This window comes from Ovis canadensis, chromosome X, assembly GCF_042477335.2.
Source record: "Ovis canadensis isolate MfBH-ARS-UI-01 breed Bighorn chromosome X, ARS-UI_OviCan_v2, whole genome shotgun sequence".
Lineage (NCBI taxonomy): Eukaryota > Metazoa > Chordata > Mammalia > Artiodactyla > Bovidae > Ovis > Ovis canadensis.
Window position 1 is genome coordinate 45,822,141 of NC_091727.1, and position 72,089 is coordinate 45,894,229.

Here is a 72,089-nt window from a genome sequence, read left to right on the forward strand (position 1 = left end):
ACACCCTTTTTCTTTTCCTCACAAAATTTAAAAGAAACAACCCTACTAAGTCTGCTCCTGCAGCAGCAGTACAAATTGTAAGGAGCATACCAGCCCTTGTACCACCTGGGATATGCCACAAAATCCCCATGGGAATTTCATTCAGAATTGAACGCCAAGAAAAATGATTCTGCTTGAGACGTGATAGTCTTTCTTCATCATGATAGTAAGCTCTAGGCGATCATTCATCATACTTTTTTTTTCTTCTAGCTTTTTGGACGCTCAGAGCCAAATTTGAAACTCCTGTAGACATTGACCTTTAGGTCTAGCACATTTGCATTCACTTTTCTCCCGAATCTGCACTTTCTATTTTCATTTTTACTAGTTTTTCCCCTGATATTGTTAGTTTCTTCAGATAAAGGTGGGGAAGAAATGAAGTCCCACTTTGAGCCATGTTGCACAGCTTGAGGCTAACACAAAATTAGATCTTGTATCAGTTCCCAGTCATCTTATGGGTGTAAGCAGTCTCTTACAATTTAAGAGGAGAGCACCTTTTTCTTTTTCAATTTCCTTCCTCCCCATAACACAGTATGCAGAAATGGTAGATAGATGCTACCTGGAAACTCTTTGTCTTTGACGGGATTCTCGCAGTCAGACAGTAGAGGTCACCATGGAGCTGTGTTTGATGGAGCTCACAGACTTGGAAACAGCCCAGTGGGTCTGAAATGATAGGAGACTTAATCATTCGATTCAGATATGTATTCTTTGTGCTCTGGTCCTTCAACAGACAGAATTTTGCCATGGTTGTCTTCAGTGTCACTTTGGTAATATAATTGTTTAGAGGAGAAAAGGTGGCTTTTATATATTGTTTACCAAAAAGAATTCCATTTTAAGCACTAAGGAACTCTGAAAAAAAAAATGGTTACAAAATGTGTTTACTTAAATATTGTGAAATGAGGATGGAAATTCGCAGTTCAGAGTATTTGTCATCTGCTCATGACTAGCAGATGGCTGCCTCCTCCTCCTCCTCCTTTGCAAGCCGAGTGACTCACATCTTACAGGGTGTGCAAATTGAAATTTCGAAACTCTCCACAGAGTAGAGGTGGCAGTGCCATAACTCGATGCAGGAGAAGTGTGCCAGCCAGATGACTTTGCCAGCCAGCATGCTGCCAAAGACTTCACAAAATGTCTCTCTTATTGGAAAGAAAAGCGTTTGCCTGTCTCTCCGCACATGTTCAATGCACCATTTCTGAAAGGATACAAGGTATGCTTCAGGCTGTGGGTGAGCCTGTCTGTTGTGCAAGGGAGCGGGTAGTCTACCATCCCAGAGTGGGGTAGTAATTGCTCCTACCAAGGTGAATCATACAAGATGGACTCACTTGTTTTGGCTTGTCAGCTCTAGGATGGTGGCAAGTCTGCCTCCAGCCATCGACAGAACAAAGTCTGAGCGATTATCACATGCTCCAATAAATGGAAGGTTAAATACAGTTTAGAAAGATACAAGTCATCTAAGTTCAAAGTTTTTTTTCCCCCTTTTGTTTAATTAAGAGGAACTCTGGGTCTGCTATGCTTAACCAAAAAATGAAGGCTGTATTTTAGGTAATTATATTTGTTTTAAAAAATGGAGTCCTGCCAACTAGATGGACTAACAGCAAAACTGACTTTCAGTTACAGATCCCACTTCCCTTCATGTAGTAACTAGTTACCGAAGAGCCCCCACCCAGCCCCCTTGCAATGAACTGCAGATGTGAATACTCCAGTATTCATATCTTTGTGTAGCCCCTTCCATTCGAAGTCAAAGAGAGCCTTGTAGCTCCCACTTGTGTCTGCTAGAATACTGGCTCTAGGAGAAGACAACTGTCACATAAGAAGTCTGACTACCCTGAGATTGCTTTAGTTTGAGGAAGCTCAAGCTGTCACCTGAAGAACCTGTGTAGAGAGAGGAAAATGCCTGGTAAGCCCCTCGCTATTTCAGGCTTCTCAGCTGATAAGCCAGGCATGTGACTAAAGAAGCCATGCTGGACATCCAGTTGAGGGGAGCCTTCAGATGACTGACTGCAACCACCTGGGAGAACCCAACATCACCTAAATGAGCTCAGTCAACCTACAGGGCCATGAGAGATAATAATACATTTTTTAAAGCTACTCTGTTTTGGTGTTGTTTGTTAAACAGCAATAGATATTACCCAAACACTTTATATTGAGAGAGTTAAATATGAAATTCTTAGCAATTGCACTGACCTAACTCCCTTCTTTTTTTCTCAGACAAGAGAGTGTTTATGAGGAAGCCTCATAATCTCTATTAAAAAAAAATTTTTTTTTTTAAAATTGACGTATAGTTCTTTTACCATGTTTTGTTAGTTTCAGGTGTATGTGATTCAGTTACATAGGTTGTTGCAAGCACTTTTGATAAGGTCTGATCCTCCAATATTTTCTAAGGGAACTTAGACACTAGTGGTGTGATGAACATACAAGTGAAGACAGAAACAGAATGCCCTTAGGGCTATGTCACTTGGGGACATATTCTATTGAGCTAAGAAGTAGGAGAAAACTTGCAAGTCACTCAATACAACAGTAGAGTTGTCATTCCTGGGGCCCCCATTCTTTGTTCATTATTGAGTACCAAGAAAAGTTATGACCAACCTAGATAGCATATTAAAAAGCAGAGACATTACTTGGTCAACAAAGGTCTGTCTAGTCAAGGCTATGGTTTTTCCAGTAGTCATGTATGGATGTGAGATTTGGACTAGAAAGAAAGCTGAGTGCTGAAGAATTGATGTTTTTGAACTGTGGGGTTGGAGAAGACTCTTGAGTGTCCCTTGGACTGCAAGGAGATCCAACCAGTCCATTCTGAAGGAGATCAGTCCTGGGTGTTCTTTGGAAGGAATGATGCTAAAGCTGAAACTCCAGTACTTTGGCCACCTCATGTGAAGAGTTGACTCTGATGCTGGGAGGGATTGGGGGCAGGAGGAGAAGGGGACGACAGAGGATGAGATGGCTGGATGTCATCACTGACTCGATGGACGTGAGTCTGAGTGAACTCCGGGAGTTGGTGATGGACAGGGAGGCCTGGCATGCTGCGATTCATGGGGTCGCAAAGAGTCGGACACGACTGAGTGGCTGAACTGGACTGAGACACCTAAAACGTGTAAATAACTGGAGATGGATGAAGATGTCATGACACGTTATTTAGAATAATGAAGAGGTGATGTTATCAAAGGAGATTAAAGGCTCTAAATTAGAGCCTAGCTGAACAATGGTTGAGGAATGGCAACATACGAGGATGTCAGTGCCAAAGAGAAAAGCCTATCTTAGTCATTTGTAGCTCTGGGTTAGAGCCAGTGAGGGAGGAGAAGAGGGACAGTGAGCAATGGAGTCGAGAGAGAAACAGGCTCAGGATTTAAAGTAGGACTTTTAGGTGAAAGTCTTTTAGGTTAAAGTCTTTCCAGTCAACTACAACCAATGAAATTTAAGCAGAAAAATTTTAGCATAGCAGGAAAAAAAGTGCCAGCATGCCTGTCAGGAGATATTTGTTCAGCTACTCACAGACAGTATAGACTCGGCAAGTCTCTTGTCCTCTCTGGGTCTCAGGAAGGCATGTTGTAACTTATAAGAGACTCTACAGAGGCAAAGTATTATATCAATTATAATAAAGTGAGAAGTAGTACTTTATGATGCAATCTAAGTTCTTTTTCATCTATAAAAAACTTATGGTTCTATACTATAGAAACAGGAGACAGTTTTAGAATTTAAAAACTAGGTAATTAGGCTTATAGACTGAAGATATGGATAAAAAGCTTTGGTTGAGATTTTGTGTAATGCTTAAAGGAAAGCCAGTATGTGGCAGATGCTAATAAAAATATTTGTGGATTGACTGAATGAGCTATTCCTTGGACATCAAGGATAAAAATGGCTGAAAAAGCAGACACACCAAATATAAGTCTGTCTTTATCTCTTATTTTATGAATTTTTCTCACTTGGTTCTATTGCTTGGCAACACTGATATAAAAATTTCTAAGGAATATTTAGTGTTGCTTATCTATTCTCAAGATGAATAGGGAAGCAGGTATTTTTCCCAACTAATGCTAACTCAGTAATTTATAATTATTTTTTTCTTTACATTTTTGTTAAGGAAAATCACAAACACATAGAGTAAACAGAATAGCCATCACCCAGATTCAGCAATTATCAACATTCTACAATTCTAGTTTTATTTATACCTCCATCATTTCTTACTCTCACTGGATTATATGTGGTTATTTGGGGCTTCCCAGGTGGCACTAGTAGTAAAAGAACCCTCCTGCCAATTCAGGAGACCCAAGAGACCTGGCTTCAATCCCTGGGTCTGGAAGATCCCCTGGAGGAAGAAATGGCAACCCACTCCAGTGTTCTTGCCTGGAAAATTCCATGGATATGAGCCTTGTAGGCTACAGTCCATAGGGTCACAAAGAGTCAGACATGACTGAGCACACAGTCCCATCCATTTTTCAAATAGATTTCCCTCCATCTAATAAAACAAAATTTAGCATTCCATTTATCTTAGCCTAGTGTACTCATTTATGGGTGTTTTAATTTCCCATATTTATAGTATATTGCTGAGTTGCAAAGAACTTCCCTAGGGTGCCATTTCTTCTGACTCTGGATTAAGTAAAATTGCTCCCTTTTTAGAAAAGCTCTCTGTGGATGAGTCCCCTTGCATTGTAAAGAGGATTTCAGAGCTGTCCTATTTAAAAAGGGATCCATATCATTCAGATGTCTTGGTTACACCATTAAAACTCACTATAGTTGGTTAAGCAGAAAACATATCTAACAGCTTTGAGAAGTCTCTTTAGACCCTTTGAGAGATTAGAGATCCAGGCTTGAAGATACATGGGCAACACTCAAACGTCACTTTAGAATGGGAATCCAGAAAGGGATCCATCATTGCTGCCACTGGGCACAGACCCCACAGATTTCCCCACTGATCATGGGCAATGAATGCTGAACTGCTGTCATTATTGTTCCTGAAAGCCATTGCCTCTGCCAACATCTTCAGAGAGTGGTCTTGACCCTGTCCGCTTCCTCATGTGTGTCTCTTTTAAACTGAAATCTCATTAAGTGCACTTCATTGGTTTGAGTGTATTCATTGGCTGAGGTGTTTATGCCCTAGTTTCCAGGAAGGCTGGAAGAGTGACTTTTGGAATTCTAGGTAGGGAAAACCAGATGCATGAGGTGGGTTGATCCCCAAATTTAGGTATTCAAAAGATCTGACTGGCCACAAGTTATGACATGTGTTTATTAAAGGAACTTTAAATTGAATGGTCTTTGAAGGAATTTCTAGACTGTATGAAAGGAATAATGCAGTTGATGGACCTACATGTTAGAAACAATTTGTTCATTTCTTCTTGGGACGGGGGAAATCATTATTCTTTTAACTTAGAAAAGCCATATGCACTATTTTCTCTAGCTTTAATGTCTTCTCTCTCCTGGATTCTCTCCAAAATCCTCAAATCTCTTTCATTTTAGAGGTCCCCAGTGTTCTTGCCTGGAGAATCCTGGGGACGGGGGAGCCTGGTGGGCTGCCGTCTCTGGGGTCGCACAGAGTCGGACACGACTGAAGCGACTTAGCAGCAGCAGCAGCAGCAGCAGCAGCAGTATTTCCTCCTGTTCTAAGCTTCCCCCACTCTACCACCTTAGAATTTTTCTACAATACTTTTTATTCTAAGCCATTCTCTGACACTATATTTTTTTTGCTCTGCAATTTTCTCTCATTTAAAAAAAGTTTTCTACAGCATATATACTTCCCTTTATAAGGAAGAATGTGTCTCAAGAGCTATAAAAAGACAATGTTAACTGATATACACTAACTCACTCCCCAGGAATTTCACAATTACAGGCATGTTGGGATACTTTTTCTAAGTGAATGTAGTAAGCCATCTATTTTCTACTGAAAAAAAGAAAGGAAAAAAGACAGATTAAGGAGGTAAGATATTTGCTCTTATAGACCTAGAAGATACTGTAAAACATCTATAATTCATATCAAACATCTTTCGTTTGACCTACATCTTCTATTACCTCCCTTTCTGTTACTTGCTGGGAGATCATACTCACTCTTTCAAATGGAATTTGGATAATAATTTTCCTTTCAAATGACAAAAGGGCTTTACATTAGGTAAAGAAATACTGAAATGTGTTTATTATACATTATCCAAAGTAAATATACCAAAGGTCACTTTAGAAAATGATTTTATGTGTAAAATAACTTATGCTAGCCTTCCCTGAGGGATATAAACTATAAAGCTGGCACAAAAACATTTCTCTCCAGTTAATTTTCTTCTCCGTGTTACTAAAATACCAAACTCAGCTACTTACATAATAACCACTAGTAGAGTCACTTTAAATGTTTGAAACATTCAAGTTGTCCCCTCTTCCTTTAAGAAATACAATTTAATAGGCAATTCAGTGAAAATATACTACCCAAATGTTTGATGGCTTGAACTGAAATCAGCCATCAGGCAAAGCCTGTTTTATGTTGTTTAGATTTTTTGAGGGGTCGGGTTGGATTCTTTTTTGTTTTGTTTTGCATCATAGAATGCAAATGAAACATTTAAGAGATAGAGGCCAAACTAAATGTCAAAGTGAAATATGAAATAAGGTTAACTTTATTCTGATTAATCAACTCCTGGACTTGACTAAAACACAGAGTTTCATGATAGAAAGGGTTTGATTATTTTGCAGTCTTTGTTACTAGTTTAAGGGAAAAAAGTATTAAAATATTATTTATTTCCTTCCATAAAAAAAGTTAAATGCTTACTCTGGAACAAACAAAAAAATAAGATTTACAACCTCCAAAAAACACTGGCAGAGGTATGAAAGAGAAAAAGCAATTTAAAATTTAAAATAAGCAGTTTGTATTAATTTTCTATTGCTGTAGAACAAATGACCAGAGATTTAGAAATTTAAAACAATAGGCATTTATTATCTTAAAGCTTCCACAAGTCAGGATCTTGGTCACCACTCATCTGGGCTCTCTGCTCAGGGTCTCACAAGGCCTACAGTCAAGGTGTCAGCCAGGCAGTATTGTCATCAGAGGCTTGACGGGGGAAGGATATCCTTCCAGGTTCCCTTAGGTTGTTGAAAGCAGTAATTTCCTTGACTGTAGAACTCATGGCAGCTTTCTTTTTCAAGGTCATTAAGAGAGTGGAGAGCTAGTCTGCTCAGAGGCTTTTGTATAAATTGGAAGGTAATCACAGGAGAGCTAGCTCATTATCTTTGCAATATTCTGTGGGTTAGAAGCAAGTCACCAGTTCTGCCTGCTACTCAAGGGGAGGAGATTATACAGAGTGAGAACATGGGGGCCATAAGAACAACATAATATGGGGTAGAATTCCATTTCTACCACATTAGAAGCACAGTTTAAACAAACACCAATGAACCCCAAGGCAGACAGTTTACCAGAGACTATGCCCTTTGATTAACATACTTGTTGGTATTTATAACTATAAGATTAACAACCACAAGATTCCCAGGTATTTCAAGGATTTAAAGGTAACCTGTTGAAAGACTCTTGACTATGCAAAACCTAGCAGAGTACATTGCCCTGCTGTGGCCTTGGCCAATTTTCAGCTCAGGCCACAGATGAGCTTCATGAGTCCACCCTGTCCACAGTGTGTAGGGTCACATATAAGTATACTGAGCACAGACAATCGCGTTTGTGACACTACTGATGAATTACTCCTACTCAAATCAATAGGTATTAAGACCCTTGAGGGACCTACGGGGTCTGTTCAGCCGCTGCAAGCAGTCTTCCTTGAATGTCAGCAGTGAGTTTAGTCATCTCATGAGGAGAATCAAGCAGAAGTGAGGTTAAGCACTATTCAGGTGAGAGAAAAATAATACGATGAATAGTAAAATAAGGAAATGAAGGGCTACACTTCCCCCTTGTGAAAGCATACTTTGGCTCCAAGTCTTCAGTTCAAAGGCTGTAGCCTGTATGCATTCTCTTTAGCACGTGTTCATTTACAAAACTAGGATTATGCAGCAAAACTAATGTGAGAACTGAGGATAATATACACTTTAGATATTTTCCACATCATGGAAAGAAGAAATAAACTATACTCTTGTGTTAGTTTGGATTCTTTGAGAAGCAGATGCTGAAATAAAGTTAGGAGGGCAAAAGGTTTATTGGGGAGAAACACCCGTGAGCAAACAGGATTTGGAAAGGAATGCCGCATCTGCCACAACTCCATATGGCCTACGGAGGTCACAGATTTGACCTTTAGTTAAAAAAATCAAGAAAGTTTCTGGTTTTGTGGGATTCGGGCCCTGTTTACAACAAGGAGGACTATTTCACAGAACCTCAGGGGCTTAAGCAAATTCTCAGAGGTTGTCCATTTCAACTCTTCATCTTGAGACAGGAATGCAGTGAATCATTCTTATGGCAGGGGGTGGGGGGGTAGGGGGGGGTTAGGCGGGGGGACTTTCCCATCTCTGAGAAGGTCCAGGTAGGTGGTTTTACAAATCTCTTGTTTGGCTAGTTCATTAAGAGGTTGCAGACATTTGAAAATTTCTAAGTGAATCCTCCAGGTCTACTCCAGGTTAGGAGCAAGGCAGTATTTTCTTGTGGTTCCTTTTCTTTTGCTAGTCCCTCGTAGGTTGGAACTTACTCGTATCCTCTATTATTATCCTCTTCTTATTCTTAAACACTTTCCCAACGAGAACTCATCCACTGCCGTGGTTTCAATTTTTATCTGTAGAGTTGTCATTCTCAACTAGGGGCTATTTTGCTTCTCAGGGGACTTCTGGCAATGTCTGAAGATGTTTTGGTTGCTATGATTGGGGAAGTGCTACTGGTATTTAGAAGACAGAGACAGTGGATGCTATTAAATATCCTACAGTCACAACAAAGAATCATACCGCACAGGTTTCCAACAGTGCCAAGGTTGAGAACCCCTGCTGTATAGAGATGATTCCAACTCCAGATGTCCTACCCAGGTTTCACTTGCAAGCTCTACACGGCAAGATGAAGAATTTTTGACCTATTTTCTAAATAAAGTTAAAAGCAAAGCCACCAGATAAAGAGATGCAGGGGAGCAGAGCTGACCCACAGGAACACAGTGCCCACCTAGGGTTCACAGTATTTTAGGTGCCCTTGAAAATGTTTTAACTTCTTTTGAAATCAGGAGGAAACAAATGAATATGACAACGATGAATATATAGTAATGAATGCTGCTGCTGCTGCTAAGTTGCTTCAGTCATGTCCGACTCTGTGCGACCCCATAGATGGCAGCCCTCCAGGCTCCCCCAACCCTGGGATTCTCCAGGCAAGAACACTGGAGTGGGTTGCCATTTCCAATTAACCTATACCAACTCAGTGGTAAAGCATAATTTTTAGGGTTTTTTTGGAGGAAGAGATTCATGAAGGCAAAAGTGTCTAGGGGCCATGAAAATCATAATACAGTCCTTCTAGGGAGGAGACGGAAGCATAGGAAATGTGGAGAGTGGGTAGAATGTGAAACATTACTGTGGGCAGTGGGAAAGCAGCTTTAGGGAAAAAAATGTATGAGTTTTGGTAAGACTACCGGGTGTTATTAAGTGCCTACTTGTAGTTGGTATTCATCAATTTATAGGCATACTGATTTGTCTAGTGCTGGAATTCTCTAGCTAAGCTCAGCTGCATGGACAGCAGAAAATAGGCAACTGTTTGGGATATTCTAGCGCTGGCCATTTGGAGTAAAGGAGAGAGAAGTAAAGGAGATCAGAGACTTTGCAAGAGAATTTATAGAATAATGAAGTGAGGGAGTGAAACTGGACAAAGAGTGAAGTAATAACAGAATGGAGACTTTGGATTGAGATTAAAAAGTCAATGAATTAGAGACTCCACTCAGAATGAAAAAACTAACACATGTGTTCTGATTTGTGAGATTTGGGGAAGCTAGCATGTGTCCAAATACCTACTCTGGTATATGACAAAAGCTAGAAAATTTGACAACATAGATTTCGTTACTCTAGGAGTTGCTAGAGTCATTTTGTCAATTTGTCAAATTTGCCAATTTCTCAAGTTCTCTGTTAAAATGCAGACATTATTGAGAAAGGAAAAAAAAAACTATATTCTTAGTTAGCACCTTAGCTTATAACTAGTTATAATTGAGACCAATAGGGAATAGGACCTTGAATGTGGAACTAGGAAGCACACCAAGTCAAATAAAGATCTATTTGCCAAAAATTAGTTCAACTTGTAGAATGGCCAACATGGCAAATTACCAATTGCAATAGTATTGATTCACCAAAAAATTATTTCTGTTTATTAGTATAAAATTGTAGCAATCTATGTCGAATGAGATAGTTCACCAACCACTGAAGATTTTCTAAAGCTTAATTTCAGTTAACGTAGTTTAGCTTGGGTTTCACTTTTAATTTGCTGCAGCTATTTTACCACAGGGATTTTACCATAGATTTATCAGTCTCAGTTGAAGCTCATTTTCTTGGGTGATTCACATTTCAGAAATTGAGCACTTTTCATCTGCTTTTTGGGAGACAGTTATCCAAGGCTCTCTCACGTTTCTGTACATCTTGTAAGCAAGATAAGCATCTTGTAAGCAAGACAAGACTCTTTGTTCTGGATTGTCTTTTCAAGGATATTTGTATAGTGAACAGTGTCTCCCTCCTAAGCAAAGGACAAGAATGTTTACTTTCCATTTCAAAAGATTCGGGTTCCCTAAGCTCAGAATTCTTCTCTTGTAATACAGCTCTGTGTGGGTGTGTGGGGGATATCATCTAGCCCTCTACCCATCGCTTTTGGGAACTGGGGCTCAGGGAACCTGCGCCAATGTGCAGATAATCTAGCTTCTGCTGTTTCTTTGAGTAATAAATTTCACTTCACTTCTGACCTAGGAGTCTCCTCTTTTATGCTGGCACCCATGGAACTGTGTCAGACTGAGTTTTTAGATAAGTGGAGTGAAATCTGACACACTTTCCAGTTCTTGATACTGCCCAAAACTCATGCATAATATTCATTTTTATCAAGTCTGTTTAATAAGTCTGAATTAAAATAATTGCAAAATACTATGAGCTGAATTAAAAATACTTTGGATGAGCAAATCCTTCTACCTTGGTTCTGAAATCCTTGGTATTTGAGATATGAGCAACACTTGTAATTTGAAATACACAAGTAATTCTCAGTTTAAAAGGTCATATACCCAAAGTACTGAAAAATCTAGAATTCATTGAACTTTACCTATCCATGATGAAAGGCAGGCACAAAAATGCTGCAGAAAAACTAAATTCAGTGAAATCTTTATGCTGGTAACCTAAACCGCACAAAAATCTCCAAAAGCTGCTACAAACACCCCAGCCAATTTGTATTGCTATAAATGTTGTAAATAGTTAAATGAATCAGTTTTTAAAATAATTTGATAAATTTAGCAAATTTCTCATTCATTGAGTTGGCCTAGGGGAAAGGGAGGGGTCAGAAGACTTGGGGAGGTGTGGGAGGCACCAAGGCGGGTGTTCCCAGCTGCATGGTTTAAACAAGAACACCAGCCTGTGGCCAAGGGAATCTTCATAGGTAGATAAAAACTAATATTATTTGGCCTTTCTCCACAGAAGTTGGTACAAGATAATTGCTCCATCAGACTGAAACAATCACATCTAATAAAAGCTCTAGTGATTAAGAGCTGATGTTTTGCTGACCTAGGTTCAAGATGTGGCTTTTACAATTTTACCTAATCTCTTAGAACCTCAATTTCTACATCTTAAAAGTAGATATAATCATTAACATTTGTTTCTCAAGGATATTGTGAGAATTAATTGAAATATGCATTTAAATTGCTTAGCATGAGATCCACCACATAGGAAGTGCTTAATAGTCATACTGTGAGATATTAATAAATGTTAATTTTTTATATTGGAATTTCAAAGGATTTTTATCAAATATACTTATTTCCTTGCTTACTTTTGTGTTTTAGTAACTTTTTCTTTAAACATTTAAGGGGGAAAGGCACAAAGATATAGCACTTTCTAAAGAGCATATTGGGTGAGATGGGTATGTTTTAGAGAATCCAGATACTGCATCCCACTTTAGATTTTGGCAGAAGAGCAAACAAATTTTGCAAAGATTCTGTCCTTTAATTATGACACCACTATGTATTAAAAGGAATTTAAGCCATGTGGTATTTTTGATACATTTGCAATTAATTAATAAAACTATGGTGTTCTAAAAAGTGATGTTCAAGCAGTTATTTACCTCCTATTTTCTTTATAAGTTACCCTTTCCTTTTGGAGGTTTACTTTTGGAAGTTGAGTGACATGGCATTAATGTTCACCTAAGATAAGTCTACTTTACTTTGAATACTTAGTGCTGCAGAGTTAGGTAAATACCATGACTCAGTATCCCTAAAGATAGAATCATTGTCTTTATTGTCAAACAGACAACTTTTTGAAGAGAGATTACCTTAAGCTGAATCCTGCTATCTTCTCCTAGATGGAAATTGGTGAAAACTGAGGTAAGTCTGGGTACTACTATTATTTCAATGACTAGTGTTACTGGCTACAATTTACTGAGCACCTACTATGTGATAAACACCTAACTTACATTTACTTATGATTTAATTCTTGTAACAGCCCTATAATGTAAACATTACTACATTTTTGCTGATGAGGAGACAGGCTTAGAATTTAAGGAACTTGGTCAGGATTATAAATGACAGAGCAAGACAGGTTTATAAGTGACAGAGCTTATAAGTGACAGAGCAAGATGCCACTGAACCCTTAGTCCATCATTTGGTGCTTCAATTGGGCCTGAAAAAACTTTGATCTGAGATTAACAGTGTTCTGGATATATCCCAGGAGTAGTCTGAGTTAAACTAGCATGAACCAGAGTGGGGTAGGGACTGGTCCCACTCTGGTGGGAAGGTGAAAGAAAGCAAGATATTGAAAGAAGAAGATGTGTTGTAAGATACTAAGGAAATGAACTAAGTCAGTGTAGGTGGGTTGATGTGCAGGGTCCAGATTTAAGATTTATGTCTGATGATTGATCAAGTATATATGTGAGTGTGATGTTCTGAATGGGTCCAAAATTTATTATAAGGGTGGTTAACTATAACTCCATTAACAGAGAAAAGATGGTGGAGGAGTAGCAATTCATAGTAGTGTCAGCTTTCTGACCATAACACAGTAAATTTAGGAATCATTTTCAGGAAGATAACTACACATAATCTTTCAAAAAATTGTTTGGAAACTAACAAATATAGTTCACAGTAACTATTGGTCAATAAAGAAATCATAATGGAAATTAGAAAATGTTTAAAACTGAATAATAATGGAAATTTTGCACATCAAAACTTAGATGCCAATAGAACTTTATTTAAAAACCAGAAAAAACTTAGATGCACATAAAGCTATATATAAAGTAACATTTGGGGTTTCCCCAGTGGCTCAGCAGTGAAGAATCTGCTTTCAATGCAGGAGATGCAGGAGACACAGGTTCAATCCCTGGATTGGGAAGACCTCTGGAAGAAGGCATGGCAACCCAGTCCAGCATTCTTGCCTAGAATGTCCATGTTCATGGACAGAGGAACATGGTGGGCTACAGTCTAAAGGGTCACAAAGAGTCAGACATGACTAAAGTGACTGAGCACGTACTCATGCAAAGTAACATTTAGACCTTTAAATGCATATATTAAAAAAGTTTGAAACTGATCTCAGTAAAATAAACAAAAATAAATTGTAAAATGGGAAGATGAAAAACAAGAAAAAAATGAATGAAATAGAAAAAATATAGAAATCAACAAAATAAAAAAAGGCTCCTTTGAAAAGACAAATAAAATATATAGACCTCTGATAAGACTGTGTAAGAAATCAAGGAGATAAGGAACAAATAATCAATCCTATGAATATATAAGAGATATTTACTTCAATGTATAAAGCAAACATTGGTAGAACTGATGGGCTAAACAAACAAAACCACAATTATAGCTAGAAACTTCAAAAGCCCTCTCTTAACAACTGTAAAACAACTAGATGAAAATCAGCAAGGATCTAGAACTCAATATACCATCAACCAACAGGATCTAATTCACATTTATAGAATATTTCATCCCACAACAATAGAACACACATTATTTTCAAGTGCCTATGAAATATGCCTCAACAAAAAACATATTCCAACTCATAAAACAAGCCTCAACAAAATTTTAAGTTGAAATTATACAGTGTATTTTCTCTGATCATAATGGAATCACACTAAAAATCAATAATAGAAAGATATCAGGAAAATCTCCAAACACTTTGAAATTAAACAAAACACTTTCTAATAACTCATGGGTTAAAAAGGAAATCTCAAATGAAATTTAATTAAATGAAAATATGACTTATCAAAATATATATGATGCAACTAAAGTAGTGCTGAAAGGGAAATTTATAGCATTAATGCTTACATTAGAAAGGAAGAAAAGTCTCAAATCAGTAAGTCTGTACCTCAAGAAACTAGAAAAAGAAGAGCAAAATAAAGCAAAACAAGTGGAAGAAAGAAAATAATACAGATAGCAGAACTCAATGAAATGAAAAACAAGAAAACAAATGAGAAAATCAATGAAACAAAAAGATGTTTCTTTGAAAGATCAATAAAGTTGACAAACTCTAAAAAATACAAAGATAAAGAGAGAAGACCCAATCACCAACAATAGAAATAAAATTGGATATCACCTGCAGTTATTAATAAGGATAAGAGACTATTACAAACAACTTTATACACATAAATTCAACAACTTAGATGAAATAGACCAATTTCTCAAAAACCATAAATGATCCAAATTCAGCCAATGTGAAATGGATCATCTGAGTGGCTCTACAACAGTTAAAGAAATTGAATTTGTAATTTGAAAATTTCCTCTCAAAGAAATCTCTTGGTTCAAAAGTTTCCACTAAAGAATTCTACCAAACAATTAAAGGATTAACACCAATTTTTACATAATCTCTTCCAGAAAATAGAAGAGGAAGAAATGCCTTGTAATACATTTAATGTGGTATTACCCTGATATTAAAACCATACAAATCAGTTCAGAAAGAAACTACAGACCCTTATCTCATGAACTTAAGCGCAAAAATTCTCAAGAAAATATTTTTAAATTGAATCCAGAAATATCTAAAAAAAATTGCTACATCATAGCTATGTGTTCTACTGTTGCTGTAACAAATGACCTCAAATGTAACTGTTTAAGCAACATATATTACTTTATAGTTCTGTAGGTTAGAAATCCAACATGGATCTCACTGAGCTAAAACCAAGGCATTGGTTGTGTTACTTTTTGGAAACTTTAAGAGATATGCTGTTTCCTTGTCTTTTTCAGTTTTCAAGTGCTACCAACATTCCCTGGGACATGGCCCCTCCCTTCATCTTCAAGGCTAGCAATATTGCATACCATTTTTGGTAGTCAAATCTTCTGATCACAGCTGGGAACGGTTCTCTGCTTTTAAGAATTCAGGTGACTAGATTGGGCACACACTATCAATGATAATCTCATCTCACAGCCCTTAACCTTAATCTCATCTGCACAGTCAGTCCCTTCTGCCATATAAGTAGCATATTTACAGTTTCATGAAGATTAGATTGTGGGCATCTTTGGGGCCAGTATTCTGCCTACCTTAGCTCCCAAGTAGGACTTATTTCATGTATAGCAATCATTGTAATCCACTATATCAACAGGCCAAAGAAGAAAAATCACATGATCATATCAGGAAGGGTGTTGGACAAAATTCAGTACGCTTTCATGATTTTTAAAAAAGAAATCTTAGTGTTGCAGTCCATTCTGGCTGCTATAACAAAATACTAGAGACTTGGTGGCTTATAAGCAACATTTCTGGAGGCTAGGAAGTTCAAGATCAAGGCACCAGTATAATCGAGGGAGGAGGGCTCTCATGCTGGTTCATAGCTGGGTGTTTTCACATAGTGGAAGGGATGTGGGTTCTCTGAGGAGTCTCATTTAGGAAGCACTATTTCCATTCAAGAGAGCTCTACCTCATGATTGAAGCACCTCCCCAAAGCCCACATCCTAATAGCATCATCTTTGGGGATTAGGATTTTAACTAAGAATTTTGGAAAGACACAAATCATTTAGATCACAGCACTTAGCAGACTAGGACTAAGGAGGAATGCCCTCGGGGTGCTAATGAGCATCTATAGAACACAGGTCACATACTGAAGAGTGAAAGGTTGAATAATATATCTTTAAGATCAGGAACCAGATAAGGGTGCCCATTCTCATATCTTATATTTGATACAGTATTGGATGTCTTAGGCAGTACAATACAGCAAGAAAGGGATATAATAAAAAGATTCATATTCAGAACACATAACTCCTGCAAATGAATAAAAATCAAACCACTGAGAAAATGTTTATTATTTTCTTTACAAGAGAGCAAATACAAATGGCCAAATAACATAAGAAAAGGAGCTTATCACTAGTAATAAGGGGAAACCATAATGGAATACCAGTGCAGGAGCTCTATAGCTGCAAAATGTATGAAGTCTGACAACATCAAGCATTGGTGAGGTTGTGCTAAAATAGAAAGTTTCATACACTGCTTATGGGAGTGTAAATTTGTGTAATTACTTTGCCAAAGTGTTTGGCATTCTCTAATAAGGTTAAAAATATGTACTTTAATCTCAGATACTTGTGTACCAGGGTATAGGTTCAAGAGTAGTCATGCAGTTTTTATAATAGCACTATTTGAAAAAAAATTGATTTATCAATGTAAAGGATTTTTGTAGGATGTTCATACAATGGAATCTTATTAAGTAATTTCCAAATCAACAAAGAAATATGCAAAATTACATATTTCTTCTTATATGCTGAGAGAAAGAAATTTCACAAAAGAATTCACATACTGTAATTCCATTTTACGAGACTCAAACGGGACCTGGATAGTGCTTTACAATTATTTGTCAAACTGTATACATTTTAATGGAATTTTCTATATGTATGTTTTATTTCACAGTACTTAAAAATAATAAAATAAATTAAAATTTACAATTTCACAATAATAAAATATATTAAAAGAATAACTACACACATCCAAATCAAAACCTTTTAAAAATATTGGAGTAACCCAAAGCAGAACAAAAACTAGTAAAGATAAAAGCAAAAATCAGGTGACATCATCAAGATGGTAGCGTAGGAGACCCCAAACTTCATCTGCCCATCAAGATCAGTAATTAGCTATCCATGAACAAAAACCAAACAACAAAAAGCAGCTCTGCGAGTGCTCTGAAGTCTACTAAAATCTACTTCAGCAATGGAGTGGAACCAAAAAATGTGAAAATAACCACACAAAAAGGGAAGGAAGACAGCTTCATTTTGCCTGCATCATCCCATCCCACAGCCCACTGGCACTGTTCAGCACCCAGAGGTAATTCCCAGCTAAAAAGAGTTCTCCCAGGGAAAGGAAGAGTGGCGTGAATGAGCAGCTTTCCTAGCCCTTCAGTGTGCTGCACAAAGTTTCCACTTCAGTTTCAACCATCCCAGAGACTGACAAAGCAGAGATGCACAAAGACAGCAAGGAACAAGAACTAAAAGCAAGGACTACTAGTCGTAGTCACAGTGGGAACAATTGTGGTTCCCAGTGACCTGCTCTTTAGACAGACCCAGGAGCTTTTGCCACTGAAAAAAACTAAGGGCCAGCACAGCTGCAACAGATCCCCTGCTGATTACACTCACTTTGACCCGTGGTTTTTGCATTCCCTAATGCCCCCTGCCTGAGTCCCGCCCCTCCCCTCTCCTTCCTCCTGCTCCCTGCATCTTCCAGAGTCCAGGAACTCTGCAACTGTACTAGAGAAAGACACCAGTCTTGACCCTTGGAGCTGACCCACACTGCTATGCACCTACTCGAGGCTAGACCCTCCAGCTGTACACTCACCTGCCCCCAAGCCTGATACCCTTCCCTGGCCTCCACTTCTGTGCTACACACCTAGAGGGAGACTCACAGCCATGGAGAGCATGCCAACAGCCTGGGTCCCCGCTGCAGCTTGTGGACTGGGATCAGGCCCTATCTTTTATCACAGACGTGCAACACTGTGTTACCTGTAGCTAGTCCCTCCACCCGTGCACCTGCATGCCTTTGGCACAAACCCCATCAGCAGCCTCCACTGCTGTACACCTTTAGCAAGACCCAGCAGCCATAGTAGTGCACACTAACAACCAGGACCCCTGCAGCTTCCAGTGCTGCCTGCCCTGGTACTCATTACTACTTTTGTGTTTGAAACTGACCCTTCACACTCACAGGCACCTACAGCTGGCACCTTCAGCCAAGCATGTGCATACCACCAGCTCTGGCTATTTCCGCTGCCTGTCCTGGTCCCTAGTTGCTGAACCTGGAGGCCCTGATAAGGACGCCAGCAGCCCTTGAAGGCTCTATGGATCCCCTGCAGGGCTTTCCAAGTGAAAGTGAAAGTCACTCAGTCGTGTCCAACTCTTTGTGAGCTCATGGACTGTAGCCTGCCAGGCTCCTCTGTCCATGGAACTCTACAGGCAAGAATACTGGAGTGGGTTGCCATTCCCTTCTCCATGGAATCTTCCCAACCCAGGGATCGAACCCGGGTCTCCCGCATTGCAGGCAGATTCTTTACCATCTGAGCCACTAGAGAAGCCCAAGGATACTGGAGTGGGTAACCTATCCCTTCTCCAGGGGATCTTCCTGACCCAGGAATCAAACCAGGGTCTCCTGCATTGCACACAGATTCTTTACCAGCTGAGCTACCAGGGAAGTTTTTGATGCAGTGGACTGTTAAAGTCTGAGCTGATGAGCCCTCACATTCCCCCAGACCCAATGCTACCTCATGCCCCTGTACTTGGGCCCAGTATTGCTAGACCTGGGATCACAGCATGCTCCAGCATGCCCTACCTACAGGTGGGACAGGTCTTCCTGCTGTGAAATCAGTCTAGAAAGTCTGGAGAAAATGACTGCTTCTTTAAATGTTCAGACACCTCCAGCAAGCTATGGGGATCACAGAGAATCAGGGAAACATGACTACCAAGGGAACATAGTAAACTTCCAGTAACTGATCTCAAACAACGGAGATCCAGGAATTGCCTGACAAAATATTCAAAATAACTTTTCTAAAGATGCTCAGAGACCTGCAAAAGAACACAGATAAACCCAAATTACCTCAATTTGTTGGAAACTACAGAGACCAACGTGATAGTTAATTATATGTGTCAGCTTGGCTGGACTATGGTGCTCAAATATTTGGTCAAACATTATTCTCAATGTTCCTGTGAAAGTATTTTTTGGATGAACTTAACGTTTAAACCAGTGGACTTTGAGTAAAGCAGATTACTCTCCATAATAGGGCATCATCCAGTCAGTTGAGACCTTAATAGAACAAAGACTGACTTCTCCCTAGCAAGGAGGAATTCTGCAAGCAGACTGCATTTGGCCTCCAACTGTAACTCTTCCCTGAGTCTCCAGCCTGCCAGCCTACCTTGTTAGTTGCTGAATTATTAGTCTCCAACAGACTTGAGTTAGTTTGGGTTTATCTGTGTTCTCTTGTAGCTCTCTGAACATCTTTAGAATGTATTGAATTCACAGCCTCCCAGGGTGTCTACTGTTAAAGTGAGGACATTGATTGGGAAGAAATTCCTGAAAATTGGAATGAGGGTATATAGGATGACTTGACAAGGCTGGAGACACTGGACCCCTAAATTTAAATGAGCTTTCTTTTCCAAAATAAGTAGGCTTTCCATCTCCAGCTAAGGAGATTAACTTTGTCTGCGGCTGCTGCTAAGTCACTTCAGTCGTGTCCGACTCTGTGCGACCCCATAGACGGCAGCCCACCAGGCTCCCCTGTCCCTGGGATTCTCCAGGCAAGAACACTGGAGTGGGTTGCCATTTCCTTCTCCAATGCATGAAAGTGAAAAGTGAAAGTGAAGTCACTCAGTTGTGTCCGACTCTTAGCAACCCCATGGACTGTAGCCTGCCAGGCTCCTCCATCCATGGGATTTTCCAGGCAAGAGTACTGGAGTGGGATGCCATTGCCTTCTTCTTGCATTGTCTAAGGAACTGTAATCGCCTTTACTGAAGTACTTGCCTCACAAGACACTGCTGAGTCTCTTCAGTAGCCTCTTCCCAAACCCTTCTTTATTTCTTGACCTATAACCAGACTCAAGTCTCAGGCAGCTCCTAACAATAAGGTCTTCAAAAAAATAAAGGCTGTATATGACAAACCCACAACTAGCATCATACTAAATGGTGAAAACTTGAAGGATTTTCTTCTATGGTCAGAAACAAGAAAGCCCACTCTCACCACTTATAGTCAATGTAGTACTGAAAGCCTTGGCCAGAGCAATTATGCAAGAAAAAAAAGGCTTCCAAATCAGAAAGAAAGAAGTTAAATTTGTAGATGACATAATCTTATATAGAGAAAACACTAAAAACACATTAGAACTAATAAATGAATTCAGTAATTCAGTTTCTGGATACAAAGTCAACATATAAAGATCATTCATGTTTCTATACACTAACAATGACCTATTTGAAAAAGAAATTAAGAAAACAACCTCATTTACAATTTCACTGAAAATAATAAAATACTTTGGAATAAATTGAATGAGGTGAAAGATCTGTATACTGAAAACTAAAACTTTGATGAAAGAAATTGAGGAAGGCACAAAGAAGTAGAAATATATTCCATGTTTATGGATTAGAAAGTTGATATTGTTAAAATAGCTACACTACCCAAAGTGATCTACAGATTCAATGAAATCTCTGTGAAAGTTCCAATGCTATTTTCCACAGAAATAGAAAAAAATAAAAGTCCTAAAATTCATATGGAACCACAAAAGACCTTGAATAGCCAAAGCAATCATGAGAAAGAACAAAATTGGAGGCATGACACTTTTGATTTTAGATTATATTACAAAACAATAGTAGCCAAAACAGTATGTGTGGTACTTGTACAAAAATAGACACAGAGACCAATGGAATAGAGTAGCAAACCCAGAAATAAACCAACACATATATGGTCAACTAATCTTTGACAAGGGTGCCAAAACATACATTCTTTTCCAAAATGTGGAAAAGATAGCCTCTTCAATAAATGGTATTGGAAAAACTGGATATTCACATATGAAAGAATGAAATCGAATCCTTATACCATATGCAAAATCTATTTGAAATGGATTGAAGTCTTAAACATAAGACCTGAAACTATAAGACTCCTACAGAAAACATAGACAAAGAGCCCTTTGACACTGGTCTTGGCAATAATTTTTTGGATATAACACAGAAAAGCACAAGCAACAAAAGCAAAAATAAACAAGTAAGACTATATCAAACTAAAAAGCTTTTGCACAGCAAAACAATCAACAGAGTGAAAAGGCAACCTATGGGAGAAAATATTTTCAAACCATATATTGGATTAGTATCCAAAATATATGAGGAACTCATACAATTCAAGAACAAAAAAAGAAAAAAACAAACTGATTTAAAAATAGGCAAAGGAACCAGTAGACATTTTTCCAAAGTAGATATACAAATGACCAACGAATATATGAAAGGGTGCTCAGCATCACCAATCATCAGGAAAATGCAAATCAAAATCATAATGAAATGTTACCTTACACCTATCACAATGACCATTATCAAACAGGCAAGAGATAAGTGTTGACATGGATGTGGAGAAAAGGAAACATTTATATACTGTAAAAATGTAAACTGGCACAGCCATTGCATAAAACAGTACAGAAGTTTCTCAAAAAATTAATAATAGAACTATTGTATCATCCAGCAATTCCACTTCTTGGTATATATCCAAAAGAATGGAAATTAGGATCTCACGAGACATCTGCACTCCTGTGTTCACTGTAACATAATTCACAATAGCCAAGGTATGAAACAGCCTGTATCCATCAATGGATGAATGGATGAAAACTATATAGCATGTATATACATACACACAAACACACCCCAAATGGAATATTATCTAACTATAAAAAAGAAAGAAATCTCAAAACTTTTGTGACAACATAAATGAACCTGTGGGCATTATGTTACATGAAATGTCAGAGACAGACAAGCACTGTAAGATCTCACATGTGAAATCTAAAAATCCTAACTCATAGAACCAGAGTGTAGAATGGTGTTTGCCAACAACTGAGGGGAGGCAGGCTGGGGAAATGAAGAGATATTGGTCAAAGGGTAAAAACTCCCAATTATAAAAGTCATAAATTCTGGGGATCTAATGTACAGTATGGTAACTATAGTTAACAATACTGTATTGTATACTTAAAATTTGTGGAGAATAAATCTTAAACATTCTTTCCATAACAACAGCAGCAACAAAATAGTAATCATGTGAGGTGAAGAATGTGTTAACTATTCTTATTGTGGTAAACATTTTGCAATATAAGTGTATGAAATCTTCATATGGTGCACCTGAAACTTACACAGTGTTATATGTCAATTGTATCTCCATAAAGCTAGAAAATTTATATCTGTGTTCAAATTTTCACTTTTTATAAAGATAACAGTCACGTTGGGTTAGGGACTCATCCTACTCTAATGTGACCTTATTTTACCTACGGAGAAGGCAACGGCACCCCACACCAGTACTCCTGCAAGGAAAATCCCATGGACGGAGGAGACTGGTAGGCTGCAGTCCATGGGGTCGCTGAGGGTCAGACACGACTGAGCGACTTCACTTTCACTTTTCACTTTCCTGCATTGGAGAAGGAAATGGCAACCCACTCCAGTATTCTTGCCTGGAGAATCCCAGGGACGGGGGAGCCTGATGGGCTGCCGCCTATGGGGTCACACAGAGTCAGACATGACTGAAGTGACTTAGCAGCAGCAGCAGCATTTTGCCTAATTATATCTTCAGCAACACTATTTCCAAAAAAGATCATACTCTGAGGTATTAGGGGTTAGGATTTCAACACATGGGTTTTGGGGAACACAATCCAATTCATAATCATATGTATCAAATGCACATATAAGCATTGTTTATGGATATGTAGGTAGTGAATGTCTGGAACATCACAAGAATGTTATATGCCAATTCAAGGATAGTAACTCTCTCTAGAGAGTGAGGGAGATAGTGAAAGGTTGTTGTTGAATCACACAAAGACAACGGGATTCTTGGCCCCTGGAGGAGATGAATTCAATCCGGGGACAGAGACGAGGCTTGATTGCTCAGAGCTTTTGTGTAATAAAGTTTTATTAAAGTATCAAGGAGATAGAGAAAGCTTCTGACATAGGCATCAGAAGGGGGCAGAAAGAGTACCCCGCTGCTAGTCTTCAACTGGATGTTATATAGTCACTAGCAGTTTGGAGAAGGCAATGGCAACCCACTCCAGTACTCTTGCCTGGAAAATCCCATGGATGGAGGAGCCTGGTAAGCTGCAGTCCAAGGGGTCGCTAAGAGTCAGACATGACTGAGCAACTTAACTTTCGCTTTTCACTTTCATGCATTGGAGAAGGAAATGGCAACCCACTCCAGTGTTCTTGCCTGGAGAATTCCAGGGACAGGGGAGCCTGGTGGGCTTCCGTCTACGGGGTCGCACAGAGTCAGACATGACTGAAGTGACTTAGCAGCAGCAGCAGTCTGTTAATGAAGGAAAGGAATGTCTTAAAACTCAGAATGGCACCAGATCCCTCACCCATAAGATGCATTTTGGGATAATCTTGGCACCAAATGGTTCATCCTGGGCCATGAAATGATTAACTTGAGTCTTGAAGAAGGGAAGATCACCATAAAAATAGTTTCATTTACATGAATTAGAGGAACAATATCTGAGTATAACATACTGGTTTGTCAAGTAGGTTCTGAGCCATTAGGCGGAACCGACTTGAAGACAGAGTTTGGGGTAAATGCATAGTACATTAGCATAGCTTAAGACAAACATTTCCATAAGAAAAAGGCATTGGTTATCTCTAGGTTTGAAAATAATTAACTTCAGGTGAAACTAGGTTTCATTATGGCAACACAGTATTTTAAGAGAAACCTCTTTTAAATCTGTATAGAGAAGGAAAAAATATGGCTATTTGTTTCCTCCTGCTGCTTAAGAGAGATAAAAACGTCTGACACTTGCAGGCTATTTCCTCCGTTTGGAGACCCCTGGCCTTCCTGCCTGTTACCCTCTCAATAGGAGGAAAGATATAGTGATGAAACTTGAACAGTATTCTTAACTTCATCTTAACAAATAGTTTCATAAAAAATAATAATTTTTTTAAAAATTATATAGTCAATATGGCAAAATAACTTTAAAATCTAAGTTCTGATTGTTGGGTATATAGATGTATATTGTATGGTTTTCTGAACTCTTCGAGTATTCAATAGCTTGTGTCTATGAAAGTTATTATTCCCTACAAAGATGCTACAATGGAACTGACTCATTATATCTAACAACACAGACAGCCTTTCCTCCAACAATTAGAGTGTGTCATTGTTCTTTTTTTTTTTTTTATGATCAAAAGAGGTAGTTGCTCTGCTTTTTGGGATCCTGTTATACACATCTTTAAAGGTATGATCATATTCAGTGGGCTAATGTTTCCATCATGAGAGGTAAGCAGTATCTGAGACAGGCAGAGAGAAGAAAATTTCTAACCCTGCCTATCATGCCTACTTCATGGCTTATTATTTTTGACTGGAATGGGGGTAGAAACATGCAAAATTTTCCAAATATTTCTTCTTCCCTCCTGTCCTTTATCTGTCCCTCTCTGTTTTACTCCTGGCTTGTGGGTTTCAGTTCATTTAAATCCCATTTGTGAATTTGTTTTCTACCCAATACCAACTGCATATATTTGCAGAAATTAAGAAAAGATATGAATCAAAGGACCTCAAAGTCTTACCCTGCTTCACCAAAAGCAAACTGCTTGTTTCTAGGTAAATATCTCAATGTTTATTTTTTTCATTCAGAAAATGAAAGAGTTGGATTAGACAGTCTCAGATCTAAATGCATTTAGGAGAACAAAGGTGATTGATGGAGCATGACATAAACGTTTCATGTAACGTGAAAATGTAAAAATTTCAAAATATGGGTGTGTTTTCAATTATGTAGTCAATTAGGTAGTTGATGTGGTTAACTTTTTCTCAGAGAGGAATACAATCGCCTGTTTGTTCTGGCAATGTGTGTACACAATCTATGGTAATCTGATTCAGTTATGTAGCTCCCAACATAACATTATCCACATATTGAGACTCTTAAAAGTCACTCTTGACAGTGATAAAATTCACCTCTTAGGAAAGAAAAATAAATTTTTAAAATAATCTTGTATCTCTCATCCACAAGCCTTGACTGTGTTTTTTCTGAGTTGAACTTGATGTAATGTTGGCCTCTTAACCAAACTCTACAAGAAAGCCAGTCATACTAAATATTTCCCAGGTTTTATGTTGGTAAAGAATCTGCCTGCAATGCAGGAGACCTGGGTTCAATCCCTGGCTTGGGAAGATCCCCTGGAGAAAGGAACAGCTACCCACTCCAGTATTCTGGCCTGGAGAATTCCATGGACTGTATAGTCCATGGGATGGCAAAGAATCAGACACGACTGAGCAACTTTCACTTTCTCTTTCACTTTCATGAAAGATTTTGTGGGGCCTCAGGGAGAAATCAGTTTGGACAATGTACGGTATCTCATGTGAATACTCTCAAACTGAATCACCTCCACTTTAAGTCTCTTTGAGGTTCCAGCCATTGGCTCTCTCTCCTTTTCCAAACTTTGCTCCAAGCAGTGCTTGGTTAACTCCTTTTCCTTGGAGGACTCTGGTCCTTGGAGGACTCTGTTCCTTGGAGACTCTCTCCTACTTCTCCATATTCTCATCCAACTGTCTTCTCAACAAAGCTGGTCTGTACCTTCAAAGAAATTCTTCTAGACACTAACATCAACTTTTCTACCTCTAGGCATTTGCAAGCAAAATTTCCTTGCCTGTTGAAGACTGTATTTAATGTACAAGCAGCCCTTTTTGACTCTATGATCCTAATTATGTACAAAACCTTTGACTCATGTCTGCAGGAATTATGCCCCAATACAGCACATTTACCAGACCTTCCAGGTTATTTCCCAGGCACAAAAGTTATTAGCTGACACCAAAGTTTCCTTGGATCCAGCCTCTAATTCCATCAAAACCTGATCTATTCAGAAGGCCAGCTTATCTACTCCATCCAAACTGGACTGGGAAAAAAATCTGCTTAATCAGAAGGAAAAATATATTAAATGGTTAACATTGTGCAAGTACAATTTTCTCAGATGATTAGATACTTTTTCTTTTGAAATGAATAAATAAAAGGGAAAGAGGGGCAGAATAATAATGGTACAGGTTTTACCTTTAAAAATTTGAATAAAATTAGCATAATTTCCCTTTTATTAAGCTACAGTAGATAGAAAACACATTATAGACACTGTAGGTGGAGATGTGGGTGGACACATAAGAGGGGTAATGAGGGAGCATTGAAAATACAGCTGAAATAATGAGCATGTAATATGAAGAACAGCAGCAAGGATCAGGTTGGAGGAGGGAAGGATGCCTGCTTTGATTATAGACAAAGGGGATGGAGAAGAGAAAATAAAAGGGAACCATTCAGCTGAGCTGAGAAACTGGGGCAGCCTGGACCAATGGAGCTGGATATAGATGGGAAGAGAACAGGGGACACTTCACCATTGACTTGGATTTAAAAATGATAACCTTGTGCTTAAAGGGAAGGAAATTATCCCTGATAGAAACAGAAGTTACACAACTCAGCTACATAATTTGCTTCCATCCAATTTGGAGTGACCCTGTTAGAATATAGGGCATTGGGTTTGATGGCCATTCTGTCCAACCCACTCAAAGTATGAACAATACAACTCTCAGCACACACCCTTACTGACCCATTCATTTTGCAAATGAGGAAATAATGGCCAGATGTAGTTATGCAAAAGAAGTGAGTTTTTCCATCTTAGAGCTTTGAGAAGCAGACAACAAAATCTCCATGCATGATTTCTACAGAAAGGGCTCTGCTGCTGGACATATACAGCAGAAACTGAATCCAGATATTATTAGCCAGTTTGAGGTAATTGATCTAGATTCTGGGTGGATATTTACAAACTAGTAGATGAATACGAATTTGGGATTTCTTCATCTGATCTGTGCCAGGCACATTTAGATGGTACCATTGTTTCAGCTACTAATCTGGAAAGCCCAGGAGCTTTCTGTATAATATTTTTCTTTCTCAAAACTTATGCAGTTAGGTGGCAAAGTCTCACATCCAAAATGGATGCTGAGATGTCATACTTTCAGCCAGCTCTCTCTGCATCTCCCAGGCAGTGGACCTACTCTCTAACCTTTCTCCTTGCTCAGAATCTCCCTTCTACTCTCCTCTCAGACTTCTTTACATCTCATCCACACCTCCTTTATTCCTTCCCATATTCCCTACTCTTTTCTTTTCAGTGTGATTGCCCTTGATGGCTATTGAGAGGAACTTTGATTTCTCAGCAAATATGAAGCCCAAATTTTCATTAATTTTAAAAAGCTGAATCTTCTTTACTCAAGGAAAAGAATCATTCTTCTCCAAAAACAATTAATTGTTTGGCATCCCCCTAGAGATTTTTCTTCTAGGGAAGAGGGACCTTCTATACATGTTAGAATTAACAGTCCTAAAGCAGCCAAATAAATATATAATTATCTATTTTTAATTTTATCACTTATGCTTTTGCTATTGTATCTAAGAATCCACTGTGCAAATCCAGAGTCATAAATACTAATTCCTATATTTTCTTCCAAGATTTTTATGGTTTTAACTCTCATATTGTAGTCTTTCATGCATTTCCAGCTAAATTTTGTATGGTGTGTAAGACCAGGGGTCCAGATTAATTCTTCTTCATGTGGATATCCAACTATCCCAGTATCATCTGTTAAAGAGATAATTATGTTTCCTTCGAACGGTCTTGAGACCCTTTTTGAAAATCAATTGGCCATAAATGTATGGTTTTTTTTCTGAACTCTCAATTCTACTCCATTAGGCTATACATATCACTCTGTTTTGATTACTATGGCTTTGTGTTAAGGTTTGAAATTGGGAATTGTGAGTCTTACCAGTTTTCCTTTTTTTTTTTTTTTAGATTATTTTGGCCCTTTGGAGCTCCTTACAATATCATGTGAAGTTGGAAATTGGCTTTTTCATTTATACAAAAAAAAAAAGATCATTAGAATTTTGATAGAGATTATATTAACAAACAGATTTTAAGATAAAGTATGAGTTTGATTTTGAGCACAATGAGTTTGGGGTACTTGTGGGAAATTCAAGATACTTATCTATAAGGAATCAGATATGTTCTTGAGCTTCAGAAAGAAGCATGGATAGAGATGCATATTTGGGATATGAGTATGTATGAAGATGATAGCTGAAGCCATGGCTATTGATGAGATCTTTGGGGAAGAATATATATCAGGAGAAGAGAGGAAAATCTTTGGATTCACTAATATTAAGAAAGTGTAAGGGAAGAAGAGTCTGTGAAAATAATTTTATTAAATAGGATAGTAGAGAGAGTAAGTGAACAAGAAAAGAGTGTTTCCATAGAAACCAAGGGAGGAGACAGATTAAATGCAAGCAGTGTCTCAAGTTGCAGAGAACTTATGACATAAGTCTGAAAAGCAGTAAATTGATTTGACAGTGATGAGGCCAGGTGACCTCAGCCAGGTCAGTCTGTGTGGACCGTGGAGGCTGAAATCTGGCTAGTGTGGGTTGATGCATATACAGGAAGAGAGAAAGAGGGGGCTGTGTTAGTTTGGAATATTGTTTTTTAGTATTTTGACTGTGAAAAGAAGGGGAAAGATAGAGCTAGTGATGATAAGAGGTTGATATAATATTAATGGAAGATTTTGAGGCCACAGTAAAGTACCTTGAAGAGGGAGATGTTGAAAATAGAGAAGAAAAAGGGAGTAGTGATTGGGATGAGATCTTGCATCTGTAGGAGATAAGGGGGATATGGAAGAAGTTGCCTCGAGCAGGAGGAAGAACAGCTGCCACAGCCTACTCTTCTTTAAAAGGAATGATCAAACCAGAAGATAAGTGCAAATAAAAATGACTCATAGTTATGGGGGTGATTATTAAAATTTGATATCTGATAGCCTTGATATTATAGGTGAAATAGGAGGTGAGTTCATCTGTGCTAAAGAGATAAGGTATTTGAGGTTAGTGGGGCATCCATTCAGAGAAATTGGAGCAGAAGCTAGTAAGAGACAAAGTAACAAATTAATAAGGGATGCTGAGGGTCTAGGAGATGCTGGATATCCTAAATATGTGGTGGTCTTAATTCATTCAAGGATGTGATGTTTAGCACTAACATTTAGCAGCCTAGATGTGGGAGCAGCAAAGAAAGGTTGCAAGACTGATCTAAAGTTGAAGATTATAAGACAAATGTGGTAGAAAGACAATAGGCTTGGTTTTGAGTGCAAGAGTACAGTGCTTGAGTGCTTGAGTCAAGATTGGATGGGTAAGAAAGTGAAGCCAAGCAGGGTTAAAGGACTAGAAATAAAATGACTTTGAGGTCTCTGCGAGTAGGGTTAAAGAACAGAAGTAAGGGAAAGAAAAGACAGGGAGGGCAGAAGCATAAGAATCAGAATGGTACATTAGAATATAAGAGTTCAGAGGTAGAGCTGGATTGGGTATGGACATCCGAACTGCATCACTGAAGAAGTGACAGGTTAAGACTGCTGGTGTTTAGGATGTTTTAGAAAAAACAACGATGAGGCTGGGAGGCTGGATGGCGTCACATGAATATGGAAACTATCCAGGGTGAAGATAGGACAAGACCAGGAGAAAACAGCAAGCTGGTGTCCAGACCCTTAATAAATAAAGGGAAATAGGTGAAAGTTTCAAAAAGCATTAGAAAGGAAGTATATACAGCTGATACAAACCTTAACAAAGGAAGGTTTCTTGCCTCAGGATGGAGGAGTAATTATCTGCCACTTGTATTTGGATGCTAGGAGATAGAATCAAGTCACAGCCTGTGATATATGAATATAGAAGAATCAGCCTTCTTCATGGAATAAGTTTAAGAAGAGGTGTTGTGCTCTGAGGATAACCAGGAGATACTGCTCTGTGAAGTGGTTGAGAAAATAAAGTAGGTTATTTATAATAGAATAAGAGTCTCTGAGGAAATGGTTAGAGGGAAATAAACAGTGTAAGAAACATCCAAGTGCAATGAGAATAATGAATGATAATAATAATGTATTGTCAGGTACAATGCCAAGGGCTTTATGTTTTTATTTTATTTAATAATTATACTAATTCTGCAATGTAAGTAAATATCTCTCTTTTTTCATATGAGTAAATTGGAGATTGAGGGCACTTAGAAACTACACTTGATCTTAGCCAAAAGGCTGAGAAGTGATGAGGCCACTTAGAAACTATTCTAAAGTCATGTATCTAAAAAGTGACTGAGTTGGTTTTTCAAGATCTGACTTCAAATCTTGGCCTTTCAACCACTAAACAGGCTTTGAATGAGAGGATATAAGAGAAGAAGGTTCTGGAAGAATTCTCATTTTGGGAAGGGGCTTCCAATGATAGAATAGGAGATCTCATGGGTCTAGCTAACTGAAAATGTAGGCATGTGCTTATAGGGTCTTTCAGATGGCAGAGGTTTCCAGTCAGGGTCAGCTGTCTGCAGAGTTTCATTTTATTTGATTTTTAAAAATATTTTTTGGCCTTGCTGCACCATTTTGGGGATCCTAGTTCCCTAGCTAGGGATGGAACCCAGGCCTCCATCACTGGAAACTCAGAGTCCTAACAACTGGACAGCCTGTTTTCAGAGTTTAAGATGGAGTTTGGGCAGGGGGTATTCTGTGCCTTCAAAGAAAGAATGAGAGAGTGTGGTGGTAGAGTGTTCAGGCTTAGGGGGACACCTATTCCCTTGGTTGGAGGGGCAGATTCATGGCTTTTTACATATGGTCCTTATTCTTGTAATGTTTCATGGACACCTGGGGAGAAACATGAAGACGGGATTTTGTTGGGAAAAATGTTTTATTGGGAAGGAGACTTTGGAATTGCTTATCTAAGGTAGTCTCTGCTTCATATAATCACTGAGATGTTGGAAATTTCCTTCTGATCCAAGTGTTTCTACAAACCCAAGATTTCAGTGTAAACAGAGGTAATTAATCAAGTATCTGCTATCTGAGCTGTAGGAGTGTAGCAATAACAGAATGCAGAGACAAAAAGTGACTCTTTCTTTGGGCTTTTTCTCTCATTCCCTCCCACTACTAACAGTGCTCCTCCCACAGCCTTCTGCTTTTTAGGTTTTGCAAAGCTGTGGTGAAAGCTTCATCAGTACTCACTCAAATCATTTCAGGTCTTTCTTACTGTTTCTATGCACTCCTCTGCTGGTTTTGGTGTGCTTTGCCTCCAAAGGTTTCATCTCAAACTCTTCTGATGGTACCTGTCTTTGCCTGGAACATAATTTATTTAGCTAGTGTCTAATGGGTATAGGAATATGAAAACTCAGCCTTCTTGCCTCATGTCAGGACAACTTGGAGGGGTAATTTACACGGAAGCTCCCCGAGGGATCAGGCTGAATCTGACCTCCATGAGATCTTGCCTGAAGTTGCATCTGGTTTGGCATCTTTCCCTTCTCTGTCCTGCTTCCCTCACTTCTTTTCTAGTTTATTCTGTGAGCACTTTTATAATAAATCACGTGTATATGAAGCCTTAACTTAGAGTCTGCTTCTGGGGAACTCAAGACAGAGAATCAGACAATTATTAAAGGGACATTCATTTAGACAGAAACTTTGAGAATAAAGTTTAAAATAATTTAACATAGAAACAAAAATACATGAAAAACAAATACTAAAATAAAGTATAGGTGAATTACTTCATGATATAGACTTGGGAAAACTTTTCTAACTATGACTTAAAATCAAGAAGCAATGAAAAGACTGATAAATTCTACTACATAAAAATAAAATTGTCTCAAAAAAAGCTTCATAAGTTAAAAGATGACAAAGCAAAATGAAAAATATTTGCATCTTATATCACAGAAGAACAGTTAATCTTCCTGATGCATAAAGATCCATTAAGAATTGAAAGGACAGCAAGGATGCACACTCTTGCCACTTCTATTCAACATAGTATTGGAAGTCCTAGCCATATCAGTTAGTCAAAAAAAAGAAATAAATGCATCCAAAGCAGAAATGAAGAAAAAAAATTGCCTCTGCTGGTAGATGGTGTGATCTTATACACAGAATACTCTAGAGACTCCATAAAAACTGTTACATCTAGTAAATGAATTCAGTAAAGTTGCAGGATACAAAATCGACACACAAAAATCAGTTGGGTTTTCATATACCAACAATGAACTATCTGAGAAAGAAATTAGAAAACCATCTATTTACAATAGAATCAAAAAGAATAAAGTACTTCAAAATAAACTTAACTAAGGAAGTAAAAGACCTATATATTAAAAACTACAAAACACTGACAAAAGCAATTAAGAAACAAACAAATGGAAAGATGGCTCATGTTCATAGAATGAAAGAATTGGCATTGTTAAAATGTTGGTATGACCCAAAGTTACCTACAGATTCAATGCAATCCTTATCAAAAATCCAATGGCATTTTTTTTACAGAAATAGAAAAAAACAATTCTAGAATTCATATGGAACCACAGAAGACCATGAATAGCCAAATCAATCTTGAGCAAGAAGAACAAAGATGGAGGTATCAGGCTCCCTGATTTCAAAATATATTACAAAACTATAGCAACCAAAACAGAATGTATGATGTGGCATAAAGACAGTCATATCAACTAATGGAAAAGAATAAAGAGCCAGAAATAAGTCCACACATATACATTCAATTGATCTATGACAAGGGCACCAAGAATACACAATGGAGAAATGATAGTCTCTTCAACAAATGGTGCTGAGATAATTGAATAACCACATGCAAAAGGATAAGATTGACCCTTTATCTCATACCATACACAAAAATCAACTCAAAGTGAATTAAAGGTTTAAATATAAAATTCAAAACTGTGAAACTCCTAGAATAAAACAGGTAGAAAGCTTCATGACATTGGTATTGACAGTGATTTCATGAGTATGACACCAAAAGCACAGGCAAAATAAATAAATAAAAATAACAAACAAGTGAGATTACATTAAGTGAAAAACCTTGACAGCAAGGGAAATGTTTAATTAACAGAGTGAAAAGCCAACCTACAGAAAGGGAGAAAATATTTACAAACCATATATCTAATAAGGAGTGAAAGTTGCTCAGTCATGTCTGACTCTTTGTGGCCCCATGGACTATACAGTCCATGGAATTTCCCAGGACAGAATACTGGAGTGGGTGGCCTTTCCCTTCTTCAAGGGATCTTCCCAACCCAGGGATCTAATACAGGTCTCCCACATTGCAGGTGGGTTCTTTACCCAGCTGAGCCACAAGGGAAGCCCATGAATACTGAAGTGGGTAGCCTATCCCTTCTCCAGGAGATATTCCCAACCCAAGGATGCAACTGGAGTCTCCTGCATTGCAGGCAGATTCTTTACCAACTGAGCTATCAGGGAAGCCCAACAAAGAGTTAACATCCAAAATACATAAGGTACTTCAACTCAATTATAAAAAAGTGAGTAACACATGTGAAAAAAGTGGCCTAAGGACTATTTCCCAATGAAGACATACAAATGGCCAATAGGTATATGAAAAAATGCTCAGCATCACTAATAATCAGGGGAATGTAAATCAAAACCACAATAAGATATCATCTCACAACTGTCAGGATGGCTATTATCAAAAAGCAAAAAGACAACAAATGTTGGCAAGTGTGTGGAGAAATTGGAACCCTGGCAAACTGTTGGTGGGAATGCAAAATAGTGTAGCCTCTTTGGAAAACAGTATGGAGGTTCCTCAAAAAATTAAAAATAAAACTATCATAAGATTCAGCAATCTCATTTCTGGGTATTTATCCAAAGGAAATGAAATTAGGATCTCAAAGAGACAGATATTAACATGCCTATATTTATTGAAGCATTGTTTTTTTTTTAATAAAAAATATTTTTTTATTTTTTTTTTAATTTTTTTATTTTTATTTTTTTTAATTTTAGTTTTTTATTTTTTAAATTTTAAAATCTTTAATTCTTACATGCATTCCCAAACATGAACCCCCCTCCCACCTCCCTCCCCATAACAACTTTCTGGGTCATCCCCATGCACCAGCCCCAAGCATGCTGCATCCTGCGTCAGACATAGACTGGCGATTCAATTCACATGATAGTATACATGTTAGAATGTCATTCTCCCAAATCATCCCACCCTCTCCCTCTCCCTCTGAGTCCAAAAGTCCGTTATACACATCTGTGTCTCTTTCCCTGTCTTGCATACAGGGTCGTCATTGCCATCTTCCTAAATTCCATATATATGTGTTAGTATACTGTATTGGTGTTTTTCTTTCTGGCTTACTTCACTCTGTATAATCGGCTCCAGTTTCATCCATCTCATCAGAACTGATTCAAATGAATTCTTTTTAACGGCTGAGTAATACTCCATTGTGTATATGTACCACAGCTTTCTTATCCATTCATCTGCTGATGGACATCTAGGTTGTTTCCATGTCCTGGCTATTATAAACAGTGCTGCAATGAACATTGGGGTACATGTGTCTCTTTCAATTCTGGTTTCCTCGGTGTGTATGCCCAGCAGTGGGATTGCTGGGTCATAAGGTAGTTCTATTTGCAATTTTTTAAGGAATCTCCACACCGTTCTCCATAGTGGCTGTACTAGTTTGCATTCCCACCAACAGTGTAGGAGGGTTCCCTTTTCTCCACACCCTCTCCAGCATTTATTGCTTGCAGATTTCTGGATCGCAGCCATTCTGACTGGTGTGAAGTGGTACCTCATTGTGGTTTTGATTTGCATTTCTCTAATAATGAGTGATGTTGAGCATCTTTTCATGTGTTTGTTAGCCATCCGTATGTCTTCTTTGGAGAAATGTCTATTTAGTTCTTTGGCCCATTTTTTGATTGGGTCATTTATTTTTCTGGAATTGAGCTGCAGGAGTTGCTTGTATATTTTTGAGATTAGTTGTTTGCCTATATTTATTGAAGCATTGTTTATAGTAGCCAAGATGTGGACAAACTCAAATGTCAATCAACAGATGAATGGAAAAAAAAAAACCAAAAAACAGATGAATGGATTTTTAAAAATATGGTCTGTACATACAATAAAATACTATTCAGCCTTTAAAAAGAAGGAAATTTTGCAGTATGTGACAACACAGATGAACCTTGAGGACATTGTGCTAAACAAAATAGACCAGGCACAGAAAGACAAATACTGCATGATTCCACTTATCTGAGGTAGCTAAAATAGCCAAATCTATAAGATCAAAGGGGTTGTGGAAAGGGAGAAATGAGTTACTAGTCAATTGGCATAGTATTTCAGTTAAGATAAATAAGCTCTAAAGATCTGCTGTACAACATCATATCTAAGTCAAGAATAATATAATGTACACTTCAAAATCTGTTAAAAAGTTAGATCTTCTGCAAATGCTCTTATCACAATAAAATAGACATTAAAATATAAATATGTATTTTTAAATTGAGAGAAAAGTACCAAAATTCCAATAGAAAAATGAGAAAAATGACAGAGAAACTGCAGGAAAAGAAAGTGAGATGACCCTTAAACACATGGAAATATGCTTAAAATCAATCAGAATAGGAATACAAATTACTACTATATTCAAACATATTTTAGGTTTATTAAACTGGCAAAAGTGAAATACTTGACAAAACACCCTGTTCAAGGCCTTGCAGAAACATATGCTCTCTTCATTGATGGTGGGCAGTACAAATGGCACAAGCCCTTTTTCGGGGAACTTGGCAATATCTCATGAAATTAAATATGTACATACTCTTTTACTAAGCAGTACTGAAGATATACTTCTGCAACACTAAAATATATATATATATTTATATGTATATATAAATATGTATATATATATATATACATATATATATATACACACACATTGATTATGCCAAAGCATTTGACTATGTGGATCACAATAAACTGTGGAAAATTCTGAAAGAGATGGGAATACCAGACCACCTGACCTGCCTCTTGAGAAATCTATATGCAGGTCAGGAAGCAACAGTTAGAACTGGACATGGAACAACAGATTGGTTCCAAATAGGAAAAGGAGTACGTCAAGGCTGTATATTGTCACCCTGCTTATTTAACTTATATGGAGAGTACATCATGAGAAATGCTGGACTGGAAGAAACACAAGCTGGAATCAAGATTGCCGGGAGAAATATCAATAACCTCAGATATGCAGATGACACCACCCTTATGGCAGAAAGTGAAGAGGAACTAAAGAGCCTCTTGATGAAAGTGAGAGAGGAGAGTGAAAAATTTGGCTTAAAGCTCAACATTCAGAAAACGAAGATCATGGCATCCGGTCCCATCACTTCATGGGAAATAGATGGGGAAACAGTGGAAACAGTGTCAGACTTCATTTTTTTGGGCTCCAGAATCACTACAGATGGTGATTGCAGCCATGAAATTAAAAGACGCTTGCTCCTCGGAAGGAAAATTATGACCAACCTAGATAGTATATTTAAAAGCAGAGACATTACTTTGCCGACTAAGGTCCATCTAGTCAAGGCTATGGTTTTTCCTGTGGTCATGTATGGATGTGAGAGTTGGACTGTGAAGAAGGCTGAGCACCAAAGAACTGATGCATTTGAACTGTGGTGTGGAGAAGACTCTTGAGAGTCCCTTGGACTGCAAGGAGATCCAACCAATTCATTCTGAAGGAGATCAGCCCTGGGATTTCTTTGGAAGGAATGATGCTAAAGCTGAAGCTCCGGTACTTTGGCCACCTCATGCGAAGAGTTGACTCATTGGAAAAGACTCTGATGCTGGGAGGGATTGGGGGCAGGAGGAGAAGGGGACGACAGAGGATGAGATGACTGGATGGCATCACTGACTCGATGGACGTGAGTCTGAGTGAAATCCATGAGTTGGTGATGGACAGGGAGGCCTGGCGTGCTGCGATTCATGGGGTCACAAAGAGTCTGACACGACTGAGCGACTGAACTGAACTGAACTGAGACATACATATATGTTTATTAGTCACATATTATTTGTAACAACAAAGTCTGAAAACAATGCAAGTCTTGTTAATGTGGACTAGTTGAATAACCTAGCCACATGATGGAGTACTATACAGTGATAAAGAATTTAGGACAAACCCTATAAATTGTTATGGAGTAATTTCTAAGAGGCACCAAGTTAAAAAAAAAATCAAGATATAAAACAATCATTATGGTCTGCTACATTTTGTGTATGAAGGAAGACAGAAGATCTGTTGTACAACATCATACCTACAGTCAATAATATTACAATGTACACTTTAAAGTCTGTTAAGAGGTGTACATTAACAGTTAAGCATATGTACATCCCACACATACATGTACATGTATAAAACAGTGTGTTTGTATACACACATTATTTACATTGTATATATTGTAGCATATATCTACAATATATAAGATATACACAAACAATATGTAACTATTAATATATATACTTGTTTTTGCAAAAAACATAGGATGGACAATCAGAAAGTAATAAAAATTGCTATATGGAGGTATAAATAAATGGGAGAAAGGTATCTAGATGGGATGGAGACTTCTCTGAGGATACCTTTCTATGTAGTTCTCACTTTTGAAATATGTATTAATATTCTGCATATTCAAAAAAATTACATCAAAAAGGAGAAAAAGAAAATCCTAATATTGACCATAAGAAACAGATGAGCTTTGCTATAAGTCAAATTGATAGTATAACCAGAGAAATCAAGAATTACAAATTATTTCAAGTGACTTTTGAACACTATATATTTAATAAGCTATATATTTAGAAGCATACAATATAAAGATGAAAAGAACGGCAAAGAAATTTTTTTAACTTTAGTTGGTTTACTGTTAATACTATCAGTGTCATTTGAATACAGTTTAGAATAATGTAATTTGACAATTTGATCATGCATTATAAAATTGCTATATTTTATTTTACAAAATGTAAAAGACCATAGTGATATTCAAAGAGAGAAGGGGAGGGACAGAGAGAGGAAGGGAGGGAGAGCGGAAGGGAAGAAAGCTCTTCTCTGCAGAAGAATATCAGCTAATACAGTGCAGAAGAAAGGATATAATTAACAAGTCAACATTTTGAATGTTCTTTAATAATAATTGATTCAAGCAAAGATCATCAGTATATGCTAAAATGTCATTAAGTGAAAATTTGCTAGGGAACAGGATATCTTCACAATGCCAAAGTATTCATCATAGATTTCTTATAAATTCCGAAAAGAAAAATGTGATTTTACAATGGGAAGACCCAGCAGTAAACCACCTTAACTAAGTGATCAAACTTAGCATAACCCATAGAGGGCCAACCTGACAGTATCTGCCCCTTTGTGTGATGTAATATGAAGTACACAGCATTATGAATCCTTATGAAGTCTTCTTGACAAATCTGTTGAACTTGATTCTAGTCAATCCTTAACCTAACTTACAGTCTACAAAGAAAACAGTGGAGGGAGGAACAAATTAAATGAACTTAAGAGGAAATGATCACGCAAATCCAAAATGCACAATAGGACAGTTGTCCTGGAAGTGAAAGTGTTAGTTGTTCAGTCATATCCAACTCTTTGCAACCCTATGGACTGTAACCAGCCAGCCTCCTCTATCTATGGAATTCTCCAGGCAAGAATACTGGAGTGGGTTGCCATTTACTCTTCCAAGGGATCTTCCTGACTCAGGGATCAAACCCATGTCTCTTAAGTCTCCTGCATTGGCAGATGGGTTCTTTACCACAAGTGCCACTTGCATTTCTCTAATAGTAATTGATGTTGAGCACAAGCTGCTTGAATGTCCCCGCAACACGGAAGCTAACTTGCCCTAGAATGAATGATCTAAGAAAGAAAGTGAGCAAAGAAAGACTTAGTCTCTGAAGTTACACAGAAGTATTTTTGCTTTATTCTATACATTAGAAATGAGTCACTGAGTACAGCTCACACTTACGAGGAGGGTAATTAGGCTCTGCCTCTTAAAACCAGCAGTATCAAAGAATTTGTAGATAAACTTTAAAACAACTATAAATATGGATGGAATACTAAAAGATATGTTAAAATTATTGTTAATTTTCTTAGGTTTGATAATTTAGAAATTTGTCATTTTAAGGAGATATGTGCAGAATTTAGGGTTGAAGTGCCATAATGTCAAGTAAAAGAAAAAGATGAAACAAATATGGAAAACGATTTGCATTTATTGAGTCTGGAAGGAGAGTATATGGATGTTCATTGAATCATTCTCTCAACATCTTTCTATGTTTAAAATTTTTACAATAAAAAATGAGCACTAAGTATTACAAAGCATTGTGCCTAACATGTACTAGATTTGGGAGTGGCAGGAAGACTGATGACCCATACAAGTTAGGTAGCAGGCACAGACTCACAAGTGCCAAAACAGTTAGAGGTAGTGAATAGAAGGAAAAGAGTGAGGATATAGGTTGAGAGGTTGGATGCAGGAGGGGAAAGGGGAAGAGTGAAGCAAAGTGTGAGGAGGTATGAAGTTATAGAGGGAGTATAGAATTAGTCATCCCTAATTTTAAAAATTGGGCCCCCATTGTAATGGCCACTTAAAAAAAAATGTTACTGGAGTATAGTTGACTTAAAATGTTGTGTTAGTTTTAAGTGAACAGCAAAGTGATTCAGTTATACATATATATATATATATATATATATATATATATAGTCATTCTTTTTCAAATTCTTTACCCATATCAGTTATTACAGAATATTGAGTAGAGTTTCCTGTGCTATACAGTAAGTCCTTGTTGGCTATCTATTTCATATATAGTACTGTGTGTATGTTAATCCCAAGGTCCTAATTTTCCTTCCCCTCCCCATGTTTCCCTTTTGGTAATCACAAGTTTGTTTTAGAAGTCTGTGATTCTGTTTTTGTTTTATAAATAAGTTCATTTCTATGTTTTTAAAAATTAGATTTCACATATGAATGTTATCATATATTTGTCTTTGTCTGACTTCACTTAATATGATAATCTCTAGGTCTATCTATGTGGCTGCAAATGGCATGATTTTGTTCTCTTTATATGGCTTAGTAATATTCCTTTGTTTATGTGGACCACATCTTCTTTATCCATTCCTCTGTTGATAAAAATTTAGGTTGGATCCATGTGATGGCCACTTAAAAATATCTCAACTTGTTGAAACTTTGATGAGGAGCAAACTTTACATAGCTTCAAAGCATCTCTCCATAAATGTCATATTCATTCCAATGGGAAAAATAGTGACTTTATAGTTGACAAACCTGGAGGACACCAGCTTTGCCAAACGATCAAAGTTTAACATGACCAAAATTAAGATAAACATTGTCACATGCCTCCTGATATATATGAGGTATTAAAAATGGTACAACATTATTTAAATAGTATTGCTGCCAAAAATGGACATGAATCCAATCATAAGTAAAAATCAGACAAACCCAAATTGAGGAACTTCTACAAAATAACTGGCTTGCACTCCGAATGGTGATTTAAAAAACATTAAGGAGCTGTTCTAATTGAAGGAGATAGGGAAGACATGGCAACCAAATGCCATGCATGATTCTGAATCGCATACTGGATTAGGAAAAAATTAAATAGCTCTAAAGGTCATTATTGAAACAATTGTGAATTTGAAGTGTGGAGTACATAACAGCATTGCATCAATGTTAAATTTCCCAATTTTGATTGTTGTACTTTCCCGATTTTGACTGTGGTTAATTGAGAGAATGTCCTTGATCTTAGGAAATGTACATCAAGTATCTGGTAAAGGGACTTGATGTTGCCAATTTACTTTAATTTGAGAGTTTTTAGTTCAAGAAATTATACACATACACACAGAAAGGGGAAAAATGACAGAGCAAAATGTAAACAGTTGGTGAATCTGTGTAAAGGAGGTAGGAGAGATAGTCACATTATTCTTGCAATTTGAAATTAAGTCAAGCAAAAATTTAGCAAAAAAAAGTTACCCACCCCCCAAATCCACCTTTTCAGTATGTGCAACATTTCAGAGCAGACCAGATGAAGTGCCACTCTCTGCACTCAAATACTAACCCGAGGATAGGATTCAGGGTGATTAGATGACAAAAAGGTCCAGTCCCGAATAACAAATCAATCTTTCAATGACACATGGTTTGCAAAATACAAGTATTATCTAGTTTTGGTCATTAAAAATTACAGGTATTTTAACTGTGCAAAGCAAATGGATGGTGTTCTAGACGCATAATAATAAATGCTAAGGCCAGGTAAGAAGTCACAGACCAGCTTGGGTTGATTGGTCCTCAGAGAAAGAAGTCTAGTATCTACACACAGTCTAGTATCTACACACAGAGAGGTTAGTCCCCCAATGCAGAGGGAGGGGACGAAGAATAAGTAAGGCAGCAGGCAGGAGCATTCTCCTGAATAAAGGGGACCAAGGGTGCCAGGAGGCCACAGCCCCTCTCACTTGGGCCAGCAGCATCAGGCCTTTGCAGCCACCTCATTAACACATCATTAAGAACAGTTCGTTCTACGTGAGTGTTTCCCAGAAAAATGGATTATTTCTGTCCCCTTAAAATTCATAAATGCTGCCCAGAAAGGCCCAGGTTTCCTGTAATGTCTATTAAAAATTCCAGATAGGTCCAATCCCCACTATTTCCACTAAGAGAAATAAAATGGTAACACTAAATTACGCTGGTTCTTTCTTAGATGATGTACCCAGCGGAGAGAAGGTGTAATATTGTACTGAATCTGCAGTCTCTTAGCATCATTACTAAAATACCTGATAGTCTCTTAAAAATTGTAATATGTTTCTGTCTCTTAAAACTGAAATTCAGGAAAACCGTTTCAATTATTAGAGGTTTTTTTTTTTTTCCTTTTAAATGTTAAAACTAAAAGAGTTTACTATAATAGGGAATGTTTGATGAGGTTGGCTTTGATTCCCAAACTATTGTTTCTTTAAGGCCATAAAGCTCCTTTTATTTCAGAGTTATCTTATATTTCATAGGAAGGAAGGAAATTAATATTTATTGGCTGCCTACTATGTGCTAGGCATTGCAGTATTTCATTTCATCCAGAGTTTAGCTCATTCCATACTCAGAGGGAAAATAAAACAGTAAAGCAATTGTTTTTATTAGAGAGGAATAATGTCAGTACCATTTTGTGAATACAAATTCTGGATCTATACATGCCAACATATTTTCACACATATTCTGTGGCATCTAAGTATTCATATTCCCCTGAGTTATTTTTGTCAGTAAGAATTTCTTACTGCAACTATTTTTCCGTTCTTCATTTTCTGATGGTTTCTTCTTTTTATAGACTAAAATACTTACCATATTATATCAGTGAGGCAGATTGTGTCATATTTTCTCCTGTTTTCACTTAAAGACAATGTAAAAGCATTGCAGAAAGTTTGGCAAAATGATGGGAGGGGCATCCCAAAACCTTACCATCCTGTAACAATAATGCTTTACAATTCTGTGTACTGCCTTCAAGCCTTTGTTCATAGTTACTCTTTTTTACATAGTTGCAATAAAAGTGTATGTGCCACTGAGGGCTTTTTGCTCACCTGAATATCTTACGATAAAGTCAAATTTTCAATATTACAATTCTTAGTGCCCGAGATATTCAATCAAGTGGCCATACCATAATATCTTTGTGTGCCTCTACCATTAGATAGCTATATTGTTCCCTATTTTTCAACCTTATGTAACTTGTATCAAAAATATCCTTACCTGTAAAGCATTTACTGTCTTTTCATATTGTTTCCTTAAGATAAAATCCTATGACATACGAGCACTTTTATGGCAAATGACTTCTCTAGTCAAATTGCTTTCTGAAAGTACTGTAATCAAGTGACCTTTCCTCATCAAGTGTGTTCCGGAGCTCCCACTTTCTCCTCAGCACTTGTTCAGTACTTGATTATTTTAATGCTAGTGCTTTGGGGCTCATTTAGTAGATAAATCATCATGTCATTTAGTTTCCTATGTTATCTTCTATTCAACATTTTTTTTAAACTTAAAAGGTTTATTTCTTTTCAGTGCAGTTGTAGGTTCTCAGCAAAATGAAGAGAAAAATTTTCCATGTACCCTCTGCCCCCACACATGCATAGCCTCTGCCATTATCAACATCTTCTCATAGATTGTACACTTGTTACAACTGATAAGCCTACAGTGAGATACCATCACCCCAAATCCGTAGTTTACATTAAGATCTTCTCTTGGTGTTGTCCATTTGTTTGGACAAATGTATGACATTTATCCACCATTAGAGTATCATACAGAGTACTTTCACTGCCCTAAAAGTCCTTTGTGATCTGCCTATTTGTCTCTCACCCTTCTCAATCCTGGGCAACAACTGATCTTACGATCACCGTAGCTTTGCCTTTTCCAGAACGTCATATAGTCGCAGTAATATACTGATACTGTGAAAGTGTTGGTCGCTCAGTCGTGCCCGACTCTTTGCAAACCCATGGACTGTAGTCTGCCAGGCTCCTCTGTCCATGGAATTCTTCAGGCAACAATACTGAAGTGGGTACCATTCCCTTCTCCAGGGGATCTTCCGAACCCAGGGATCAAACCCAGGTCTCCCACATTGCAGCTGGTTTCTTTATTGTCTGAGCCACCAGGGAAGCCCCAGAATGTCATATAGTTGCAATCATACTGTACGTAGCCTGTTCAGTTTGGCTTCTTTCACTTACTAATATGCATTTACGACTCCACTATGTCTTTTCATGGCTTGATCACTCATTTCTTTTTAGCACTAATATCCCATTGCCTGGACGAACCAGTTTATTTACCCATTCACCTACTGAAGGACATTTTGGTTGCTTCCAAGTTTGGGCAATTATGAATGAGGCTACTATAAACATCCTCATGCAGGGTTTGTGTAGACATTTTATTTGATTTTTATCTGCATATCTTCGAGTGTGATCAAGATGAAACAATTCACCTTATGTGTATTTACTAAAGTAGTTTGTTTTTGTGCAAATTTGTTTTTTCCTTTTTCTGTCTTTTTTATTGATATCTTCATGTTTTGTATTTTGACCAATTTCTACTTTTCGTTTTAAAGCTAATATCCCTGAAAATTATTACTTAAAACATTCTCCTCAATATGTGGCTTGTTATTTAATTTGTTTGTCAAAATGATGATCTTGATGTTTATCTGGTTGAATCTGTCTTTTCTTTTGTGCTTTCTCCTAATGCTTTAAAGTTTTTAAAGTCATCTCCCCACCAGATACTTAAAAATATTTAACTTTATGTTTTTACTTGTTAATATATTCATAATTTTTTGCTGAATCCTGTGAAATTCTTCTAAGCTTATCTTTTATGTTATCTATAATCATATCTACTTCTAGATTTCCCATTCTATTCCGCTGATCAGTGTCTGCTCTTCCGCTACTACCACATTCTTTATAGTATTGTTGCTTATAAATAGGCATTTTTATTGTCTGTAATAGGGACTGCACTAGCTTGGGCTGCTATGACAAAATGTGACAGATGGAGTGGATTAAACAGACACTTCTCAGGGTTCCAGAGGCTGGGAAGTGTACTATTAAACTCAGTTCCCAGTGAGGGTTCTCTTCCTGACTTGGAGATGTCTGCCATCTTGCTGTGTCCTCACATGGTAAAGAGAGTGTGAGCTCTCTGGTGTCTTTTCTTATAAGGACACTAATCCTATCAGATCAGAGCCTCACCCTTATGAACTCATTTAACCTTAATTACCTCCTTACTCTAAATATAGTCACATTGGGGGTCACAAACAGCAACATATAAATTTGTGCAGGACACAATTCATCCATACCAGGGTGAAATATCCCAGTAAGCATCCAGTCTAAGTATATTCTTGACCCTATAATTCCTGACCACTGCAAGTCATAATAGCCAGCGATGACCCCAACAGCTACTTTTCTGATCATCATCCTAGATCCTCATCCTTAGGTCTTACATTACTGCTCTAACTTCTGGCACTATACCACAACTCCCATGATTTGATTTTGAATCTCAGCAACCCTGCATAGTTCTAGATTTCCAATTCATCCTTCCTTAGAGCTTCCTGTGGCCTCAAATGGAAATCTTCACTGAGTCATCATCAGGTCAGCCCCCAGCTCCCTACATATCTAGAGTTTCTTCTCAAAAGGATGAGAAACATAATGGTTTCACAATTCACTTTCCAGTTACACATTGACTCATAATACAGGCCTCTGTGATAACTTTATCTCTACTAAGTGTGGTTTAGGTCAATATAATGGGTGTATATCTCAGGCTTCTTAAATTAGAACCTTAGGATGGGGCTTCTTATAAGTAATAGGTCACTAAAATTAGTACTATCTGCATGTAATATTCTTCTGCCACATGCCCCCAATACTGTTCTCTTACTCTAGTTGCTCTTCCACATCCTTTTTGGGGAGGCTGGTATTCTTCTCAGTGTTACACTTCCATATCTGGGTGGACACACATGGGATGGCCTACTAACTGATCATGTCACCATGGTGACAAAGACTGTTTCCTTAAGCGTCAGACTCTTCCTCAAAGGCCTACAGAAAATCTGGATCCTTTTTTTTTTTTTGGAGTGAAGGGCTTTAATAAAAAATTCATTCAGTCTCAGAAAATGTAACTTGGTCTTTCATTTCTCGTTATAAGGAATCTCTTAAAATAGTAGTTGAGACTGAATATTTGGCCAGGGACTGTCTTAATTTGTTCTTCTAGCCTCAGCACTTAATGCAGTACCTGATACATAATAGATGCATAACAAATACTTAAGGAAGGCAAGGAAGAAGAGTTAAATTTAAACCTGTGAGCTGAGATCAACTTTTGATTTTATTGTTGAAGTAATTTATTGGCTTCATGAATGTATGACTCCTTCAATTTAGATACAATAAGATGCTACTCACAGGAATAAAATTCTGAGCCCCAGGATCGTTCTTCCAGTGATTTGGCCAGAAGTATGCTTGTGGAGAAAGCAATGGCAACCCACTCCAGTACTCTTGCCTGGAAAATCCCATGGACAAAGGAGCCTGGTAGGCTACAGTCCATGGGGTTGCTAAGAGTCGGGCACGACTGAGTGACTTCACTTTCATTTTTCACTTTAATGCATTGGAGAAGGAAATGGCAACCCACTCCAGTGTTCTTGCCTGGAGAATCCCAGGGACAGGGGAGCCTGGTGGGCTGCCGTCTATGGGGTCACACAGAGTCGGACACAACTGAAGCGACTTAGCAACAGCAACAGTAGTAGCAGCAGTGCTTCACAGCAGATGAGTCTATTAGAGATCTCTGCCTAAAACCTAAAAGAGGGTGAATGAAAGTCGCTCAGTCATGTCTGACTCTTTGTGACCCCATGGACTATACAGTCCATGGAATTCTCCAGGACAGAATCCTGGAATGGATAGCCTTTCCCTTCTCCAAGGGATCTTCCCAACCCAGGGATCAAACCCAGGTCTCCCACATTGCAGGAGGATTCTTTATCAGCTGAGTCACCAGGGAAGCCCCAAATAGGGTAGGGAGATTTTATTCATTCTTCCATTCTACAGGTATCTAATGTAGTTCCAAAGATAAGAAGAAGCAATGTGCCTGCATAAGACAGGAACAGAAGGTATGGTTGTTTAAAGAAAAGTAACACTGAAATTGATGTTGTACCTGTATTTTTAAAGGTAGAATGATCTTAAATATCATGAAAACCATGAAGGTTTGTGATAAGAAATTTTCTCTTGTCTCCTAACTCCCAAAATTGGATCTTAAAAGTCATAGGATTAGTATTTCCACTACTTAAAAAAAAAAAAAAAAGCAGCATTGTGTCATTCTGATACATCACTTAGAAATTGAAATTTATGGAGTGGGGATTCAGGAGTGAATTTAATGTCAATTCTCATCAAATTTGTACTGTGTGAAATTTCTGTTTTACAAGTCTCTGTTATCTGGAACAGCTTTCCTGCATCATTCTACCTCATTGCTTCCCATTTTAAAATTAATCTTTTGTTTTGTGTCTGTACTTTTGTATTAGTAATTTCTCTTGTCTTCTGTTATTATTTTAAGTCTGTGTGGTTTTAGGGACAGTCTACTTGAAAGGTATATTAAGAATAAGTTTTATGGTCGGTGCAGTACACTCCTGGAGCAAGCAGCCTGTGCCACCTAACCAACAGACTGTAGAACATTTTCAGCATTTTGTTTGGGACTCTTAAGAATTCTTAAGAATGTTGTCCTAAGGACTTGGCATCACTTGACATCAGCTTGAGCAAATTCTGGGAGACTGTAATGGACAGGGAAGCTTGGTGTGCTGCTGTCCGTGGGGTTGCAAAGAGTTGGACATGACTGAGCTACTGAACAACAACAAAAGATTTGGGGTGGTCCTTACTCTGAGAGGATAAAGACTCCTAAAATGAACAAACAGACATTCATGGAATTTCATGCATACAAAGATATGACGATGCTGCAGTCTAATCTTGAGGATTTCAAGGTACCAAAGAAAGGACGTGCACAAGCACAACTCTTCTCTACTTTAATGTGCACATAAATTACCTGGGGTTTGTGTTAAATACAGATTCTAATCCAGTAGATATGAAGTGAGGTTGCACTTCAGATTCTGCATTTCTAATCTGCTTTCAGGTGATGCTTTTGCTGATGATCCATGGATCACATTCTAGGAGAAGCCTGTCTCTAAATACAATGCCTAATGAGGCTATTTTATGACTTGTTTACTTATATCCTCTTTGTTTCAAGAAAAAAAAAAAGTCATTGCCATTTATAAAGCTATGGGCAATAAAACAAGATTGAAAAAATAAAATAAGGGAAGAAATTGAAGTGCAGGGGGAAAAAGTAGAAATGGAAAGAAGCATAAGTCTGGGAGGATCAGTTGACATAAGAAATGCAAATCTTTGTGCCTTGAACAATTGCTAGAGAGAAAATATTTCTGTGCTTTTAAATCACCAAAACAAAATGAAAAATGATCTGTTACAAGTCTTACAGTGTTTGTGAGATTAAACCTTCCTAGTGCTCAGCAGAAGCAACTAGCACTGAGAACCAGGGGCATCATTTCCTGTGGGTAACCATGCAAGAGGCTCAAAGTGAAGTAGTAAGCAATATCCTTTTACATGTTCTAAGAGGAAATAGGATGCTAAACTTGTAGTTTTAATTTTTTTAATGATGTATGCATCTGTGTAGGCCAATGGTATAGTGCCCATGTGTAGATTTATGACTCTCTGATGCTCTGGCTTGTATCAAGGATAAGATTTAAGATCTCTAGGATGAAAGGAATGTGTATCCTTCAGTATGGGTTATTTATATAATCATATACAAAAATCATAAATACGTATGAAGCTCAGGAAAAATTTCTGTAACAAGATGCATAATATGGAACTATTTTGTTCAAAGCTGAGGACAAGTCCTCCACTAAGCACAGCCCTCAAGATTTGCTAAGATGTAGATCAACTGGTCCTTCAATTATCCACCCTATCACACGTCTCCAGAATACATATGAGAAAGCTAGATAGTCGCTAGTGTGATTGTTGAAGGGAATTTACAGAGAAGAAGAGAAAGGTGGCATTTTCTCTCCACCCCTACCCTTGTGGGGAAGGATAGGAGTTTCCTCCTGCCCAGTCAATTTTGGAGTCTTAAGAGAAGCATTTGATGAGGGACCTTTTCCTAAAAAGGGAGCCATAGACTCTCACAGACTTGCCTAATGCTGTTTTTAGAGTTTTCTACATAGTAGAGTGCGGCAACTCACTCCAGTATTCTTGCCTGGAAAATACCATGGATGGAGGAGCCTGGTAGGCTACAGTCCATGGGGTTGCAAAGAGTCGGACACGACTGAGCAACTTCACTCACTCAGAGTGCTAGTAAATATTTAACAACTTGCCTCCGGAAAGGGGATGAGGGTGGGGGAAGCCCTGATTTGTATCATTTGCTGAATTCTGTGCTGTAAATATTTCCATCATGGCCAATTTCAGGCTACAAGCCACAACTGAAGTTTTAAAGAGATGTGTACAATCAGCTTGCAGCTCTGAATACCACTGAGTTTAGGTAAATTTCATGTTTCTACAATAATGGCCTCCAATCTATGTCTTTTTATAGATTCCTTCAACATCAGCTCTGGGCTTGATCGTGTGACTTGCTTTCAGTTATGGGAAATCAAATGAAACACAAGCAGAGACTTAGAAAGTCCCTGTGCTTTGTCTCTTCGCTTCTTGGAATGCTTCATCCCATAAAGAAGCCTGGGGTTGCCTACTGGAGGATGAGGGATCACTTGGAGATATGTGGCCCAGCCAATACCTAACACCAACTGCCAGACATGTGAGTAAAACCATCTTAGACCATCTAGCTCCAGTCAATGAACAATATAAACTTCTTACCTTCTTAGAACTTACATTGTAGTATTGGGGAAAGATATTAATAAACTAGGCAAATATATAATAAAGTATCAATGAGAAGTGCTCAGATGAAAATAAACATTTACTTTCTGATAACACTGCGCTGAGTGAGAGTATCACCTCATTACTCCAGGTGAGGGTGATAGTCCAGGCTTTCCACTGGACTTCCATTGATCCCCAGGTGGAAGTGGCTCCTTGTTATTCCTTGGTGAGAGCAAGTGTGCACGAGTATGCAGTCCCATCTGACTCTTTGTGACCCTGTGGACTGTAGCCTGCTGTGCTTCTCTCTTCATGGGATTCTCTAGGCAAGAACACTGGAATGGGTTGCCATTTTCTCCTCCAGGGAATCTTCCTGATCCAGGGATTGAACTCTTGTCTCCTGTGTCTCCTGCACTGCAGGCCCTAACACTTCCCAAGCAATCTTGAGACAACTTAAATATTCAACACAAGGAAGGTAGATGGTGACATATTCATAAAGTGGAATGCTATCCATCAATGGCCACAAATAAATGATAGCTATATGTATCAATATAGGTGAATCCCAAGAACATAATGTGCCAAATAAAAAGCAAGTCACAGAAGATATATACTGTGTTTCTAATTATATAAAGCTTGAAAACAGGCAAAACTAAACAAAGTATGTTTTAGGGATACCTAAAGGGAATGATTAGGAGAAGGCAATGGCAACAAACTCCAGTACTCTTGCCTGGAAAATCTCATGGATGGAGGAGCCTGGTGGACTGCAGTCCATGGGGTCACTAAGAGTCAGACATGACTGAGCAACTTCAATTTCACTTTTCACTTTTCACTTTCATGCATTGGAGAAGGAAATGGCAACCCACTCCAGTGTTCTTGCCTGGAGAATCTCAGGGACGAGGGAGCCTGGTGGGCTGCTGTCTATGGGGTCACACAGAATTAGACATGACTGAAGCGACTTAGCAGCAGCAACAAAGGGAATGATTAACAAAATTGAAGATAATAGTTGATTCTGAAAGAAAGAATGGAATATGACTGGTGAGAGGTATACAGAACCCTTCAAAAGTATAAGTAATGTTCCAGTTCAGCAGAACCACATGGGGAATTTGGTAAAAACAAAAACAAAACCAGAAAAACCTGAGTTCTACGCTACTTCTAGGAGCTTGGCCTCTGTGTTCTCTCTATTAGAGTTCCAGAGAATTCTGATAGATACCAAGGTTTGAGAACCAAGGTTAACTCTTCAGATAGGTACTGTGTAAACAGAAATTTATTTTGTAATTATCATTTAAGTATATATATATACATTAGATTTTTTTTTATATGTAAAATGTATTTCATTAAAATTTTTATGTAGTTCCTTTAATGGTCTTGTCTATACTTCTTAGGCATGAAAACCTTCAGTAGCCCAAGCCTCTTGACCATAACTGGACAGAACTCAATATACTTTATGACAGTCTCCACAAGTCAGATTGTCCAGTCTAGTTTGAGTCAAAACTCCAAATTTGATTCAGTATTAAACCGTATTTCTCTCCCAGTTTAAGCCTGCTTCTGACAAGATGTCTGCAATAGAAAAAGTAGAGGTGTGATTGATATGGTTGACTTCTTTTTTCCCCCTTAAGTACCCCTCCACTAACTGCTACACTCAAACCCACCACCATCATCAGTACTATAGTGATACATCTACCTTTTTTCACTCAAGCTTTCTCTACAACCCATTCTCCACACAGCAGCCTCAATAATATTTGTTTTAATGTTTTAATTTTAACTAATTTTGGGCTTATAGAAAAGTTGCAGAAACAGTATGAGTGTTCCCTTTTACCCCTCATCCAACTTTCCCTAATATACTGTTTCATATAACTGTAGTACACTTATTAAAACCAAGAAATTCACTCCAGTACAATACTATTAGCTAAACTCCACGTGTTATTTTAACTTCAGTAGTTTCCCCACTGTCCTTTTTCTCTTCCAGGATCTTATTTCCAGTATCACATTGCATTTGGTTGTTGTTTCTGCTTTATCTCTTCCATCTATAAAAACTTCTTCGCTCTTTCCTTATCTTTCATGATCTTGATACTTTTGAAAATCAGTTATTTTGCTAAATGTCTCCTGATTTAGTTTTTTCTGATGCTTTTCTACTGATTTGAATGGGGATGGGGCATTTTGGTATGCCTTTATTTTAAAACTTCCAAAGTCTCCAGTACACTAAGAAAAAAAACAAACTTGTACCAAGTCTGGTGTCATCTGACCCTTAATGTTTGTTTTTGATTCACCTTAAGTCACTCTGATCTGGCCACAATGGCTATTGTATTTTGAATTCCGCAGTAAGCAGACACTGATAGAATCCAATGAACAAGATGTTTATTAGGGAGCACCCTTAAGACCAACTCCTATGAAAGGAAGGGAAGAAAGCAGAGTGGGCATATGGAGAAACTGAGCTGCAGTGTGACAGACTGGACTGATCCTATATGGAGCCCTGGGGCTAGAAATGGTCTTTGGGGCTTTCCCCCTTTGAAAGGAGATAGCCAAGCCTTATACTCTCCACCTGCATTAATCGCTCTGGATATGATCCATCTTGGGAAAGACATGTCCTTATTGGCATGGCACCTGAAGGTGCCAACATTGAAAGTTGTTTGCTCTTAGCCCTTCCAGCAGCTGGGACAGTAAGTACTTCAATGAAGGGGGACCTAGGTGGAACAAGATAGTGTTCCATCACATTGTCTTTCAGTTTAAGGTCTTTTTCCCTTTAGAAATTTTTATGTGCTTGTCCTTCTAGCTGTTATGCATCCCATTGGCTGTCTGCATAGACGATTCATCCTCTTCCTTCAGAAATCAGCTAAAACATCAGTGCCACAGTGAGACCTTCCTGGCCTCCTTCTTCTTACTTTGTGATTTACAGAACATGCTTGTTTATTAACTTACTATCTTCCAATGAGGCTGAGAGCTCCATTAAGGCAAGAGGCACATAAATTTATTTCAACTGTTTGCCACCACTTAACATAGAGCCTAGCCCATAGCAAAGCCTCAATAAATTGTTTTAAAATGAATAGATAGCAAGATGAATGGATGAAATAAAATATACTAAATCTGGGTTTTCTCAGACAGAGCTTCAGAGTATGGTAAATAGTCACAGAGAACCAGGAATGATATGGGGCATGTGGTGTGGTACAATCTCCTTAAGTAAAGAGTTCAGGGAGTGGAAAACATAGTGAGAGACTCAGAAGTCAAGGAAAGTCAATATGTTGTTGAAGATATGTTTTAGTCTGCTCAAGCTGTCATGAAAAAACACCATGGATTGAGAAGCTTGAACAACATAAATTTATTTTCTTACTGTTGTGGAGGTTGGAAATTCAACATCAAAGTGCCAGCATGTTCAAGTTCTGGTAAGGGGCCTCTGATTGATATGTAGATGGCTGTCTTCTTGCTTAACTTGCTAGTTTGTCCTCTCATGGCAGAGAAAGAGGACAAGCTCTCTGGTGTCTCTTCTTTTAAGGGCACTAATCCTATCATGAAGGTCCCACCCTCATGACCCTACCTAATGATCTTCCAATGACCCTATCTCCAAATACTATTACATTGAAAGGGAGGGCTTCAACATATGAATTTTTGGAGGATGCAATTCAGCCCATAGCAAGATGCAATTCATTTTGCATTGTTGGTTTAAAAGACTATTAACTTACATATTTTTGCATTAATTGTATCTGAGAGACTCAACTTATTAACTTATTATCCAACTCTAAAGCATATAGTTAGTGCTTAAGGTATAACATCACCACATATTAAGTTTGAAATACTAAAGATATGCTTCTTAGGACAACATGTGCTGTTGGTAATTGACTATAAGTAACATATTAACCTTTGAGAGTGCCAATTTTTAATGTTCGGGTACATTAGAATCTCTTGAGGATCTGGTTAAAATGTAGATTCCTGTGTTCCATAGCAAGTACTTCTGCCACTTCTGCTATATCTGGTACTTCTGCCATTTTAACCAGAATCCCAAGGTGATTTTGCTATAGATGAGTGAGGATTACATCTTGAAGAATATCTGACTGGTTAAGTCAGAAATAACTTGGTCCCTCAAAATGAGTTCAAGTTTCTGCTGCCTCCTTCCTTGGCATGACTACAATGGTAGCATTTACAGATGATTTGTTGGTGTTTGTGACTGTGTAAGTTTCTTAAACAACAAAGAAAAAGGAAAGTTATTCCTGATAGCCAACGGAACATTGCTTCCACTACAAAATCATGTGCATACACACACACAGAAAGACAGAGACAGAAAAAGACAAAGAGAGAATTAGGCACCAGAATCTGATGGGGGTTGGGGGAGAGTTGGTAGGCAGCTCTGGGAAAGCTAGAAGATGGATGTCACCTAACACAGCACTGTCACTGAGTGAATAAACATAATGACTTAAAAAAATTTAATCTTTGTAAATTAATACTTTTGAAGTAACTTTAAGTTAACAGCAAAACTGAAGTGAAGGCCTATTATACAGAGTGAAGCCAGAAAGAAAAACACCAATACAGTATACTAATGCATATATATGGAATTTAGAATGATGGTAAATATCAATAACCTCAGATATGCAGATGACACTACCCTTATGGCAGAAAGTGAAGAGGAACTAAAAAGCCTCTTGATGAAAGTGAAAGTGGAGAGTGAAAAAGTTGGCTTAAAGTTCAACATTCAGAAGATGAAGATCATGGCATCCAGTCCCTTCACTTCATGGGAAATAGATGGGGAAACAGTGGAAACAGTGTCAGACTTTATTTTTGGGGGCTCCAAAATCACTGCAGATGGTGACTGCAGCCATGAAATTAAAATAAAAGACGCTTACTCCTTGGAAGAAAAGTTATGACCAACCTAGATAGTATATTCAAAAGCAGAGACATTACTTTGCCAACTAAAGTCTGTCTGGTCAAGGCCATGGTTTTTCCAGTAGTCATGTATGGATGTGAGAGTTGGACTGTGAAGAAGGCTGAGCACCGAAGAATTGATGCTTTTGAACTGTCGTGTTGGAGAAGACTCTTGAGAGTCCCTTGGACTGCAAGGAGATCCAACCAGTCCATTCTGATGGAGATCAGCCCTGGGATTTCTTTTGAAGGAATGATGCTAAAGCTGAAACTCCAGTACACTGAGTAAAGCTGAAACTCCAGTACTCATGCGAAGAGTTGACTCATTGGAAAAGACTCTGATGTTGGGAGGGATTGGGGGCAGGAGGAGAAGGGGATGACAGAGGATGAGCTAGCTGGATGGCATCACTGACTCGATGGACGTGAGTCTGAGTGAAATCCTGGGGTTGGTGATGGCCAGGGAGGCCTGGCGTGCTGCGATTCCTGGGGTTGCAAAGAGTGGACATGACTGAGCGACTGAACTGAACTGAACTATAAAAGCCTGTATGCGAGACAGCAAAAGAGACACAGAGATATAGAACAGTCTTTTGGATTCTGTGGGAGCGGGAGAGGGAGAGGGAGAGGGTGGAATGATTTGGGAGAATGGCATTGAAACATGTATAATATCATATATGAAACGAATCGCCAGTCCAGGTTTGATGCATGATACTGGATGCTTGCGGGTGGTGCACTGGGATGACCCAGAGGGATGGTACGGAGAGGGAGGTGGGAGGGGGGTTCAGGATGGGGAACATGTGTACACCCATGGCAGATTCATGTTGATGTATGGCAAAACCAATACAATATTATAAAGTAATTAGCCTCTAATTAAAATAAATAAATTTATATTAAAGAAAAAAACTGAAGTGAAGGTATAGAGATTTCCCATATATCCTTTGCCCACTTCTGAATAGCCTCCCCCCACAATTATCAACATCCCCCACCCAAGGGGTACCTTTGTTACCACTGATGAACCTACATTGAACATCAGAATCACCCAAAGTGCATGGTTTCCATTATGGTGTTACACATTTGGACAAATCTACAATGACATCTCTCCATTGTTATAGTATCATGCAGAGTATTTTCACTGCCTTAGAAATGTTCTCTGCTTCTCCTAATCATTCCTTTCCCACCCCAAAGCCTAGCAACCACCGATATTTTTACTGCCTCCATAATTTTATCATTTCTAGAATGTCATATAGTTGGAATCATACAGTATATAGCCTTTCAGATTGATTTCTTTCAATTAGTAACATGCATTTAAGGTTCCTATTTTTTTTAATGGCTTGATAGCTCATTACTTTTTAGTGCCAAATAATGTTCCATTGTCTGAATGTGTCATAATTTATTTGTCCAGTTGCCTACAAAAGGACATCTTGGTTACACTGAACCTATGACCTCACATTGGGAATAACTGACACCTTGGCAACATTGAGTTTTCCCATCCATGAATAGTTTCCTCTGAATATACACGAACTTTCTCTCTGTTGCTTAAGCACTTCCTTTTATTTAGTTCTTTGATTTTGTTCATCAGAGTTTTGTAGTCTTCCTTATATAGATCTTGTACATATTTTGTTAAATTTACACCTAAGTATTTCATTTTTGAGCATGTCCATATAAATGGTATTGTGTTTTTAATTTCAAATTTCACTTGCTCATTTCTGGCATGCAAGAAAGTTGCAGGCTTTTGTATATTAACTTTGTATCCTGCAAGCTGGCTATAATTGATCTTCCAAAGCTTTTTTTGTTGATTCTTCAGAAATTTCTACTGAGACAATCATGTCATTTGTGAACAAAGAAAGTTTTATTTTTCCTTCCCTATATATATATAAAATTTCCCTTTCTTGTCTTATTGTGTTAAGTAGAATTTTCAATATGATGTTGAAAAGGAGTGGAGGGGAGAGATATCCTTGCCTTGTACCTGATCTTACTGGAAAGCTTCTAGTTTTTCACCATTAAGTACGATGTCAGCTCTACTCTTTATTAGTTTGAGAAACTTACCTTCTATTCGTAGTTTACTGAGTTTTCATCATGCATTGTTGTTGGATTGTGTCAAATGCTTTTCCTGAATCAATTAATATGACTGACTTTCTTTTTTAATCTGTTAATGTGATAGATTACATTAATTGATTTTTGAATGTTGAAGCAGTCTTGTATACTTGGCATGAGTTCCACTTGATCATGGGGAATAAATTTTTTATACATTGTTGGATTTGATTTGCTAATATTTATTGAGGATTTTTGCATCTATGATCATAAGAGATATTGGTCTACAGTTTTCTTGTAATTTTTTTTCTGGTTTTGGCATTGGTAGGGCATTTCTGGCTGGGGAATGATAGCCTCATAGAATGAGTTAGGACGTAACACTTCAGTTTCATTTTCTGAAAGAGATTGTAGAGGATTGCCATAATTTCTTTCCTAAATGTTTGGCAAAATTCACCAGTGAATCCATATATAGATCTGGTATTTGGAAGGTTATTAATTACTGATTAAATTTCCTTAATAGGCCTATCAGATTGTATATTTCTTCTTGTGCGAGGTTTGGTTAATCATGTCTTTCAGGGAATTAGTCCATGTCATCTAGGTTATCAATTTTATGGGCATAGAATTGTTCATACTATTCTTTTATCAAGCTTTAATGTTGATAGGATCTGTAATAATGTCCCCTCTTTCATTTCTGATATTAATAATTTGTGTCTGCTTTTTTCCTTAACCTGGCTAGACACATCAATTTTATTTATCTTTTCAAAGAACCAAGTTTTGGTTTCCTTGATTTTTCTAATTGAGTTCTTGCTTTCATTTTCATTGATTTCTGTGCTAATTCATATTATTTCTTTTCTTCTGCTTACTTTGGATTTAATTTGCTCTGTTTTTCTAGTTTCCTAAGGTAGAAACTTGGTTTTTCCTTTTCTAATATATGCATTCAAATGCTTTTGCCACATCCCACAAATTTTGACAAATTGTGTCTTCATTTTCATTTAGTTAAAAATATTTTTTACTTCTCTTGAGACTTCTTTTGACCCATGTGATTTAGAAGTATATTTTTAATCTTCACATATCTGGGGATAACAGCTTTTTAAAAAATAAATAAATGAAGGAAGACAGTTAAAGGCTTTTTCTTAATCTGATGTAGCCCAGCCCAGCACCACTGAAGCTCTGAAAATAAATGGGAGTTTAAGAATATTATTTTTATCTCCCTGCTGGACTTCTATGTTTAATAGGACTCACTTCTTTCCATACCCAACAGCATTAATGGAATGCAGGGCAAGATTAGTTAACTTGAGGATGGAATTTAATTACCATAAATATTTTAAAAAACCACCACCTTTGCTATGTGCAATGTGGAAAACTGGAACAAGTGAAATCCAGTTTGGCTCCCATTATGATTAACACTATAGAAAAGATTATATTTCCTATTATTATTATCACTCAAGTGTTAATACACATATTTTAAAATCCACTCTAATCTGGTAATGGAACTGACCATGGAAAGTTGAATTACTTATTTTCTTGCTTTATCCATTTTATTGACTGAAAAGTTACATTCATTTAATTAAAGGTTAATATTTAGTGCTGAAATAGCATGATGAATCATTTATAGAAATGGAAGGGAGAGATTAAAAATTAAACCAATCACTTTGGGTTAATCACTTAACTATTTTTAAATCTCATTTTAATGGAAGAGTAAGTTAACCTCCTATCCCATGCCCCCTGGCTATGATTTCACTGTAGGTTGAAAGCTAATAAATAAGTAGTTTCCAGGTTTTCTTTTGTGATGAGAGAACCTTAAAAAGAAAAGAAAAGAAACTATTGCTTAAAACATCTTTCTCTTGTGTGAGAAACAAATAAAATAGAATCTGATGATTATACTGTGTTTGCAACAATTGTTTGTTAAGCCTGGGACTTTTTAGAAACAAGTATACAATTATTCATCTAATCTAAACTTTACATTTTTCTGTTTTCAGGTCAAACTCCCAAGAGTTTGAGGTCAAATTTTGATGGAGCACCCAGATGTCCTCAGCTGTCATGGAGAATACTTAACATATTTGCTTGCATATTTCCCCCATTATATTGGCAGATACTTAGTTATTAACAAAGAAGAAAGAGGTGGGTTAAGGAGTTAACCTAGCAATCACTGTAGTCTGAGGCCAAAACCACCCTTGACATGATCCAAAACTTTTAGCTTTATTGTATTCTTTCAGAAAGAAGACATTGTCTCACATGTTACTAGTAAAATAATAAAACTAAGGATAAGAAGAACTAATGACTATTGGGCACCTGATACCCAACTACACACACACATACACCATACTCCATCTCTTCTCTCTACCATAGTTGTCATTACCCCCTCACATAACCATTCACCTCCCTCCTGGTGAAAATCTTTCAAAGGGGCTTAGTGAAGCCTTCAGAAATCTTTAGGATGCACTGATTTGGTGTGAAATGCATTCACAGGTATGGAAATGTGGCTTTAAATAAGAGTTCTTCAGCTTGGACCAAATGTTTGCAGCATTATGTAAGGCACTGTTTGTACTTCAAAAAGAAGGATCAGCAAGGGAAGGAATGGTGCAAAATTATTTTTTTTTGAGTTGTAGGGGAAATTTTTCTTTGTTCATAATAGCCCTATGAATAGAACAAATGTGGAAATATTGCCAGGACTGAAAAATCCCAGCCTATAGTAACTGCCAATCTTAGTGAACTTCCAGAGGATGAAGTACTGCTGTTTGACCCCAGCAAAAATTAGGAGGAAAAAAAACTTTCCCTTACCCGTCATTATTTGGGAAAACACATGTGTTAAGCCCTCTGTGAGCAAGAGCTTCATGGGAAGTTAACACATAAATGGAGACAAAAAGAGGTAACAACAGAGTTTTGTTTTCTATTATCTTTGGAATTTTCTCAAGTTTAACAAATGCTGAACATCCCAGAGGAATAAACTCTAAGGCTTGGGAAAGACGGATACCAATAAGACATACCTTTTTTGTCTTTGCCAGGTTAAGGCAATCCAAATAGTTCCTTCTGTTTCAAATGACCATGGATGCTGTCAACTAAAAATATAGTCACAACCCAAAAGTAGAGGGTTACTTTATTTGGTGGGAATGTTCAGGACTCCAAGCCTGGGACAGGATCTCAGTAGCTCTGAGAAAACTGCTCCAAGGAGGCAGGAGGGGGACTCAGGCTATATACAAATTTGCAACAAAGGGAGCAGGCAGTCTGAACAACAAAGATCAAATATCAAGTTAAAGAATTTAGCCTTCTTTGTATGGAAAGATGCAAGCCTCTGGGCTCACTGAATTCATTCCTTTCATATGCATCTCAGCTATCTGGGGCCAAATCTTGTTTCCTTTTTCACCTTGCCTCTTGCATTCCCCCAGCTCTTCAGCTATCAGCAATTACCCATGGGGGGTGGCGGCACCCACTGGATCACAATTTTAGGAGCTCTCTTTTCATGTTTGGAGACCAGAAATCACTGATGGCTGTGACAGTTCTTGATTATTGATATGGCAGGAGACATTTTCATTTCACAATGCTCTGAATAGACAGACTCACAAGCAATGTGTAACTAGAGCTGATTGTGTCAATGTGCCTGGGTAAAGCATTTTCATCAAGCCCTGAGCTGTGTTCCACAGTGCTATTGAATTAAGGTGCCCAATTACTTTGGGCAATCAATTTAACATGCAGCCAAACAATGGTTTTGCATTTTTTTAGCTGAATTCGTTGATTATGTTACTGGATTGACTAAATTAACTGGCCACATTAGGACCAGAGGGAAAATGTTGCATGCTCACCTAGAAGAAAATGTGGAAAAAAAATTATTTCCTCACAATTGAGAGAAATCATCACTTTTTTTATTATGAGAAATCTATACTGTTTGGGTTTCTTTAAAATGATTACTTTTTTAAACCACTCACTTTTATGCTCAGCATCAGGCAAAGTATAGGTACTATAAACCTGGACAAACCATTGTAGTTTCCGACTTCATGGAACTTACAGCTTAGATGACATGAGAGATTTGAACAAATAATTAGGCAAATAAAGAAATATGTACAATGACATTTGTGCTTTATACTTTAAAAATGGAAAAAGCAATGCAAAATAACTTAAAATGTTTCTTTTTTCCTTCCTCCTTTCTGTTCTTCCTTTCCTTATTCCTTCCTACTTTCCCTTTCTCTCTCTTTTTTCTTGTTGCTTGACTAGAGAATGTGTAGGTTGAAGGAGATTGCAATATGTAAATATGAGGTAAGTCTAAGAGACATCATGAAAAGTTTCCTCAAGTTAAAAGCTTGGGAAGAAGAAAGAATAGCAGGGTGTAAGAAAGGGAGTGGAGCAAGGAAGGAAAAATACCAAAGACCCTATGAATTTCACTTAAAATTTACACTAATGGGAATTAATGTCTTGGGTTGGTAAGCTTAGGAAAGTAAATCCAGAGGAAGGAAATAATTTAAGAAAGATTTTTTTTCACTTTTCTATAAGTGAAAAGTTTTGTTTTATTATGTTTCTAAGCTGTTCTCACAAAGTTTTTCTATTGATAGAATTTTGGATGAAGTAATTAAATACTGGCTCAGAGGTATGAAATGTAATGTTCATGGTCACACATTGGGACAGAACTGTGTTGGACCTTTAGATCTCCTAATGCCTAAATTGGGGTTCTTTCTACTATATCACACCAATTCTAAGAAAGCTTTCCAGTGCAATGCATCACTATTTTTAAAGGGCAGCTTGGTTTACATATTCAAATTGTCTACAGTGTGGCTCCTGGTTACATGCAATCACAGTTCTGTCCTCTGACCAGCCCATCTTGTGGATGAGATTGGGAGAAATAACTGGGCAAGTGCAACTCTGTTCCTTCCTCCTTCTGGTATCTGCCTGCAGAAAACGGAGTTTCTATGGGAGAGGCCTGTGACAGGCAGGCATTTCTCCTAAATGCCTTGATGAAGTATCAAGAAGCCTAGTCTGCATATGCTCAGTTGCTCAGTCATGTCTGACTGTGACCCCATCGACTTTAGCCCACCAGGTTCCTCTGTCCATGGGATTGTACAGGCAAGAATACAGGAGTGAGTTGCCATTTCCTCCTCCAGGGGATCTTCCCCACTCAAGGATTGAACTGGTGTCTCTTGCAGCTCCTGCATTGGCAGGTGGATGCTTAACCCAATCCACTGGGAGTCACCTATTTAAGCTTCATTCTTCAAACAGCTTTAACAATAACAAAGCTGATAGTTTTATCTCATCTGTTGAGTCCTACAAGCTCAAATACTAGTCATCAGTAAATCTACCTGTGACTGGGCTTTCCTTTGTGAGAAGTTTGTAAATTATTAATTTAATCTCTTTAAATGTTTACTACCTCTATTCAAATTTTCTATTTCTTCTTGAATCATTGTTGGTACGTAGTGTCTTTCTAGGAATTTTTCCATTTCATCTATGTTGTCTAATTTCTTGGTATAGTATTTCTTTATAATTCTTTTTTATTTCTGTAAGATTGGTAGCAACGTTCTCTCTTTCATACCACCTTTAGTAATTTGAATCTCTCTTTTTATCTTGGTTAGTCTAGTTAAGTTTGCCCATTTTGTTGATCGTTTTAAAGAGTCAGTGTTTAGTCTTGCTGATTTTCTCTACTTTGTACTCTCTTTTTCATGCAAGTCAGCTCTGATCTTTATTATTACCTTCCTTCTGCTTTCTTTGGGTTTAGTTTCCTCTTCTTTTTCTAGGTCCCTAAGGTAGAAGGTTAGGTTATTGATCTGAGATCCTTCTTTTTTAAAAAAATATAGATGTTGGCGCTATACATTTCTTTCTATCCATGGCTTTAGCTATATCCCAATTTCATTTACAATTGCAACAAAGAGAATAAAATTTTTAAGAATAAATTTAACCAAGGAGGTAAAACACCAGTACTTAGAAAACTATAAGATGGATATGAAAAAACTTGAAGGGGACACAAATAAATGGAAGTATATACTGTGCACATGGATTGGAATAATTAATATTGCTAAAATGTCCATACCGTCTAAAGCAATATACAGACTCAATGCAAACCTTATCAAATACCAATAGCATTTTTCACAGAAGTGGACAAAAAATCCTGAATGACCAAATAAACTGTGAGAAAAAAGAGCAAAACTGAGGCATCATGCACTCTAACTTCAAATTATACTACAAAGCTATAGTAATCAAAATGGTATGGTATTGGGACAAAAAATAAACGCATAGATTAATGGAACAGAAGAGAGCCCAGAAATAAACCTGTGAACATATAGTCAATTAATATATAGTGAAGGTGCAAGAATATACAATAGGGAAAAACAATCTATTCAATAAATGATGTTGGGAAAGTTGAACAGCTACATACAAAATAATACAACTGGACCATTCTCTTATACCATATTCAAAAGTAAACTTAAAATGGATTAAAGACTTGAATGTAAGACCTGAAACCATAAAATTCCTAGAAGATAGTATACACTGTCGGTTCTGTTTTGTATGTCTCCTCATGCTAAGACAATAAAGCAAAAATAAACAAGTGAGATTACATAAAAGTATTGATAAAAAGCTTTTGCACAGCAAAGAAAACCAAAAACAAAAGGCAATCTACTGAGTGGGAGAAGATATCTACAAATCATATATCCAATAAAGAGTTAGTATCCATGATTTATAAGACTCATACAACTTTATATTATGAAAATGAAAAATCTGATTAAGAAAATGCACAGAGGACCTAAATAGATATTTTCCCAAAGAAGACATATAGATGGTCAATGAGCACATACAAAAAGGCTCAACATCATTCATCATCAGGGAAATACAAATCAAATTACAATGAGATATCACCTCATACCTGTGTCAGAATGGCTATTATCCAAAAGATAAAAAATAATGTGTTGGGGGAGGAGATCAGCCCTGGGATTTCTCTGGAAGGAACGATGCTAAAGCTGAAACTCCAGTACTTTGGCCACCTCATGCGAAGAGTTGACTCATTGGAAAAGACTCTGATGCTGGGAGGGATTGGGGGCAGGAGGAGAAGGGGATGACAGAGGATGAGATGGCTGGATGGCATCACTGACTTGATGGATGTGAATCTGAGTGAACTCTGGGAGTTGGTGATGGACAGGGAGGCCTGGCATGCTGCAATTCATGGGGTCGCAAAGAGTCGGACACGACTGAGAGACTGAACTGACTGGACTGAACTGAAGGGTATGTAGAAAAAAGTACTCTTGTACACTGTTGGTGGGAATGTAAATTGGTACAGACACTGTGGAAAATGATATGGAAATTCCTAAAAAGTTGAAAGTACAAATATTATATGATCTAGCAATTTCATTTCTGAATATTTACCCAAAGAAAATAAAACCGTTAATTCAAAAAGATATACATACCCCAATTTTCATTGCAGCAGCATTAGTCAAGAATGGAAGCAATCTCAGTGTCCACTGATAGATGAATGGATAAAGAATATGTGTTATATATAATATTATATATACATATATACACACAATTGAATATTAATCATGAAAAATGAAATTTTATCATTTGTGACAAAGTGAATGGACCTAAAGGGTGTTATGCCAAGTGAAATAAGACAGACATAGAAAGAGAAATGCCATGTGATTTTACTTGCATGTCAAACCTGAACAACAAAACAAAGGAACAAACAAAAGAAAATGAAAACACATTCACAGATACAGAGAAGAAACTGCTGGTTGTCAGAGAAGAGGTTGGGGGGATAGGTGAAATAAGCAAAGGAGATTAAGAAGCACAAAGTTTCAGTTATAAAATAAATAAGTCATGTGTATGTGTGATATACAGAGTAGGCCATATAGTCAATAATATTGTAATATCTTAAATGGTGACAGATGGTAATTAGACTTATTGTTATGATCATCTCATAATACATGTAAATGTTGAATCACCATGTTATATGCTTAAAACTAATGTAGAATGTTATGTCAATTAAAAATAAATACATAGAGACACAGGTGTATAGAACAGTCTTTTGGACTCTGTGGGAGAGGGAGAGGGTGGGATGATTTGGGAGAATGGCATTGAAACATGTATAATATCATATGTGAAATGAATCACCAGTCCAGGTTCGATGCATGATACAGGATGCTTGGGGCTGGTGCACTGGGATGACCCGGAGGGATGGTGTGGGGAGGGAGATGGGAGGGGGGTTCAGGATGGGGAACACATGTATACCTGTGGCAGACTCATGTTGATGTATGGCAAAACCAATACAATATTGTAAAGTAATTAGCCTCCAATTAAAATAAATAAATTTATATTAAAAAATAAAATAAAATAAATACATAAAGTGGTGCAGCCCCTTTGGGATATAGTTTTGTTGTTCCTCAAATAATTAAATATACAGTTATCATATGACCCAGAAGTTTTACTCTGAGGCATATCCTGAAGAGAATTGAAAGCCTATGTCCTCATAAAATCTTGAATATGAAGGTTCATAACAACACTGCTCATAAAGCCAAAAATAGAAAAACCTGAATATCTATCAACTGAAGAATAGATAAACAAAATGTGGTATACCCATTTTATTGTTATTGTTTAGTTGCTAAGTCATGTCTGACTCTTTTGTGATCCCATGGACTGTAGCCCACCAGGGCCTCTGTCCGTGCAATTTTCCAAGCAAGAATACTGTAGTGGGTCATCATTTCCTTCTCCAGGGGATCTTCCCAACCCAGGGCTTGAACCCACATCTCCTGCATTGGTAGGCAGATTCTTAACCACTGAGCCACCTGGGAAGCTGGCATACCCACACAATGTAATATTATTTAGCCACGGAAAGGAATAAACTACTGAAATATGCTGCAACATGAATGAACCTTGAAACATACTAAGTCAAAGAAGCCAGATGTAAAATGCCACATATACCACATAATTCCATACCATCATAAAAAGCACTGAATTGCATGCTTTAAAATGTTGAACTTTATGGTATGTGAATTAGATATCAATAAAACTATTATTTTTTAAAACATGAGTAAGGTAACTTCACAACTTTTAAGAAAGTGCCCCAAGGACAAACTTCTGTCACCCACCTGGGGGGAGATGATTTTCTGAATATCAGGGGAATGCCAGAACCCATTGAGCCAACTGCATGTCCATCAGGACTCCTGGCATATATGCAGTAGACACTCAGAATTTCTTGTTGAACTAAATTGGTTTCTACCAAATTTTCTCAGCGTGTCTATGGGAAAGTCAACTAGTCCCCTGCTGGATCACTCTGATCCTAGATACCTATCCTGTCTACCTGGATGATTACTACCTCAGAAAAAAATCTTTTTTCACTAACTGTCCTCAGTTCAGTCTCTCAGTCATGTTCAGCTCTTTGCAACCCCATGAACCACAGCATGCCAGGCCTCCCTGTCCATCACCAACTCCCGGAGTTTACAGAAACTCATGTCCATTGAGTCAGTGATGCTGTCTAACCATCTCATCCTCTGCCGCCCCTTCTTCTCCTGCCTTCAATCTTTCCCAACATCAGGGTCTTTTCAAATGAGTCTGCTCTTCGCATCAGGAGGCCAAAGTATTGGAGTTTCAGCTTCAACATCAGTGCCTCCAATGAACAGTCAGGACTGATTTCATTTAGGATGGACTGGTTGGATCTCCTTGCTGTCCAAGGGACTCTCAAGAGTCTTCTCCAACACCACAGTTCAGAAGCATCAATTCTTTGGTGCTCATCTTTCTTTATAGTTCAACTCTCACATCCACACATGACCACAGGAAAAACCATAGCCTTGACTAGATGGACCTTTTGACAACATAATGTCTCTGTTTTTTAATATGCTGTCTAGGCTGGTCATAGCTTTTCTTCCAAAGAGCAAGTGTCTTTTAATTCCATGGCTGCTGCCACCATCTGCAGTGATTTTGGAGCCCCCCAAAATTTTCAGTGGCTGAAAATAAAGTCAGCCACTGTTTCCACCGTTTCCCCATCTATTTGGCATGAAGTGATGGGACCAGATGCCATGATCTTCGTTTTCTGAATGTTAAGCTTTAAGCCAACTTTTTCACTCTCCTCTTTCACTTTCATCAAGAGGCTCTTTAGTTCTTCTTCACTTTCTGCCATAAGGGTGGTGTCATCTGCATATCTGAGGTTATTGATATTTCTTCCAGCAATCTTGATTCCAGCTTGTGCTTCATCCAGACCAGCATTTCTCATGATGTACTCTGCATATAAGTTAAATAAGCAGGGTGACAATATACAGCCTTGACTGTCCTAGTGGACATGAATCTGATTTGTTCTACCTCCAATCAAGCTCCATTTCTAACCATGCCCAGTAAATCTCTTTTCAACTACCTGCCCAGTAAACTCAGATGTATAGAGAGGCAATATTGTCTAATATAAGAGCATGAGAGTCCAAAGCCCTCACTGTTTCCAGCTTAGATAAATAATAAAATATGGCTTCCTCTTTCTCATTGTCCTTCTTTCCAACATCACACTGCAGAAAGAGTCATTTAAAAAAAAATGTAAATTGGATCCTGCCTCTTCCTTTCTCTGTTGCTACTGCTACTGCTAAGTCACTTCAGTCATGCCCGACTCTGTGCGACCCCATAGACAGCAGCCCACCAGGCTTCCCTGGCCCTGGGATTCTCCAGGCAAGAACACTGGAGTGGGTTGCCATTTCCTTCTCCAATGCATGAAAGAGAAAAGTAAAAGTGAAGTCGCTCAGTCGTGTCTGACTCTTAGCGACCCCATGGACAGCAGCCTACCAGGCTCCTCTGTCCATGGGATTTTCCAGGCAAGAACACTAGAGTGGGCTGCCATTTCCTTCTCTGTTGCTAGGACAAATTAAATGCTTAATGTCAAGTACATTTCTAAGCCGTTTATGTTTACTGACTCATTAAATCTTCCCAACAATAAATATTATTCTTATTTTATAGATGAGCAGGGTAAGGCACAGAAAGGCTAAGCTGCTTATCCAAGATAATACATCCTTGAAGAGGTTGGGGTGAGAAATGAACCTAGACAATGTGTCTCCGGAGCCCTTGACTTCAGCATGACACCATCTCCCTCTCAATGGCTATTCATCCCACTGAGAGTAGAATCTTTACCATGGTTTTCAAGGCCTGCATGATGAGGCCCCTGCTTTTCCCATCTCTTAATACCACCCAGTACCTGGGATTATCACACTGTCATCACACTGGCCTGCTAGTTAGTTAATTCCTTGTATGTACTAAGCTTTTTCCCACCTTGCACCTTTGTACTTTCAGTTTTCCCTGTAATGCATTTCCTCTCCTCTCCTTCCCTCATGTGTCTGGTTGTTTAAATGTTATCATATCAGGAATCTTCCCTCACCATTGTCTCTTGAAGAATACACCCTCTTCAGCTCTCTGTCTTCAGACTATCCTCTGCAACCTCCTCATTTTGTTCAGATCACTTTTCTCAGAGTGTTTACCAGATTGTGAACTGCCTCCCTGCTGGACTGTGGGATCTTAAAGACAGGAGCTATTTTACTGGCTCATCTGGCACCTAGCTCTCTATCTGTCACAATGTCAGCACTTAATCAAAACTGGCTTAATGAAGATGAAGAGGACTTAATCCATACCTTTGTTATAAGACTTAGTGACTTATATTGCCTTTGTTTTGAACCCCTTAAATTCAGACTCTATTTTGTTCATTTTTGTGCCCTTTGTATCTTGTATTCAATTCAATATGCTTTAATATATATTGAAAAAGAGAATGAAAGAGGAGTGAGTCATTAAGGGTGGGATTTGTTAAGTAAGGCTTCATAGAAGAGGTATACTTAAATGACTTACTCTTAATTTGCCAAAAACACTTTTTCAGACATAAAAGACCCACATTTTTAAGGCTCCTTATGAAGCAAACAGTTCTTGCTAAACAACATATCAATCATTCAAATGTAACTGAGAAAATACCATATGGATACTTTTATTGTAAAAAGCCATGGGCTTAAGTTATATGTGAACCTACAGAAAAGGATAATTTTGCCAAACATTTAAATAGTGACAAGGTGTTAATGCCGGTTTCCAAAGCCTCAAAGTGGCAGACTAAATCTACACACACCTTCTGAACTTGACCAAGAGCCAGCTGACTTAATTCTCGACAATTGTAACTGCTGGAAATCAATTCTTTTTCAATTCGAATGAGTGATCAGGAAGACAGAGATGAATTAAATTGTTATTGTGTAGGCTGTTCATTTCACTCATGGTTAATTAACCTATATCTCATTATTCTTATAATACAGTGCTTAGAGATAAATATCTCTGAAGTCAGAGTGCAGGATTAGAAGCCCAGCTCTATCATTTACCTGCTGTGTGACTTCAGATAAATTATTCTCTGAGCTTTGGTTTCCCGGCTTGTAAAAATGGTGCTAATGATAATATCTGCCTCAGTGAATTTAAAATGCTTCACATAGTGCCTGGGACACAGAAATTCTTTAGTAAGTGTTGCATGTTAGCAGTAGTATTTTGAGTCATGTAGTGAGTGAAGGAGACAATCAGCTATCAAGAGATTTGAATTTTAGTATCAGTCTGCATAAAGCATCGGCCTGCATGCGGGAGACCTGGGTTCAATTCCTGGGTTGGGAAGATCCCTGGAGAAGGAAATGGCAACCCACTCTGGTACTCTTGCCTGGAAAATCTCATGGACAGAGAAGGCTGGTAGCCTACAGTCCATGGGGTTTCAAAAGAGTCGGACATGACATCACTTACACTTTCACTGCCACTGCCACTAATTAGTTGCAGGACTTTGGGCAAATTCTTTGGTTTGGTCACTTTTCGTTCCAGCTTCCTCTTTGATATAATGAGGGTGTTTACATGATTATTTGCTTCAAGTATCTAGTGCTGCATAATAAACTAAAACAGTAGTGTCTTAACAACAATAATTCATTATTTTTGTAATCAATTCTTTGGGTTGACCGGCAGCAACTGGGAGGTTCTTTTGCTCTATGTAGTATAGCTGAAGTTACTCAAGTAGTTGCAGTCATCTGGGGGTTTGGCTAAGTCAGTAACATGGAAAGTGGGCTTTCAACCTCCAAAGTCTCTTTCCTTGAGTCCTTTCCTCATTTCATAGTCTAGTTCAAGTGTCTTTACAACAATGTTTTCAAGCTGGAGTGTTCCAAAAGGACAAATCCCAATGAGAAGGCTTTATCAAGAACCTGTGTCATCCTGCTTAGCGATGTTCCATTGGCCAAAGCTAGTCAGATGGCCAAATCCAAGCTCTTTTTTTTTTTTTTAAATTTTTTTTTCAAGCTCATTTTTAAGAGACCTACACAAGGGCATGAATGCTAGGAGGTGTGCTTCATTGGAGTCCACCAATGTAACTGTCTACCCTACAATGACTCCAGATTTTCTTCAGAGTCAGCATACTCCAATTTAATTATCCAGCATTTACTAACCAAATTTCTTTCTACAATTCTTTCCATTTTGTAATTTTGCTTCTCAATAACCTATTGTTTCTGTAATGTGGAGCCATCATAGGTTGAGTTCTCCTGTATTTAAAAAAAGCTGTAAAAAGTGTCCCAGTTTTATTTTTATTGCTGTAGTTTTCCCTATCTGTTGATGTGACCCCTAGTTTCCCTAGGTCCAGTATACTTTAAAATGTTACTTTTCAATCACTTAACTGCTACATATCATTATCCATCCATAGAAATGTAAGCACCTTTTCTTAAGCCTCCTTTAGTCCATTCTCTTCCCCACCTCTACTCTCCTTCTCTAGAGTCCTGAGAGGTTCTTACATAAGGTTTTGCAGCTCTAGCTGTTCAGTGTTTATGCAGGTCTAATATTGCTCTTTTGAGGAGCTTTCCCCTTACATTCTACTGGGAACAAAACAGAGGCGGCTCTCTTCATATATAATGTTCAAGGGCAGCTCTTGTGCCACGTATTTCAGCAAACAGTGATCATATGCCTCTTGATGCTAGGAGAAGTTCCTAAGCTTCTATCCATCTGAATGCCTTCTAGAGGATGTGTAGGTTCAAGAAAACCCTCATCTCCCCAGCTCACAGTCCCATGTGCATTAATGTCATTGCACCCACTGTGCTCTTTGTAACCTACCCACATTTCAAAAGGTGTACATCAAACCACTGTTCATAAGAACAAGCTGTTTTACACTATTTTCAGGGATATACCCCATTGCTCACATACGGACTTTATGCAAGGGATGGGTTTTTCATATCAAAATGCCCCATTTTAGTCTCTGGGAGAGTAATTTCAAGTTGAAGTGGAAACCTAGCAACTATCTGATTAATGGGATCAATTTAGGCAGCAAGAGGTCTGGCTGAGTTACAGAATTTAGCATTTAGCAACAATGAAGAGTTTGGAGTTAGGCATTCCATAAGATCAAAAAAGGCTTGTGAAAAGGCATTTCAGGAAGCTCAACAGTTACTTCCCTGGGATTCTTCTCCTTACAAATCAACAGAACAAAAATCCCACAGATCTTACCTGATAATTACTATTAACTATGTCGTAATATTTTCCTAATATTATCCAACTTGTCTGTCATTCATAAAACACAGAATAGAACTAGGGCGGTTCTTTCAAAAAAGCATCATGCCAGGAAGTTAACTAATATCTCAACTTGTCACAGCTTCAAGAGAGCACATAGAATGCACTGATGAAATTTTTTGAAGCTATGCATTTTATAAAAAAATATGGATCCATTAATGAAATAGCAGCTCTGAATACAAACCATCTGACATGTGTGCTCCTTTCTGAAGACAGATTAAAAATATATTCTCATCATTAATTTGCTCACTTTCAATTTAATGTAAATATATCTGAGGTTAACATGTGTTTTGCAAAGATCTCAATGACCAGTAAAAATTAAATGTTCCAAAAAGTCTCACATCTATGTAAATGATACAAGAATCATTTATAGGATTGTTGCTTACCTGTATTAATATATTTTAATAAAGTAGTTTTGAAAAAACATTTTAATGAGAGGGACACTAGAAAGAGTAAGTTAAATACATCAGAATATAAAATATTCCTGTTGTATCTGTTTCTAACAGTAGTGCTTAATGGAACAACTTTCAGTTTAAAAAGACTAAGATTTTGTGTATGCACAGAAAATATCTGGGAGAATCTACAAGAAAACATTAACAGTGTTTGACTCTGGAAAAAGAAACAAGGGGTGGCAGGGAAATTTACTTCACATTTTATGTATTCATCATAGTGGATTTTATAACATTGTCATGCATTACTGTATCATAGAAAATGAGTTGATAAAGACAAACCTAAATATTTTGAAATTTTATTAACCTTGACCCCAGGTCAGAAGCAGAATTTAATAGGGATCTAATTTATAGAATTCCTAGAATTTGAGTTGGAGAATTTTGAAATCATCTGTTCCATTACATCATTTGTTTCTAAACCAGTACTGAGTTTATTCAGTTTGCCTAACACTAAATACAACTACATTCCAATAGAGCTAAAGAATGTGTGTAGTCCTTAGAATTCACCTTAATGGAATTTGACCTACAGTTGAATGTGTGTGGTGTAGGTTTCAGCTTTAGCCTTTAGTGTCATTAAGTGTTGAGATCATTCCTTGAAGGTATGGATAGGATGGGTAGGATAGGTGTTTGCTTACTAGGGTGACCCTGAGGGCACTAGAAAAGTTCTTTCCCATCTTCTTCCTAATTTCCAAATACATTCCAGTACAGATTCAGATTTCTGAACGAAAACACTGACATTTACTGAAATGCACACATCCTTGTGAGAAGTAAGCAATGAAATATAACCACAAAGAAGAATTGATTCGACTGATTCTTTCCTGAGAGTTGGGAAAAAAGCAGGTGGGGAAGGGAGAAGAAAAATTGGGGTGCCATAGAGACAAAAGACAATACCAAAGAAAAGTTTGGCCGGCTTCA

General features: G+C 37.8%; 1 long non-coding RNA gene across 2 annotated transcripts; it reads left to right on the top strand.

Annotated features, from left to right (window-relative positions):
- Positions 1-948: 948 nt before the first annotated feature.
- LOC138930214 (uncharacterized) lies at positions 949-60,311 on the top strand. Of its 2 annotated transcripts, XR_011446123.1 has the most exons (4): positions 949-1,243; positions 12,387-12,461; positions 49,097-49,315; positions 58,224-60,311. It is a non-coding gene; the product is annotated as an uncharacterized lncRNA (long non-coding RNA). The 2 variants fall into 2 exon arrangements; XR_011446124.1 differs by lacking the exon at positions 12,387-12,461 and having other exon boundaries at positions 1,044-1,243.
- The last annotated feature ends 11,778 nt before the right edge of the window (positions 60,312-72,089 follow it).